Below are 72,089 nucleotides of genomic sequence, written 5' to 3'. Positions count from 1 at the left end.
ACAATTTTCTATTGCTCCGTCTACGCACTGAGCTCTGATTTTCCAGACAAATATAAGATAATATGCCACTTGTATAACAAGTCATGGACAATACATTAATAGCAACACCTTGTTACAGTGAACCGTCCCTTTAAGGACTAACCATTCATCACGCAAATTACATATTATTTTAGCAGCTAGTTTAGGGAGTTACGGGGCTCCAATAGTCAGCGTAAGGCTTCTTACGGCTGCTTTTTGTGGCGAGGTGAAAATGGAGTAAGTTTTCTCCATTTTCGCCACGTAAGTCCTTACGCTGCATATTGGATACCAAATTGCGCGGGTTTGGTATACCTGCCTATGGCCCAAAAAACTGCGGGCGACGGCAGAAATATACGGGCGTAACTTCTAGGTTACGCCGTATATAGGATACCAAATCCGCGCAATTATTGGCGTCGCCGGCTTTTGCGGGCGACGCTTTATATCGGATCGACCCCTTGATGTTGTGTATACCATGCTGCTGCTTTACTTAATAATGTAATTAATATATATTGAAACATTTTTTTACTACTCAGATTTAAACATTTTATAGTACAAACTCAATTGTTTCATTTAAAATAGGTTTGTACATTCGCTTTGTTGCAAAATCGTGACAAAAACACGGATATTATGTGAACAAAAACATATATCTAACAGCGCTAAACGTAGTCCTATAGCTCCTATAGAGAATGGGTCCCTAGCTACACAAAAGAGAAAGACAAACAAAGATATGTACTAAAGGAGCGCCTATTAAAGCATAGGCAAGGACTAAAGTAACTGATATTAAAACTGTATAAAACTGGATATTAAATAAGAAGGTATACTAAAATATCTCACTGAAATATGAAGTAGAAGTTCACAAAGGATATATAAGAATATAAAATCTTATTAGAATTGTGTAAAAAATATATAACATTTAATAATACAAAAAGCGCATGGATCCATGACTAAAAAATAACAATTAAAAACAATTAAAAACAATAATGGTGGCAAATGGCAATGGTAATAGACAGTTGATGTTACGATTGAGTTAAATTGAGGAATTCAATCAATAAATAAATAAATATATGTTAGTTCATTAATTGTGCAATAGTTCATCAAATTAAAAATATATCAGTCAGTATAGGAGTTGGGATCCACGGCTGTAAGCTTCCTATTATCCCCTATTATCAGCCCTCCAGCGCGTTATAAATATGTATAAGGCTACAGGTGTGGAAAGATCATGTAGCCCCAAGTTTTTCACTCTTTCTTAAAGAAATTCAATATCAGATTCTGTTTGAATCCTTTCATACGAAATTTTTAGTGGAAGCTAGGATAAAAACCTTCCTTCTGGATTGGCTGCCATTAATTAAATCTTACCCACTCCCAATTCAAAGACGTATCCTTACTCCTTTCCTAAACTCCATTGCATTTACAGAGCTTGTTATATCTAATTTATTCCCCCCAGCTTGGTTAGTGAGACCCAGGGAGATAGGCTCTTGATATTATGAATTCATCAGTAGCCCGAACATGCTTTAGTAATGCGGTGAGGTTAAAGGAGAGTATACCCGGCAGGATGGGGGGAGATCCCCCCTTTCTTTTTTTCTTTTAAGACTATAAAAAAGGGGGAACCCAACCCTCAAAACCCCCAACAGTGTATGATTAATATTTTGCATTTGTCTCTATGTCTTCACCATTATGTTATAATGTATGATATTTTTTTGTATATCAAAGATGCTTGGTGCAATCTTAACTACAGCATCTTTGCTAAAATTACGGCATAGAGGTTATGTTACAAGGTCGATGTATGGGTCTTTGTATAAGTTAATATAAGTCCTTTGTCAGTATATTTATTTTGTTTCCCCTTTCCGTCTTTTGTTCCCGAGGCATCCTACGTGTTGCAAGGGAAAATGACTGATTTATGATTTACACTGTTGGATTATAAATAAAATATTAAAAAAGAAGGCTACAGGTGATTTTTTTTCGCTTGTAGCAAAGGAACATTTACATTTGTTTTAACGAAAATTAATGTGAATTGTCCCCAAAAATTAAGTATTCATTTCGTTTTGAAATAAACAGAAACCAAATAGAGCAGCAGAGAAATATTCAGGAAAAATAAAATATATTTTAATATTCGTTCCAAAAGATTCGTCCGAAGAAATTGTTTTGCTGCTGCACAAGTCTAATATAAATATATACTAGTACTTAGTATGAATTAGCAAACAGCAATTTAGCACTGTATTGCAAAATATTTGTATATAAAATAAATGTTTTAAACCATTTTCAGACTGCTTTGCAGTGAGACACATACCCCTTGACAATCCTATTTGGGTATGCTTATCTTTTTTCTTTTTCTGGGGCCAGTTAGAGACAAATACAAATGTGCTCCTACACTGATCAAGCAATCAGTTTATTAACCTCTTAAGGACATATGAAAGAATATTTCCGTCATAAAACAATTGAGCAAACTGAAAGCTGTGTCCTTAAAGGGTTAAAGTAGCAGGGTTAGGCTTCTGAAGGTAGACTATGCCCTCAAGCTTTTTTTTAATTGGAAAAAAAACAATTTACAAAGTATGATTATAGGAAAAAAGAGCAAAATAAAAAAGTATTTTTTTAAATAATGTATCTAATAAAAAACATGTATGGGGAATTTAAAGGGATAGTAAAGTCAAAATCAAACTTTGATGATTCGAATAGATCATGCATTTTTAAAAAAAACTTTCCAATCTGCTTCTGTTACCAAACTTGCTTCATTCTCTTGGTATCTTTTACTGAAGAATAAAACTAGATAGGCTCATGGCGTGTGCACGTGTCTATAGTAGTCTATGGCAGCAACGTTTTGCAATATTATTTGTAGCTTTGTTATACAATGTTGCAAAACACTGCTGCCATAGACTGCTAAAGACACATGCACACTCCTGAGCTCTTATGAGCCTACCTAGTTTTACTCTTCAGTAAAAGATACAAAGAGAACGAAGCAAATTTGATAACAGAAATAAATTAGAGAGTTGTTTAAAATTGCATGCTCTATTCGAATAATAAAAGTTTAATTTTGACTTTACTGTCCCTTTAATTTGAGTTTCATATTTCTTTAAAGCAGTGCTTTCCAAACTGTGTGTCGTGACACATTAGTGTGTCGGCGGCAGTGTGTAGGTGTGTCCCTGCTTCAGCACAAATTTTTTATAATTCAAATTTTTAAAAAGTTTTTTTTTTGGTTTCTGACTTTCCGCCTGCCTGCTACGCATATCACATGGTTGACACATGATTAATACCTAGTGGGTCACAGATCATCTTAAAGGGACACTGAACCCAAATTTTTTCTTTCTTGATTCAGATAGAGCACGCACTTTTAAGCAACTTTCTAATTTACTCCTATTATCAATTTTTCTTCGTTCTCTTGCTATCTTTATTTGAAAAAGAAGGAAGCTAAGCTGTTTTTTTGGTTCAGACAGCACTTTTTTATTGGTGGATGAATTTATCCACCAATCAGCAAGAACAATCTAGGTTGTTCACTAAAAATGGGCCGGCATCTAAACTTAAATTCTTGCATTTTAAATAAAGATACTAAGAGAATGAAGAAAAATTGATAATAGGAGTATATTAGAAAGTTGCTTAAAATTTCATGCTCTATCTGAATCACGAAAGAAAAAATTTGGGTTCAGTTTCCCTTTAACCTATTGGCGCAGCTCAGCGGGAACTGAAACTATTCCCATTGGCGGCTTTGATGGCACATTGACTCCTGACTGCACGTGTAGTCTCCTCAATCGGCTCATGACTGCACGTGTAGTCAGTGAGGGGGACAGCTGCTTGATGATGAAATGTGAGTGTCTTTATCTTATATTCCACCAAATACTGTATTTAGAAACTGTGTTCATCCCATCAACCTTATACATCCCATTAAAATAGTAGGTAGCTATTGGTGTTATTAAACTTTTTTTAATTCTTGCACATACATACTGTTACTTGTAAATACATTTTGTTATTATATCATCTATGTATGTGCTAGTACAACTGAATTACTGTGTCGTGAAATGATATAGGTCTTAAAAGTGTGTCACCAGCATGAAAAGTTTGGAAAGCTCTGCTTTAAAGGAACAATATACTCAGGCAGGCAGTTAATAAGAATGTTTTGTATTCAAAGATACTGCAGGAACATGATGCACCAGCCAGTTTCCTGAAGACTTACTCAAACCTCTCCTGTGAGCCAAGACCCCTGGGGAGGGGGATAAAGAAGAATGATACAGTATCCCTATTTCTATGAAGAGAGAATTAGTAACACATAAATTGATATTACTGCCCAGGGGGCTGGAATGTGAACTGTCTTTGTCCTCCATGCATTGTAGAATAAGCAAAAGGATGAAATGAATTGAATAGTGAGATTTCAAGGGTTGGTAAAGAAACAATATCAACCACTACAAGCTGTAAAATGTGTCAAGAAAAACATATTTCTTACACTTTAGTCCATATAAACATATAATTCAGGTTAAATAGCGCAACATGCTTAGATTTTTATATTATATACAGTACAGTAGAATTGCATAATAAAAATACAATGTAATAACACTTGCTCTAAATTTCACATGAGAAGTAAATTTTATTCTGAAAATGTTCAAACTTTCCTTCAATTTCTCTGCACCCTGTATCATGTGACAGCCATCAGCGAATCACAGGTGCATATATGTATACACTACAAACTCTTGACCACGCTCAGTTAGGAGCTGGTACAGATAAAAAGACTTCACAATTTGGTAATGGATGTAAATTGGAAAGTTCTTTTTTTTTTCTCATTGCATGTTCTGTCTGTATCATGAAAGTTTAGTTTTGGATTTATTGTCCCTTTAAAGACAATCACATCAACAGATTGTTTGCAAAAATTACAAGAAAAAAAAAAGATTGAAAAACAGAAGCTCACTTGGGGTGCTCACTATGTTTCTGAACTACAATGTGCGTATAATCACTTGCTGTTTATTAGGATGATGAATGTGCATTTTATTCTTTTGTTACTTTGTATTTTGCATTTAATCTCACCAAGGCTTTGTATATAAATGATACCATTTACATGTTTTCTTTAACACCTTGAGTGCTAACGACAGCTCTGAGCCGTCGCAGAGTTTCCCACTCTGGTGCTAACGACAGCTCAGAGCCGTCGCTAGCACTCTCCCACCTTGAGGGAGATCTGGGGGCTCCCACCTGCTCCTACCTCTGCATAATGACAGGCATCGCCGGGGCTACCCGTTATGCACGGTGACGTCACGCACAATGACTTGATGACGTCACCATGCAACTTTATTTATACTTAACAATGTTAAGTATAGGAGCAGGGGGCATCTAAGCAGCTACAGACCCCCAAGACCTAACCTTTCCAACGGTGAAAGTCTTGGGGATCTGAAGAAAAAAAAAAGTTAAACATTTTTTTTCAAAAAAAAAAAAAAAAAAAAACTTTAAAAAGCTTAGCACCCAGGTGGGAAAGTGCTTAGCACTCAAAGGGCTAAAGTATTCACAAACACCAAGATTACAAGTTTTGCATTCGTATTTTAATGCTGAAAAAATGGCCATTTCAGCGTTAAAACAGCAACGCAGCCATTACGAGCCTTGTCGGTATAGCTGTACCTCAAGCCTTTTAGCCTGTCAATCCCGCACTCGAAAAAATTACATTTTTTCATGGCATTCCCATAGCGCTGCCATTACGAGTTTTGCAGTGAGGCTAAAAAACTTGCGTTCCAGCCTATAACGAGACGATCCGTACCGCCACAAAAATCATAACTAAAGTATTACAAAGTACACTAACACCCATAAACTACCTATTAACCCCTAAACCGAAGCCCTCCTGCATCACAAACACTATAGTAACGTTCTAAACCCCTAATTTGCCGCTCCCGACATCACCTCCACTAATAAAATGTATTAACCGATATTTCGCCGCTCCCCGACATCGTCGCCACTATAATAATGTTATTAACCCTTATTCCAACATACCCCAACATTGCATACACTATAATAAAGATATTAACCCCTATTCCGCCGCTCCCCAACATCGCTGCCACTAAAGTTATTAACCCTTAAACTTCTGGCCTCCAACATCACTACCACTAAATAAACCTATTAACCCCTAAACTGCCAGTCTCCCACATCGCCAAAAACTAAATTAAACTATTAACCCCTAAACCTAACAACCCAATAACTTTAAATGAAAATTACAAGATCCCTATCTTAAAATAAATAAAAACCTACCTGGGAAATAAAAAAAACTTAAGTTTAACCTATAAATTAAACTAACATTACTATTATAATAAAATTAAAATAACTATCAATGAAATAAATTAAATTACTAATTAAGAAAAACACTACAAAAAAAATTAAATCTACAGTTACAAAAAATTTAAAAAAAATACTAAATTACAAAAAAATAACAAATGAAATTATCCAAAATAAAAACAATTACACCTAATCTAATAGCCTTATAAAAAATAAAAAAGCCCCCCCAAAATAAAATCATCCCGTAGCCTACAATAGACTACCAATAGCCCTTAAAGGGCCTTTTGTAGGGAATTGCCCTAAAGAAATCAGCTCTTTTCCCTGTAAAAAAATACAAAGACCCCCCCAATCGTAAAACCCACCACCCAACCAACCCCCCAAAATAAAAAACCTAACTCTAAAACTAATCTACCCATTTCCCTGAAAAGGGCATTTGTATGGGCATTGCACTTAAAAGGGTATTCAGCTATTTTTCAAATAGCTTAAACCCTAATAAAAAAAAAAAACACCCCCAAAAAAATTTAAAAAACCTAACACTAACCCCTCTTTAGGTACTCACAGTTGCTGAAGTCCGGCTTGAATTATCTTCATCCCAGCGGCTCCATCTTCATCAATTAGGTTTTTTTAGTTAGTTTTTTTTTATTTTGGGGGGTGGGGTTTGTATTGTTAGGGGGTGTCTGTTTTTATTTTGTAGCAAAAGAGCTGATTTTGTTTAGGGCAATGCCCTACAAAATACCCTTTTAAATGCTATTGGTAGTTTATTATAGATTAGGGTTCTTTTATTTTGGGGTGTTTTTTTTTTTAAACGGGTATTAGATTAGGAATAATTTTTATTATTTTGGATAATTTGTTTGTTATTTTGTGTATTTTTTTTCTTTTTGGGGTGTTTTTTTTTTTTTACAATAGCATTTTTTTATTTTTAATGGGCTGCAAAAGAGCTGAATGCCCTTTTAAGGGCAATGGCCATACAAATGCCTTTTTCAGGGCAATGGGTAGATTAGGTTTAACCTTATTTTTATTTTGTGGGTTTGGGGGGTGGGGGTTTGTATACTGTTAGGGGGTGTTTGTTTTCCTCTTAAGGGCCCTTGGTAGTTTATTATAGATTAGGGTTTTTTATTTTGGGGTGCTTTTTTAAAAAAAAAAAAAAAACAGGGTATTAGAATAGGAATCATTTTTATTGTTTTGGATAATTTTGTTTGTTATTTTTTGTAATGGTAGTTTTTTTATTATTGTAATTAGGTTTTAGTGTTAAGCAGCTTAGGTTATACTTTTATTTCACAGGTAAGTTTGTATTTATTTTAACTAGGTAGTTAGTAAATAGTTAATAACTATTTACTAACTAGTTTACCTAGTTAAAATAAATTTAAACTTACCTGTTAAATAAAAATAAAACCTAAGCTAGATACAATATAACTATTAGTTATATTGTAGCTAGCTAAGGTTATATTTTTATTTCACAGGTAAATTTGTTTTTAGTTTTAAATAGGTATTATTTAGTTAATAATTGTAACTTTAATTTAGCTCTATTTTAATTATGTTAACGTTAGGGGGTGTTAAGGTTATGGTTAGGGTTAGGTTTAGGGCTTAATATAGTTTAATTTAGGCTGTTGCGATGTGGGGTGCTGGCGGTTTAGGGGTTAATAGGTTTATTTAGTGGCAGCAATGGGGGAGGACAGAGGTTTAGGGGTCAATAACTTTATTTAGTGGCGGCGATGTCGGGGAGTGGCGGAATAGGGGTTAATATCTTTATTATAGTGTTGGCGATGTTGGGGTGTGGAGAAATAGGGGTTAATAACTGTAGTATAGTGGCGGCGATATCGGGAGCGGCAGATTAGGTGTTAATAGATTTATTTTGGTGGCGGCGATATCGGGAGCAGCAGATTAGGGCTTAATTAGTTTATTTAGGTGTCGCCGATGTCGGGGGCAGCAGATTAGGAGTGTTTAGACTAGTGGTTTATGTTAGGGTGTTAGGTTTAAACGTAGCGTAACTTTTTTTCCCCAATGGGGCTGCGTTACGGAGCTTTTCATTCCGCGATCGCAGGTGTTAGTTTTTTTTCTAACACTCTCTCCCCATTGATGTCTATGGGGAAAGCGTGCACAAGCACGTCAAAACAGTGCTTGTATTTTGTGCGGTATGGAGCTCAACGCAACTATATCACACGAACAAGGCAGCTTTTTCAAAACTCATAATGGTAGCGCTATGGAGGGTGAAATAACGCAACTTTTGTTGCGTTCGTTTCGCACCCTCTATAGCGCAAAACTTGTAATCTAGGTGAAAGAAAATAAAAAACATAATTTATGTACGAACTTACCTGATTAATTCATTTCTTTCATATTGGCAAGAGTCCATGAGCTAGTGACGTATGGGATATACAATAATACCAGGAGGGGCAAAGTTTCCCAAACCTCAAAATGCCTAAACATAAACCCCTCACCACACCCACAATTCAGTTTAATGAATAGTCAAGTAGTGGGGTGATAAAGAAAGGAGTAAAAAGCATCAACAAAGGAATCTGGAAATAATTGTGCTTTATACAAAAAAAAATCATAACCACCATAAAAAAGGGTGGGCCTCATGGACTCTTGCCAATATGAAAGAAATTAATTCATCAGGTAAGTTCTTACATAAGTTATGTTTTCTTTCATGTAATTGGCAAGAGTCCATGAGCTAGTGACGTATGGGATATCAAATACCCAAGATGTGGAACTCCACGCAAGAGTCACTAGAGAGGGAGGGTTAAAAATAAACAACAGCCATATGCTGAAAATTAATCCACAACCCAAAATATAAGTTATTCTCCGAAAGAAAAGAAAAACATCAGCAGAAGAATCAAACTGAAACAGCTGCCTGAAGAACTTTTCTACAAACAACTGCTTCTGAAGAAGCAAATAGATCAAAAAGGTAGAAATTAGTAAATGTATGCAAAGAAGACCAAGTTGCCGTTTGCAAATTTGATCAACTGAAGCTTCATTCTTAAAAGCCCATGAAGTGGCGACTGATCTAGTAGAATGAGCTGTAATTCTCTGAGGCGGGGCCTAACCCGACTCCAATAAGCTTGAAGAATCAAAAGCTTTAACCAAGAAATCAAGGAAATAGCAGAAGTTTTTCTGACCTTTCCTAGGACCAGAAAATATAACAATAGACTAGAAATCTTCCTGAAATCTTTAGTAGCTTCAATATAATATTTCAAAGCTCTAACCACATCCAAAGAATGTAAGGATCTTTCCAAATAATTCTTAGGATTAGGACACAAGGAAGGGACAACAATTTCTCTACTAATGTTGTTAGAATTCACAACCTTAGGAAAAAATTCAAATGAAGTCCGCAAAACCGCCTTATCCTGATGATAAATCAGAAAAGGAGATTCACAAGAAAGAGCAGATAGCTCAGAAACTCTTCTAGCAGAAGAGATGGCCAAAAGGAACAATACTTTCCAAGAAAGTAGTTAAATGTCCAAAGAATGCATAGGCTCAATATGGAAGAGCCTGTAAAGCCATCCAAACCAAATTAAGACTCCAAGGAGGAGAGATTGATTTAATGACAGGCTTAAATACGAACTAAAGCCTGTACAAAACAGTGAATATCAGGAAGTTTAGCAATCTTTCTGTGAATAAAACAGAAAGAGCAGAGATTTGTCCCTTCAAGGAACTTGCAGACAAAACCTTATCCAAACCACCCTGAAGAAACTGTAAAATTCTTGCAACTCTAAAAGAATGCCAAGAGAATTTATGAGAAGAACACCATGAAATGTAAGACTTCCAAACTCGATAATAAATCTTTCAAGAGACAGATTTACGAGCTTGTAACATAGTATTAATCACTGAGTCAGAGAAACCTCTATGACTTAACAGTAAGCGATCAATTTCCATACCTTCAAATTAATGATTTGAAAATCTGATGGAAAAAACAGACCTTGAGACAGTAGGTCCGGCCTTAACAGAAGTGGCCAAGGTTGGCAGCTGGATACCCGCATACCAAAACCTGTGAGGTCATGCTGGAGCCACAAGCAACACAAACGATTGTTCCATGATGATTCTGGAGATCACTCTTGGAAGAAGAACTAGAGGCGGGAAAATATAAGCAGGTTGATAACACCAAGGAAGTGTCAGCGCACCCACTGCTTCCACCTGAAAATCCCTGAACCTGGACAGGCATCTGTGAAGTCTCTTGTTTAGATGAGAGGCCATCAGATCTATCTGTAGAAGACCCCATATCTGAACAATCTGAGAAAACACATCTGGATGGAGGAACCACTCCCCAGGATGTAAAGTCTGACGGCTGAGATAATCCGCCTCCCAATGTCTATACCTGGGATATGCACAGCAGAAATTAGACAGGAGCTGGATTCCGCCCAAGCAAGTATCCAAGATACTTCATCATAGCTTGTGGACTGTGAGTCCCACCCTGCTGATTGACAAATGCCACTGTATGTGATATTGTCTTGTTTGAAAATAAATAGACAGATCTCTCTTCAACAGAAGGCCACAACTGAAGAGCTCTGAGAATTGCACAGAGATCTAAAATATTGATTGGCAATCTTGCCTCTTGAGATTTCCAAACCTCTTGTGCTGTCAGAGATCCCCAAAAAGCTAACCAACCTGAAAGACTTGCATCTGTAGAGATCATAGTCCAGGATAGCCGAACAAAGAAGCCCCTTGAACTAAACGCTGGTGATTTACCACCACGTCAGAGAGTGTCAAACATTGGGATTTAAGGATATTAATTGTGATATATTTGTATAATCCCTGCACCATGGATTCAGCAAACAAAGCTGGAGAATGAGCAAAGGGAATTACATCCAATGCTGCAGTCATGAGACCTAAATTTTCAATGCACATAACCACTGAAGGGAATGACTGAGACTGAAGGTGCCGACAGGTTGCAACCACTTTCAAACGTCTCTTATCTGTTAGAGACATGGACACTGAATCTATCTAGAAACCTAAAAAGGTGACCCTTGTCTGAGGAATCAAGAAACTTGTTTTGGAAAATTGACCCTCCAACCACGTTTCCAAAGAAACAACACTAGTTGATTAGTGTGAGATTCTGCAGAACTGAAGGACTGAGCTAGTACCAAGGAAAAACTGCAATACACTGCTCTCTGGTTTCCATAAAGCAGGGCACCAAGAACCTTTAAAAAAGACTCTTTGAGCGGTTGCTAGTCCAAATGAAAAGCAACTAATTGGTAACGCTTGTCTAGAAAAGAGAATCTCATGAACTGATAATCATCTGAATGAATTGGAATATGAAGGTAAACATCCTGCAATACATTATGGACCTAAAATGTCCTTGCTGAATAAAAGGCAGAACAGTCCTTAAAGTCACCATTTGAAAATTGGTACTCTTACATAACGATTCAAAATTTTCAGATCCAGAATTGGTCTGAATGAAATCTCCTTCTTTGAAACAATGAATAGATTTGAATAAAACCCCAGACCTTGTCCCTGAAAAGGAACTAGCATGACTACCCCTGAAACTCCAGGTCTGAAACACACTTCAGGAAAGCCTGAGCTTTAACTGGATTTGCTAGGATGAGTGAGAGAAAAAAATCTTCTCACAGGAGGATTTACTCAGAATCCTATTCGAAACCCCTGAGACAATACTCTGAAACCATTGATTTGGACTGAATTTATCCAAAACATTCTTGAAAAAAACCTTAATCTCCCCACTACCAGCTGAGCTGGAATGAGAGTTCCACCTTCATGCAGACTTAGGGGCTGGCTTTTTGGTTTCTTAAATGGGTTGGCTTTATTCCATTTAATGAAGGTTTCCAATTGGAAACAGATTCCATAGGGAAGGATTAGGTTTTTGTTCCTTATTTGAAAAAAAGAACGAAAACGATCTAGAAGCTTTATATTTACCCTTAGGTCTCTTATTACCTTGGAAAGAAAGAGATAGCAATCTAAACTTAAAAAGTCATATCAGCATTCCAAGATTTAAGCCTCAAAACTCTTGTAGCTAAAAATAGCTAAAGACATAGATCTAACATCAATCTTGATGATATTAAAAAATGGCATCAGAACTGATTAATATGTTGCAGTAAGTGAACAATACTAAATAAATTAGAATCCAATTCTTGTTGTGCTAAATCTCCAACAAAAAAGTTGATGCAGCTGCAACATCAGCCAAAGAAAATGCAGGCCTGAGACGACCTGAATATAAATAAGCTTTCCTTAGATAGGATTCAAGTTTCCTATCTAAAGGAACTTAAGTACTATCTTCCATAGGAAAAGAGGTATGTTCAGCAAGAGTAGAAATAGCCCCATCAACTTGAGGATTTTTTCCCAAAACTCTATAGAAATTGCTGGTAAAAGGATACAATGTTTTAAACCTTGAAAAAAAGGAATAAAATAAGTACCCGGCTAATTCCATTCCTTAGAAATCATAAGAGAAATAGCATCAGGAACGGAAAAAAACCTCTGGAGTAACCACAGGATGTTTAAAAACATATATATATATATATATATATATATATATATATATATATATATATATATATATATATATTATATATTTATATACAGGGAGTGCAGAATTATTAGGCAAGTTGTATTTTTGAGGATTAATTTTATTATTGAACAACAACCATGTTCTCAATGAACCCAAAAAACTCATTAATATCAAAGCTGAATAGTTTTGGAAGTAGTTTTTAGTTTGTTTCTAGTTATAGCTATTTTAGGGGGATATCTGTGTGTGCAGGTGACTATTACTGTGCATAATTATTAGGCAACTTAACAAAAAACAAATATATACCCATTTCAATTATTTATTTTTACCAGTGAAACCAATATAACATCTCAACATTCACAAATATACATTTCTGACATTCAAAAACAAAACAAAAACAAATCAGTGACCAATATAGCCACCTTTCTTTGCAAGGACACTCAAAAGCCTGCCATCCATGGATTCTGTCAGTGTTTTGATCTGTTCACCATCAACATTGCGTGCAGCAGCAACCACAGCCTCCCAGACACTGTTCAGAGAGGTGTACTGTTTTCCCTCCTTGTAAATCTCACATTTGATGATGGACCACAGGTTCTCAATGGGGTTCAGATCAGGTGAACAAGGAGGCCATGTCATTAGATTTTCTTCTTTTATACCCTTTCTTGCCAGCCACGCTGTGGAGTACTTGGACGCGTGTGATGGAGCATTGTCCTGCATGAAAATCATGTTTTTCTTGAAGGATGCAGACTTCTTCCTGTACCACTGCTTGAAGAAGGTGTCTTCCAGAAACTGGCAGTAGGACTGGGAGTTGAGCTTGACTCCATCCTCAACCCGAAAAGGCCTCACAAGCTCATCTTTGATGATATCAGCCCAAACCAGTACTACACTTCCACCTTGCTGGCGTCTGAGTCGGACTGGAGCTCTCTGCCCTTTACCAATCCAGCCACGGGCCCATCCATCTGGCCCATCAAGACTCACTCTCATTTCATCAGTCCATAAAACCTTAGAAAAATCAGTCTTGAGATATTTCTTGGCCCAGTATTGACGTTTCAGCTTGTGTGTCTTGTTCAGTGGTGGTCGTCTTTCAGCCTTTCTTACCTTGGCCATGTCTCTGAGTATTGCACACCTTGTGCTTTTGGGCACTCCAGTGATGTTGCAGCTCTGAAATATGGCCAAACTGGTGGCAAGTGGCATCTTGGCAGCTGCACGCTTGACTTTTCTCAGTTCATGGGCAGTTATTTTGCGCCTTGGTTTTTCCACATGCTTCTTGCGACCCTGTTGACTATTTTGAATGAAACGCTTGATTGTTCGATGATCACGCTTCAGAAACTTTGCAATTTTAAGAGTGCTGCATCCCTCTGCAAGATATCTCACTATTTTTTACTTTTCTGAGCCTGTCAAGTCCTTCTTTTGACCCATTTTGCCAAAGGAAAGGAAGTTGCCTAATAATTATGCACACCTGATATAGGGTGTTGATGTCATTAGACCACACCCCTTCTCATTACAGAGATGCACATCACCTAATATGCTTAATTGGTAGTAGGCTTTCGAGCCTATACAGCTTGGAGTAAAACAACATGCATAAAGAGGATGATGTGGTCAAAATACTCATTTGCCTTATAATTCTGCACTCCCTGTATATATATATATATATATATATATATATATATATATATATCAAGAGAACTAGTTTCCATGATATCCAAAATAATTAACACTTCTTAAACAAAGAACGAAAATACTTCATTTTAAATAAATAAGTAGATTTGTTAGTGTCAATATCTGAGGAAGATCTTCTGAATCAGATAGATCCTCAACAGAAGAGGATAATTCATTATGTTGTCGGTCATTTGAAATTTCCTCAACCTTATGAGAAGTTTTAAAAGACCTTTATATTAATTAGAAGGCAGAATAGCAGACAAAGCCTTCTGAATAGAATCAGTAACAAATTCTTTAAATTTCATAGGTATAACATGTACATTAAAAGTTGAAGGAACAACAACAGGAAATGTACTATTAACTGATGGACACAATATCTGCATGTAAAAAGTTTATCATGATAACTAATACAATGACAATCGGAAATATAATGCACTTATCTTTAGTAGAACCGACATCAGGCAGCAAAGTTCCACCAGATACTTCTGAGGCAGGATCAGATTGAGACATCTTTCAAAATGTAAAATAAAAAACATATAAAGCAAAATTTGTCAATTTCCTTATATGACAGTTTCAGGAATGGGAGAAAAAAAGCAAATAGCATAGCCCTCTGACATAGAAAAAGGCAAGAGGCAAAAGCAATGGGGCAAATAAATAATGAAAAAAAATTTAGCTCCAAGTATGACACATAACGTAACTGAAAAATATGTTTGGCGCCAACCATGTCCGGAAATGACACACTCGCGTCACTAACGACGCAACCCTGTGTGAACCTCTGCGTCAATTATGACGCCGGAAATGACGAACTTGCGTCAACGGACGTGCCTTTCGCGCCAAAAAATTCTCGCGCCAAGAATGACGCAATAAAGTGTAGCATTTGGCGCACCCGCGAGCCTAAGTCAGCCCGTAATTTGAAACAAAGTAGTCAATTGAAAAAAAGACTAAACCCCAGGTAAGAAAAATATTTCTTAATATTAACTTTCCACAAATATGAAACTGACAGTCTGCAAAAAGGAAATACATGAAACTGACTCATGGCAAATATAAGTACAATACATATATTTAGAACTTTATATAAATGCATAAACTGCCAAACCATAGCTGAGGTGTCTTAAGTAATAAAAACATACTTTCCAAAAGACACCCATCCACATATAGCAGATAGCCAAACCAGTACTGAAACAGTTATCAGTAGAGGTAATGGTATATGAGAGTATATTGTCGATCTGAAAAGGGACCGATAACAGAGAACCTATGAAAAAGACCCCCGTTAGGAAAATCATTGCATTCAATAGATGATACTCCACGACCCTCTGACATTCGCTGTACTCCGAGAGGAATCGTGCTTCAAAATGCTGAGAAGTGCATGTCAACTTAGAAATCTTAGCACAAACTTACTTCACCACCTCCATATTAGGCAAAGTTTGTAAAACTGAATTGTGGGTGTGGTGAGGGGTGTATTTATAGGCATTTTGAGGTTTGGGAAACTTTGCCCCTCCTGGTAGGATTGTATATCCCATACGTCACTAGCTCATGGACTCTTGCCAATTACATGAAAAAAATCCATATTATAAAGTAAATTAAACTCACATTTTCATTGCAAACATCTAGATAAAAAAGACAATAAATAACACAATTGAGTTTTAACACAATTGAAAATACCTACCTGACCAGTATTGCAGTGTTTTTAAATACTTTTGCAGGGCAGCAAAATTCATAGCTGTCTGTTCTTAGAATTGAAGTAAATAAAAGTTATTTTTTAGAAAAACTTTATTCTGAATAAAAACACTTTTTCTAATTGTGCTTAAAGGCATTTATTTCACCTACTTATGCTGGGTTATTTCTTTGACTATAAATTATAATGCCTATGCACAACTATCTGTATTGACCCATTGATGATAAAATTCAAGCACAATTTCTACAGCTAGAAAAATATTTTCTTTATACAACACGGTTCTCACATTTTTTTTGTAAACATTATTTTATTACCAAGGTTAACTGGGTTTCTTGAGAATATCTATTGATATTTTCTATCTTCCAATACAAACAAACATGAGTCTTCATAATGATTTAGTAGCAAGACAGCAAAAACATGTACAATATTTTAATCAAATGTTTAATCACCCTATCAATACCACCACTAACATAGGAGATGATCAAATCAACAATTTACTGTGCCAACTACACAAAACCATATTTAAACATTCTAAAAGATGGTGGAGCTTACATTTTTTCCAAAAGTATCAACAAGACAATATTATACCTAGAGGTTTGAGAATAAAAATGTTTCCTGCATATGACTTAAAAAGACAAGATCACATAGACAGATAGGAACAGGCTTTAACCACTTGCTCTTTAACCTTGATACAAATTTTTATTGAATCAGATCAGGATGAAGTTTCCATATTAGAAGCACAAATAGAACAACAAAATGACAACTTAAAAACACTTGAACAAATGGACAAATTTAATACTCTATACAAACAATACCAAACAGAATTGGACAAAATGAGTTGATCCAGAATAAAAAAATAAAATATCAACGAGATCAGGATGATTATGCTAACAAAAGAGTTTATAGATGCCAAAAAAAGTAAAGAACTTGTACACCATATAACAACACTCAGAGATCCATCTTACCAGTATCAGATAGTGAATCTGAATTATCTGGGATGGAAATATCTACCAACAGCCAAAATACTGAAAATGTTTCAACACCCAGAGTCTATACCCGATCCCAATTACTATCTATCAGTAATATTGAGAATACATCTAATATTAATATTCCATCAACTTCATCTGATCCTTTTTTAGGCCAACCTACAACACCAACTATGCCCATCAATCCCTTAGCAACACAATCCAGGCCAAACAAAAGAATGGAATCAATGCCCCCATCCAGACAGGCAAGGAGAAGGCAACCCAGCCCTTTCTCCAAAATCAGAATGGGAACCTAAAAGTGATCAATTTAACCAAGCATATTCTGAATCCTGATCATATCATTGTATTAGCTAGAGGACTGAGTTTTTGTCCCATAAACTCTTTAAATAAGTTAGAAACAATTAAAGTTATCAATTTATTTACCAGAAAATTACTTTTAAAGAAATTATATTTGAAAAAAGAATTTGGTAATGAATGGACCAGTGCAGACCAGTCTGCTCTAGATGATCTAAACGAGTTACTTGTTAAAAATGAAATTCAATCACAAAGTGAGACAAATTGGAGACAGAATTTAAGAACTAAATCAAAATATACACCCCTTATAATATCTCTCCTAAAATACAGATGTTTAATGAGGTAGTATGTAAACAAATTGAACAACTGCCAAAACAGTGGTCAGCCTCAAATTTAAATCAGCAAGAAAAAAATGCTTTGAAGGAAATTCAAACATGGAACGACACTATCATTAAGCAATCTGATAAGGGTGGGAATGTTGCCCTATGGCACAAAGACCTATATCTAGAGGAAATCAACAAACAACTAGACAATAATTTATGTTACGAAAAACTTCTTGGTAACCCCACTGAAAACTTCTTAGAGATATATAACAACCTAATCTCTTCTGCCCATAAGGATGGCATTATAAGCGACATTGAAAAATGCTTCTTAACACAAACCCACCCTAAAGTACCCACATTATACCTCATTCCTGAAATACATAAGAACATTACTAAACCCCCTGGTAGGCCGATAGTCTCTGGGAATGAAGGTTAATCTGAAAAGGCCAGCGAATATGTTGATTTCAGACTAAGGGAATACCTATACACACTACCTTCCTATGTTAAAGATACAATGGAAGTATTACAAAAATTAGAGAATATATCTTTATCTTCCAATTCACTATTAGTAACAGATGTGGAATCACTCTATACCAGCATTCAACATAACCTTGGTTTAAAAGCAATTTCCTATTTCTTGTCAACTAGTTTAGCAAATAACAAAGAACATGATTGTTTCATTCTGCAACTATTACGATTTGTCTTACATTACAATTATTTTACATTCAAGGATCAATTCTTTTTACAAACCCAGGGATCAGCAATGGGCACAGCTTGTGCCCCCACCTATGCAAATTTATTCCTAGGTTGGTGGGAGAATCTTACAGTCTTTACAGATGTCAATAATATTTGCATGCAATATATTCCCCTTTGGATAAGATACATCGATGATGTATTATTCATCTGGAAAGGTCCAAAAACCCTTCTTCAAGAATTTATGAATGTCTTAAACAACAACAAACTAAATATTAAACGTACCTATGAATCTGATGCCACTAAGATTAATTTCTTGGATATCACTATTATGAAAGATCAGGATGGAAAAATATCCACTACCATATACAGAAAAGAGACAGCCACAAACACTCTTCTACATCACACTAGTGCCCATGCTACAAACACCATTAAAGCCATCCCCAAAGGGGAATTTATTAGGTTAAGACATAACTGTTCTGATGTAAATAAGTTCAAACAAGAATCAGTGCACTTAGCAAACAGATTAGGAGAACATGGGTACAGCAATAGATCCATAAAAACAGCACGGTCACAAGCATTAAAAACCACTCAAGACACTTTATTACAAACTAAATCTAAAAAAAGTGATAACAAAACAAGACTAATCACCACTTTCAATCAACAAATTAATTGTAGATATCATTAATAGTAATTGCCACAGTTTGCATAATGATCTTCTCCTCTCCAGTCATATTGGCGACAGAGTTTCTATAGGATACAAAAGGCCTAAAAATTTAAGAGACATATTGGTAAAAAGCCACTATATTCATAAACCTAGAAAAGATGCCCCAAACAAAAGAATGCATTCATGTGGAACATGCAGCATCTGCCCAAAAGCTTGGAAAATAAAATCAATCAGAGATAGATACAATTAAAGTCATATTCTACCAACATACTTTTCATGTACTACTACAGGAGTAATCTATGTTCTCAAATGCCAATGTAATTTATTTTACGTTGGCATGACAACCAGACAAGTCAGAGTAAGAATATTAGAGCACTGCAGAAACATCTGCAATGCCAAAAAAGATCTGGAAAAGAATAAAATAATCACTAATGTAGCCAGCCACTTCTATCATAGACACAATGGAAATTATGTCACTTTAAAATTTGCAGTAATACAACAAGTCCCCTTAGGGATAAGAGGGGGAGACTTGGAAAGAACGTTATTACAAATGGAATGCAGATGGATTCATCTGCTTCACAGTAAAAAAAAACATAGCATGAATGAAACCAACAACTAGACAGTATATTTGTAGAACACACACATACTGTATATATACTCATGTCTTATTTATCACCCTTTCATGCTCTTTTAACACTTTATATTCTATTTATTTTGATTCAATCTTTGATGTTAGTGCCACCAGTATCACTAAATATGATCATCATAATATGATCAGCAACTATGTATTTTTATTTTTAGCACAAGTTTATCACTTAAAAATATAATGGAATTTTTCCATTATCCTAGTCACATTTGTGACTATGCATTCACATTTCTCATGTTCTTTTTTCATGCTATGATATGTTTCTCACTCCACTTTACCTATTATTAGCTCACATATATTTATATTTATGGTAGACAACATTCACGTTATTATTATATTTATTAAGATAATACAAGCACACAGTATCCGATCGCATTAACAATTATTATACTTGGTTTCTCTCATAACACTGATCAACTGTTTCCTTTCATTTGGTAAACTATTCTTTGATTTCACATACGATACTTTGTTACTCAAGTCTATCAAAACCTCCTCGGCAAACAGTGTATCCAATCTTATTCCACGTGACCGTTTTTAACCAATAGTGGGCATTTTGAGTACATCAAGATCGACATGTATCTCATCCAATGTATGACCATTATGTATCCGCAATTATCCCTACCAACAAGAAGGGCAGGGCTTTAACAAGCAATATAATCTGAGAGTTTGCAGCCCTGCGCACCCCTCTGAGGAAGCGCAAGTGAAACGCGACCGCGTCAGGGGACCCTCCGTTCATTTTTTAACTTGCTCTTTACTGGCACAACCTTAGAATATTTATTTCACAAAACTTTATATTAGAACTCTCACTGCTGCATTCCTGGCTGTAAGCCAGGGCAGCAGTCAGCTTCGGTAACCAAGACCGCTGGACTCTTTAATCAACCTTAAACCATATATTTCCAAAGCGTAATATTTGTTTATGTGAACCTCAGTATCTCTTCTTTATTTGGCTCAAAGCTTATTACAATATATTGTTATTATCTGAGATCTTCTAGAATTATAATTATTGTTGGGGGAACGCTTTGCAGTGAAATACTAACCTGCATGACGATATTCGCCCTAATTTCACTTGTTTAAACAGTATCATTTGTAACGATGATTGTAGCCTTTTATAATCAAGCCTACAAGTTTACTGCTTGAGTTCACTAATGATATAATACAATACGCTGGGAAGTTAGATTTAACACTTTCTATTTAGAGTGTAAAGTTTCAGTTACCACTAGATTAGCTATCAATAGAGTTTTAACACAATTGAAAATACCTACCTGACCAGTATTGCAGTGTTTTTAAATACTTTTGCAAGGCAGCAAAATTCATAGCTGTCTGTTCTTAGAATTTAAGTAAATAAAAGTTATTTTTTAGAAAAACTTTATTCTGAATAAAAACACTTTTTCTAATTGTGCTTAAAGGCATTTATTTCACCTACTTATGGTGGGTTATTTCTTTGACTATAAATTATAATGCCTATGCACAAGTATCTGTATTGACCCATTAATGATAAAATTCAAGCACAAGGTCTACAGCTAGAAAAATATTTTCTTTATACAACACGGTTCTCACATTTTTTTTGCTTCTGTTTGTTGCCCGTGTATCGGTTTTCGCTTTGTGCTACCTGGGCGCACTATTCTGTTATTTGGATTTCTCACTGCTGACCTTTGGCTTGTCTTATCACTTGCTCTCGGATTTTCCCTGGTACCTCTGCTGTCTGATTTGTTGTTGACCCGGCCTAGACTCTTAACCTTGATCTGTTTATTCTATTGGTACTACAATATTTTGCTTTCCTGCTGCTGACCCTAGCTTGTACCTGATTGTGAGATTGGCTTATCCTGATCCTGAGTATCACCTGTCTGTCTGTCTTTTCCTTTGGCCTTGTATAGACGGTTTGTTTACAATCTCCTTATCTGGGTCCTGGCCAGGCAATTGGAGTGATAGGTGGGATCTCTTAGCAGGCCTGATAACCATGAGACTTTTATATTAAGGGGTCGATTTATCAAAGGCTTCCCAAGCCTTTCGACCCACTACGACTGCAGGTTCTCACAAGAGATCCTGCACGCCATATTTAACAAGCAGCGGTCATAAGACCGCTGCTTCCATAATCTTTCGCCACCTCTAAATTGGCAAAATTCAATCCCTGCGGTCTAGTCCGATCGGGGAGATTGACAGCACCTGTCTGCGCGTGATTGGCGGTGCGCGGGCAGGAGGGGGGATTGCACAGGAGCACAATAGCGCTTGTGTGCAATGCTGAATTCTGCCAGAGGAATTCAGCCCACCAGAGGCGAGCTGCGGCGGACATGGGTGCGTATGTGCGCCCCTCTCTGCCTCAGCTTGATAAATCGCCCTCATAATCTTTAGATATGCATAATAAACACCTTTGCAAAATACTTTCATTATTTATGTTGCCCCCTTTGCATGTAATTTAAGTCTGAAAATTGAGGATTTTCTAATTAACCAATCTAATCAATTGTGCGCAAGCTATAGCATTTACTTTCAACTCATAATACGAGAGATTAGCTCGACGAGTGCAAACACCTGTGATAAAACCCTTATTGCTCGTGCGCCAACGTTTAATCTGGCATTTAAATGGTTATAAAACTTCAAGTGTAATGCCCTTTAAAACACCCTGACATATTTGAAGGTTCATGCTATACATATTAAAGGAACATTGAAGTCATTTTATATGTCTTGTGTGCAAATAACAGCAATTAAGCACTGCACTGCAAAAAAACTGCACATAAAGTAAATGTTTGCAAACCATTTAAAACTAATTTTGTGAACAATATATGCAGAGTTTTTGGCTCAGCAACTCCTTTACAACTGGTACTGCGAAGTATGTTGCAGGGTTGAACAAACTATAGGATACTTAAAGGGACACTGAACCCAAACATTTTTCTTTTGTGATTCAGATAGTATGTGAAAGACTGATTATGTGCTGCTGTCTGGAGGTTCTAGCATATCCTTCAGAATATCCTGAAATATCTGATTGTACTGTATATCACCTACACGAAGGGGGACCATAAGGAGGTTCGATTGTGCTGGAGTAGCTTGCTGTGTACTACTTTTAAGGAACGAACATACCTCATATGTTTGAGGGCACCTTTGTGAGTGTAAATTTTATATGTGTTTTATCGATTCAATAAACTGTATACCTATTTACTGCACTTAGATCGTGGATGCGCTCTTTTTCTTTTTCTCCTACTAGAGAAATTCACCTCGACTCACCTTTTTACCTAAGCCTGGGAACAGACACCTTTGGGCAAGGAAGGAGCTGCAACCCTATTGCACACAATTTGGAACCGGAGTACCGGTACAAGTACCATAGACTTGAACATTCTTTCACAAACTTGGTATTATATGCGCTAAGTGGTTTATTTATTTATTCGTGTACTGGTTTGCTATAATTTTTGCTTATCCCAGCTTGTGCTGAGACACATACTGAATAGTGTGGCGCTGACTCATTATACTTGGATCTGTGTGATTCAGATAGAGCATGAAACTTTAAGCAACTTTCTAATTTACTCCTATTATTAAATTTTCTTCATTCTCTTGCTATCTTTATTTGAAATGCAAGAATGTAAGTTTAGATGCCAGCCCATTTTTGTTGAACAACCTGGGTTGTTCTTCCTGATTGGTGGATACATTCATCCACCAATAAAAAAGTGCTGTCCAGAAGTGTGAACCAAAAAAAAGCTTATATGCCTTCTTTTTCAAAGAAAGAGAGCAAGAGAACAAAGAATAATTGATAATAGGAGTAAATTAGAAAGTTGCTTAAAATTGCATGCTTTATCTGAATCACAAAAGAAAAAAATTGGGTTCAGTGTCCCTTTAAGTATGTAAGTGGCACATTGCATTCTTTTACCAGTCTAATTATTTTATATAAGAGATTTTATTTAATCAAAATTCTGTTTTGATGACAATAAACTATTTGTATCAGCTATTTTTGGAGGGTCTCTAAATAGATTGTCCCCAAGCCTGTGTAACATTTTCTAGAATCTTGTAAATCAAAGAGAATTAGAGGTTAAAGAAATAATACAATCTGTGCTGGTAGCTCAGCAAGTTCTCAGGCAAACCCTTTGACTATTAGGGTGGTGAAGATATATTACAATACATGCAGCTTGCTCTGACTTGTGCAGTAAAGCAATTTACTGGTGACTAAACCTGCAAAATTCCTCCCTTCCAAGGCAGGTTAGACTGTAAGTGTTTCTCAAGATTCCTCACCTGAAATCTAATTCATAGTTACTGGATTATTTCATTAATTTAAAGGGATAGAAATGTAAAAATGGATTGTGCATGGGTGCACTTCTATTTGAATTAGAAGCATTTTTTTTATATACTTCCATTAATAAAAATGCTTCTAGTAAAAATGAATATTGTTATTCTGTAGCCTACGCACATAGGCCTGTGCACCAGTATGTAAACACCACACCTTCACTAGCAGAGCTGGCAGTGATGTGTAATATGCATGTGAAGACATCATTTCTGTCATAGAAGCCACTGTTGATGACTCTCTGAGAAGGTGCAGTGTTTACCGGTGCGCGGCCCTCACGGGATATGTGCATATGTCACTGTAAAACACAAATAACTTTTACTAGCAGCATTTTTGCTAATGGAGATCTATTTAAAAAATGCTTCTATTTCTTATTAAAATACTCACATACACATTTCATTTGAGCTATCTCTTTTATGAATTTTATATCAGATTACAAATCGCTAAGGCAATTTAATGGGATATTTGCTCATCCTGCCATTGTTTAATAATACTGAAATGTTTATTTCCTGTAAAAATACATTAAAGGGAGATTAGCATCATTATACACACATTATACATTACTGATATTGCATTTAAAAGGCCATTTTGGAATTTTTATATACAATTTTTAGTTTGCATAATAAAAAATATGTAGCAATATACTTTCATTATTTATTTTGCACTATGTCATGCAACTCTGAAAATTGTGTTTTTGTAAGAGCCAGGAATGCACCCTGCAGACTTCTCAAGGCTAACCCTGCCACACATTTCCCTAATGGTCTTTGATAACTGCAAAAAAGTGCATTTTATACTAATACCATGACCGTGGCTGGCCTTGTTATCTGCATAACGGCTCCTCCAAATAAGGCAAATGGTAGCTGCAGTCTGGCTATTGAAAAACAATTGTAATAAACAGGATGATCTTTGTTCTTTATTTTATGTTTAAATTGGCTATGTTAGCAACACCTCAGAAGTGTCCTTTTAAAGGGACATAAAAGTGCAAAGTAAAATTGTCCTAAATTAATTAAAGCATGTTATTATTGCATTATTGCTGCATATGTGTTTAACCTATTTGCAACAATGTATTACTGGGAGCTAGCTGAACACTGAGCCAATGACAAGAGGCATGCAGCGGGTTGTACTACTATTGGTGAAGCAGGTGCAGTCGCACCAGGGCCTAAGAGATATAGGGGGCCCATAACAGCCAGTCTATACATAGTTGTGTGCAAAATGTTTACAATCATAATGCAGAGGAAACTTTTATTAGTGCAGGTTGTAGGTCCATCTGTCTGTCTATCTATCTATCTATCCTCAAAATCATTATACAGAGCAGAATGTATATTAATACTTTTGCTCTCTATTGGTACTCACCTTTGGGGCGCCCCCCAAAAAATCTTGCACCAGGGCCCTCCCATTGAATAGGTCTGCTACTGGAGGCATATATATGTAGCTACTAATCACCAGCTAGCTCCCAGTAGTGACTTGCTGCTGCTGAGCCTACCCAGCAGGCATGTTGTATAACAAAGGCTAGAAAGAGAAGGAATTGTGTGATAATTGAAGTTGGCAAGTCTCTTAAAAGTGCATGCACGTTTCTTTAACCCCCACAAATGATTGCAGGTTCTGAGGACACAGCTGATCAGCCAATCAGGAACCACGGTTGCCAATTATCAGATGTTGCAGTGCTCCAGAGCCAGATTTAAAGGGACACTGAACCCAAATTTTTTTGATTAAATAAAATCTCTTATATAAAATAATTACACCTGGTTAAAAGAATGCAATGTGCCACTTACATACTTAAAGAGACACTGAACCCAATTTTTTTCTTTCGTGATTCAGATAGAGCATGCACTTTTAAGCAAATTTCTAATTTACTCCTATTATCATTTTTTCTTCGTTCTCGTGCTATCTTTATTTGAAAAAGAAGGCATCTAAGCGGTTTTTTTTTGTTCAGACCTCTGGACAGCACTTTTTTATTGGTGGATGAATGTATCCATCAATCAGCAAGGACAACCCAGGTTCTTCACCAAAAATGGGCCGGCATCTAAACTTACATTCTTGCATCTCAAATAAAGATACCAAGAGAATGAAGAAAATTTGATAATAGGAGTAAATTAGAAAGTTGCTTAAAATGTCCTGCTCAATCTGAATCACAAAAGAAAAGAATTTGGGTTTAGTGTCCCTTTAAGCATTTAGTAAGCTAGACTCATTAACACAATAACGTTGTAACAAATAGTGCATGTTTTTCTTGGGATTATTTTTTCTTTTTTTGCATTACACTGAGTATTTTTTTTTTATCTTATTTCCAGAGCTGGTGACCAGTTAAGGGACATATAGAAATGATCTCCTGCACATAGCAGATAAAATAAATTTGACTATAAAAAAATATTTTTGTTTCTCCTATGCATAAAGATTGTATGGGGAATTAAATTTTGTTTTTAGCATTTCCCTATATGCCTTATTAACCCCTTGTTATGAAGAGTAGAATAAGGAATTAGCGTTAATGGACAATCGATGCATTGCATTAACTTAATCCTTCTGTTACCCTTAAAGGGACATAAAACAGGTTGAGATCTGTGCATATCCTAGGAAGGGCAAATTAATTAAAAATAGATTGCAAACATTTTTTATTTTTTTTTAAAATTGCAAAAAACAAGTAGAATAAATTGCATAGCTAAAATGGAGCAGCTAACTCCACCACCCCCACATCAGTGTTTAGACACAGGCATTGTATTTCAACTGAGTTCACAGCTTCTAATGCATGCTTCAGCAGATAATCCCTACACATTTTTGCATTCTACCAAAGCAACAATAGATATAGATACAGCCATAGAAGGAAATGTCTGGGGGGAGTTAGAGCTTTACAATTCAGAAACTAAAAAAGAAAGGGTTTAAGGTCTACCATAGAATTGTTATTGTTTTTAACAGATAGCTAATCCCTTTATTACCCATTCCCCAGTTTTGCATAACCAACACAGTTATATTAAAGGGACAGTCTAGGCCAAAAATAAACTTTCATGATTCAGATAGAGCATGTCATTTTAAACAATTTTCAATTTACTTTTATCACCAATTTTGCTTTGTTCTCTTGGTATTCTTAGTTGAAAGCTTAACCGTAGGAGTTCATACTGCTAATTTCTTAGACCTTGAAGCCCACCTCTTTCAGATTGGCATTTTTAACAGTTTTTCACGCACTAGAGGGGTGTTAATTCACGTATTTCATATAGATAACACTGCGCGCGTGCACGAGAATAGTTATCTGGGAGCAGGCACTGATTGGCTAGACTGCAAGTCTGTCAAAGAACTGAAAAAGGGGCAGTTTTTCAAAGACCTTAGATACAAGATAATCACAGAGGTTAAAAGTATATTAGTATAACTGTGTTAGTTATGCAAACTGGGAAATGGGTAATAAAGGGATTATCTATCTTTTAAAAACAATAAAAAATTCTGGTGTAGACTGTCCTTTAATATACTTTTTACCTCTGTGGATTACCTTGTATCTAGGAACCTTCTTCCAGCCCCCTGATCACATGACTGTGACTGTTTATTATCTATTGTCTTAATTTAGCATTGTATTGTGCTAGATCTTAAATAACCCCCTGTGCCTAAACACAGTGTTATCTATATGGCCCACGTGTACTTTGTCTTTGTGTTGAAAAGAGATTTAAAAAGCATGTGATAAGAGGCAGCCCTCAAAGGCTTAGAAATTAGCATATGAGCTACCTATGTTTAGTTTAAACTAGAATACCAGAGATAAAAAGCAAATTTGATGATAAAAGTAAATTGGGAAGTTGATGAAATTAAAAGTCCTATCTGAATAATGACATTTATACTAGACTGTCCTTTAATGGCGAGGCACTGCAGTTTAAATTTGCAGGTAAAGTAATTAAAGTACATATTATTAGATTTTGTCTCTATCCCAACTTGTTTAATGTCCCTTTAAAGGGCCATTATAGTGTAAAAATGACACGCTGTGGATTGTGTGACTATTGCTGCTGGCCAGTTTCTGATTGGGACCAGCAGCTCTCTGCGGCTTGTGATCAGTACTTTAACTTTGTGTTAACCCCTTTGTGGGTAAAATGTCGTAGGGTTACTAGTGCTAAACTGTGCATGCCGCAGCAAATAAAAGCATCTTATTTTTCTTCAGTGTCCTTTTAAATTAATTTGCATTGTCATTATCTCTTGCTCAGCGTATTTTTTCCATCCGTTGTAGCTTCCGTGGTGAAAACAAGAGCAAAGTCCAACAGCTGTAAGGAAGCACCAGCCTAAGTAATTACCACGTGAGAAGCCGACAAACCACTTGCCACAACTTGCATAAGAGGCTGCTTACATGAACTAAATTCGTTTGCAGCAATATAAGACAGACAAGCAGCTACACCTCTCCTCATAACCAGATCATAAAATAGATCCTTTAATCTGTAATCCTATATTTTCATTTCTTGACAGTCACAAGCCTTATGAGCAGATATAATGAATCACATGAAATCATAATAAGATAGATGCAGATTGTGCCCTGGAATGAAAGGAATAAAGTTTAAAAAAATGTTATTTAAAAATAAATAAATAGATAATCCCTTTATTACCAATTCGCACAGCCAAACATGATTATATTAATATACTTGTTATCTATGTGATTACCTTGTATCTACGCTTCTTTTGACAGCCCCCTAATACATGCCTATTTATTATCTATTAAATTACATGTTAGCCAATTAACTCATAAATAACTTCACGGGGCGTGAGCACAATGTTATCTGTATGGCTCACATGAACTAGCAGTCTCCTGTTGTGAAAAGCAAATAAAAAAAGCATGTGATAAGAGGCTGTCTGTAGTGGGTGTAGAAGCAGGCCGACATTTTAGAGGTTTAAATTATATAAACAATGTTGGTTGTACAAAGCTGGGGAAAGTGGTAGTAAAGGTGTTATCTATCTTTTACAACAATAACAGTGTTGGTGTTTGACTGCTCCTTTAACCGAGAAGGCCAATATTTCAATGGGACTGAACAGCAAAATATATGGAGACATATACTGGACATAGGATAGATGTAGACATATACTGGATATAGGATATACAGTATGTAGACATATACTGGATATAGGATATACAGTAGGTAGACATATACTGGATATAGGATATACAGTATGTAGACATATATTGGACATAGGATATATGTAACATATACGGGACATAGGATATATGTAGACATATACTGATATAGGATATACAGTATGCAGACATATACTGATATAGGATATACAGTATGTAGACATATACTGGATATAGGATATACAGTATGTCCGACATATATTGGACATAGGATATATGTGACATATACTGGACATAGGATATACAGTATGTAGACATATACTGGACATAGGATATATGTAAGACATATACTGGGATATAGGATATACAGTATGTAGACATATACTGAGACATAGGATATACAGTATGTAGACATATATTGGACCATAAGATATATGTAGACATATACTGGACATAGGATATACAGTATGTAGACATATACTGACATAGGATACTACAGTATGTAGACATATACTGGACATAGGATATATGTAGACATATAATGGACATAAGATATATGTAGACATATACTGGACATAGGATATTCAGTATGTAGACATATCCTGGACATAGGATATACAGTATGTAGGACATATACTGGACATAGGAAATATGTAGACATATACTGGACATAGGATATACAGTATGTAGACATATACTGGATATAGGATATACAGTATGTAGACATATATTGGACATAGGATATATGTAGACATATACTGGACATAGGATATACAGTATGTAGACATATACTGGACATAGGATATATGTAGACATATACTGGATATAGGATATACAGTATGTAGACATATACTGGGAATAGGATATACAGTATGTAGACATATACTGGACATAGGATATACAGTATGTAGACATAGATTGGACATAGGATATATGTTAGACATATACTGGACATGAGGATATACAGTATGTAGACATATACTGGACCATAGGGATATACAGTATGTAGACATATACTGGACATAGGATATATGTAGACATATAATGGGACATAAGATAGTATGTAGTACATATACTGGACATAGGATATACAGTATGTAACATATGCTGGACATAGGATATATGTAGACATATACTGGACATAGGATATACAGTATGTAGACAGTATACTGGACATAGGATATATGAAGACATAGGGCATATGCCCCGTGTTTTTCTGGAGAGCCTGCAGGCTCGCCAGAAACAGCAGTTATGAAGCAGCGGTTACAAAAGGACCGCTGCTCCATAACCTGTCGTCTGCTCTGAGCAGGCGGACACACATCACCAGAAATCAACCCGATCGAGTACGTTCCGGGTTGATTGACACCCCCCTGCTGGCGGCCCATTGGCCGCGAGTCTGCAGGGAGCGGCGTTGCACCAGCAGCTCTTGTGAGCTACTGGTGCAATGCTGAATACGGCGAGCGTATTGCTCGCCGTATTCAGCGAAGTCTGGCGGACCTGATCCGCACTGTCGGATCAGATCCGCCAGACTTTAATAAATAGGGGGCCATATACTGGACATAGGATATACAGTATGTAGACATATACTGGACATAGGATATATGTAGATATATACTGGACATAGGATATACAGTATGTAGAAATATACTGGACATAGGATATTTGTAGACATATACTGGACAAAGGATATATGTAGACATATACTGGTCACTTAATAGGAGATAAAAAAATAAAAATGCTTTAACATCACTGGTGCTGTAATTTGTTTTCAGTAACAAAACCATCCACATAATTTATTATTAATTGGTGAAACCAACTGAGACTATTGCTGGCATAGACAAAACTTGGTCACCAGGGCCTGCTTTTTGGCATGGCGATATCCCCCAGAGTCCCGATGCGTGTTGGAGGTCCTTGCAGTGTATGGGTTGAGAGCATGTGCAATGTACATACCTGTATTTAGTTTGTGAAGAATTGTTTATTAGTATTAGGATCAGTGAGGCTCTGCTTGCTGCCGTCATTTTAATAGCAACAATGTCATTGTTTTACGTCCCTTCTCCTCTGTCTTTGGACAATTAATGGCAGATATGTATGTAGCAGGGATTAAGTCTGAAGGCTCCAGAGTGCATTTCAACTCTCTGATTTGGGAAAGCCTAACATTTCAGAGTTAAAACACAGGGAAATGGGGCAAAATACATAATGAATGAATGATTGTTAACTTTTTTTTTACTAAACATGATGAATCATTGTATACTTACAGGTCTCAAGGAGTTTATGTCCCTTTATGACATTGGTCTAAGACTTCCTGTGGGCATAATCATGGCGCTGCGGAATCTGTTGGCGCTCTACAAATAACCAATAATAATATGAACTGATGGTCTTATAAGGGCATACAAATGGCAGGGGAGTCAGGTGTAATCATGACAACACCTTCCCCTTTCCCACTATCACCCATTGGAGTTTCAGTATTTTGTGAAGAACAGCTGGAAACCCAACCTAAAAGCATACAAACACAAAGATGCATTACATTTTAAAAGTGCACACATTTAGATGCAAGAATTAAAAAAAATTACTAATAATCTCAAGATTTCTGATTTTTTATTTCTCATGAAGGATGGGGGTGCAGGCACTAAACTTGGAATGTTGAAGAACCATAAAACAGTATGAACTAACATAAGTTTCTAAATATATAATGCATCCAAAGCTTACCTGCAAAACGGTTTCTGTTTTAATCCCATGAATTCAGGCATAATTTAGTTTGCACCCCCCGTGCATTTCCATATACAGAAGGTGCTATCCTGGCCATAGCTTCAACAGAATGTGCAAGGGCAGAGTCACATGACACCTGACTGAAGCAGTGCACTGCTTCCATAAGCACAACAGAAACAAACAATAGCAGTACCTCCCCTGAGCAAGTTATAGGATCTTAAACATGGAATCATATTTTAATCATATCAATCTGCAATTTCATAACCTGGCCACCAGGAGGAGGCAAAGACCCCCTATACCAGAGCTTTAAGTATCCTGTCTACTTCCCCTTCCCTCCCAATAGTAAATATAGCAGAAGATGGGAGGGATACTTAAAGCTCTAGTGTAGGGTGTCTTTTCCTCCTCCTGGTGGCCAGGTGATGTAATTCCCAAAAAGAAGGACTTGTGGACTCTCACTACCATTAGAAAGGAAAACAAAATGATATTGCAAAATATTTATTGTTTTTAACTACACATAATCAAACATTTTATATTACGTTCTCTTTAAAGCGACATCATACTTAGTTGTTTTTTTAAATGAAACAAAAAATTCAACATGTTACTATCCTGAATAAATTGTTTTCTTGTCACTCTTGCAGATGTGCGTCCCCCTCCTAAAGTAAAGGGCCACAGGTACTTATTATCCAGTGATGCTTAGTAAGAAATTAAAAAATACTGTAGTGTAAGTATAAACAGCTTTTAGTTGTATTTGACATATAAACTTTGCTTGTTCATATGATGAGCACATATTTAGTCTAAATGAACCTCAGTACAAATAAATGTGGACTTTGAAAACTAATGAACTCATAATACAGAAGATAAAACTGTAGGATAATCAAAAACAACAAAAAGAATAGCTTATATACTATTTATATGGGGGCTCTCACCACCAGTGGGTTGACAATGTTTTGACCAAGGGGTTTGGGAGTTCCCAATCTGTGGGCATTCTACATAGTAAACCACTATTTGTGTTATTCAGTGGCATTATAGGACTAACCCCAAACAGTGGGCTGCGTTAGGGAAGCGTGATACAGCTACTACATGTATAGGTGACCAACGCTGGTTACCACCTAAATCAAGAAACTCACATACTATCTCAAACCCCTTGACTAGGGTTAATTTAAGAGTTTGGGACGAGATTCTGTCTCATGCACCAGGTTTATCTATTATCCCTCCCCTCCTTACAGCTTTACTAGCATTTCATTGCTCCCTATAAACAGGGTATGGCTAACACCACCATCTCCAATATACAAGTTACTCTTGTACTTACTATTGGGAAACTTAAGACAATGATTTGAACCAAGAAGTAGGGTATCCTTTCCATAAACGCCACTCTTACTTTCAAGCTCAGGCACTTCATAAAGGTCACACCCCAAATCCAAGTATTTTACTAGATCTCTTGCCTGAACAAACCATTATCACATCTCCTCTCTATTTCACAGTCTCCTTAAAGGGATGCTAAACTCAATTTTTTTTAAGCAGCTTTCTAATTTACTCCTATGATCAATTTTTCTTCGTTCTCTTGCAATCTTTATTTGAAAAAGCAGGAATCTAAGATAAGGAGCCGGCCCATTTTTGGTTCAGAACCCTGGATAGCCCTTGCTGATTGGTGGATACATTTAGCCACCAATCAGCAAGCGCAACCCAGGTGCTGAACCAAAACTGGGCTGGCTCCAAAGCTTAAATTCCTGCTTTTCAAATAAAGAGATAGCAAGAGAACAAAGAAAATTTGATAATAGGAGTAAATTAGAAAGTTGCTTAAAATTCCATGCTCTATCTGAATCATGAATAAAAAACATTTGGGTTTAGTATCCCTTTAATCAAGATATGTATCCTAGTTACCCATTGTGCACAGATAGGTGGGAATACGATTTAAATGTTACCTTCACACAACAGTGGGGAGATATATTCAACTACACCTTTAAAGTCTCCTTATCTGTTTCCAATATAGAAGCAAAATGTCAAAATCCTCACAAGATGGTATCTCACACCACATCCTTTATACCAAATATATCCTATGGTCTCTGATTTATGCTGGAAAGGTTGCAAGGAGAGGGGTATTCTACTGCACATATTTATTAGTAATGCCCCCTCTCACAAACCTTTTGAGTCCGCAATACCATTTTAGATCAATCTCCCCCGACTATGCTTCTTGACGGTCCAATAAAGCTGCCTTGTATATACAGGAAATCTATGTTCAAAATCATGACCAATTGCACCAAGAAACAAACTTCTAAATAATGCAAATAATCAAAAATCCCTACGATGGCAGAATAGTTAAAGGGACAGTCAAGTCCAAAAATTGTATTGTTTAGAAAGATATATAATCCCTTTATTACCCATTCCCCAGTTTTGAATAACCAACATGGTTATATTAATATACTTTTATCCTCTGTGATTAGCTTGTATCTAAGCCTCTTTTGACAGCCCCCTGATCACATGGCTATTTATTTAATATCTATTGACTTGTTATCGGTCGTAGAGATTCATCTCCTACCTCCCTTTTCAGATCGACGATATACTCTCAATTTACCATTACCTCTACTAATAACTGTTTTAGTACTGGTTTGGCTATCTGCTACATGTGGATGGGTGTCTTTTGGTAAGTATGTTTTCATTACATAAGACACTCTCAGCTATGGTTATATAAAGTTCTAAATATATGTATTGTACTTATATTTGCCATGAGTCAGGTTCATGTATTTCCTTCTGCAGACTGTCAGTTTCATATTTGGGAATATAAACACTTTAAGAAATTTATTTCTTACCTGGGGTTTAGTCTTTTTTCAATTTGACTACTTTTTGCAATTGCGGGTGTTAGGCCCGCGGGTGTGTCAAATGTTAGACTTTATTGCGTAATTTATTGTGCAAACTTTTTTTTGGCGCAAAAAAATACGTTTTTGACGCAACTTCGTCATTTTTGGCGTCATACGTGACGCTGAGACCTTTCACACGGGGCGTCATTAGTGACGCAAGTGTGTAATTTCTGGTCATTTTTGTGCGTCATACTTGGCGCCAAATTTTTTTCATTATTTCAATACCCCATTGTTGTTTGTCTCCTGCTTTCTTCTCTATCAAGAGGCCTATGCTTTTGCATTTTTTCCCATTCCTGAAACTGTCATTTAAGGAAATAGATAATTTTGCTTTATATGTTGTTTTTTCTCTTACATTGAGCAAGATGTCCCAATCTGATCCTGTCTCTGAAGTTTCTGCTAGAACATTGCTGCCTGACATCGGTTCTACCAAAGCTAAGTGCATTTGTTGTAAAATTGTAGAAATTATTCCACCGAATGTCATTTGTAATAGTTGTCATGATAAACTTTTATATGCAGATAGTGTTTCTATCAGTAATAGTACATTGCCAGTTGCTGTTCCTTCAACTTCTAATGTGCATGATATACCTGTAAATTTTAAAGAATTTGTTTCTGATTCTATTATGAAGGCTTTGTCTGCATTTCCACCTTCTAATAAACGTAAAAGGTCTTTTAAAACTTCTTATTTAGCTGATGAAATTTCAAATGACCAACAACATAATAATTCATCCTCTTCTGATGAGGATCTATCTGAAACAGAAGATCCTTCCTCAGATATTGACACTGACAAATCTACTTATTTATTTAAAATAGAGTATATGCTTTGGATATTGAGGTAACCAGTCCTATTGACGTTCAGTCTAATAAACGTTTAAATGCTGTTTTTAAACCTCCTGTGGTTTCCCCAGGTGTTTTTCCCATTCCTGAGGCTATTTCTGATATGATTTCTAAGGAATGGAATAATCCAGGTACTTCCTTTATTCCTTCTTCAAGGTTTAAGAGATTGTATCCTTTACCAGCAAAATCTATAGAGTTTTGGGAAAAGATCCCCAAAGTTGATGGGGCTATTTCTACTCTTGCTAAACGTACCACTATTCCTATGGAAGATAGCACTTCCTTTAAGGATCCTTTAGATAGGAAGCTTGAATCTTATCTAAGGAAGGCCTATTTATATTCAGGTCATCTTCTCAGACCTGCTATTTCTTTGGGTGATGTTGTGGCTGCATCAACTTTCTGGTTGGAAAATTTAGCGCAACAGGAATTGGATTTTGACATATCTAGCATTGTTCGCTTCTTGCAACATGCTAATCATTTTATTTGTGATGCCATTTTTGATATTATCAAAATTGATGTTAGATCCATGTCTTTAGTTGTATTAGCTAGAAGAGCTTTGTGGCTTAAATCTTGGAATGCTGATATGACATCTAAATCTAGATTACTATCTCTTTCTTTCCAAGGTAATAATTTATTTGGTTCTTAGTTGGATTCTATTATTTCAACTATCACTGGAGGAAAAGGAGTTTTTTTGCCTCAGGATAAAAAATCTAAGGGTAAATCTAAGGCTTCTAACCGTTTTCGTTCCTTTCGTCAGAATAAGGAACAAAAACTCAATCCTCCTCCCAAGGAATCTGCTTCCAGTTGGAAGCCTTCCTCAATTTGGAATAAATCCAAGCCATTTAGGAAACCAAAGTCTGCCCCTAAGCCCGCATGAAGGTGTGGCCCTCATTCCAGCTCAGCTGGTAGGGGGCAGATTAAGGTTTTTCAAGGATTTTTGGATAAAATCTGTCCAAAATCATTGGATTCAGAGCATTGTCTCTCAAGGGTATCGAATAGGATTCAAAGTAAGACCTCTCTCTCTTTTTCTCTCACGCATCCCTGTAAATCCAGTAAAAGCTCAGGCTTTTCTGAAGTGTGTTTCAGACCTGGAGTCTTCAGGGGTAATCATGCCAGTTCCTCCTCAGGAACAAGGTTTGGGGTTTTATTCATTGTACCAAAGAAAGAAAATTTGTTCAGACCAGTTCTGGATCTGAAAATTTTGAATCGTTATGTAAGAGTACCAACTTTCAAGATGGTGACTATAAGGACTATTCTGCTTTTTGTTCAGCAAGGACATTATATGTCCACAATAGACTTGCAGGATGCATACCTTCATATTCCGATTCATCCAGAACACTATCAGTTTCTGAGATTCTCTTTTCTAGACAAGCATTACCAATTTGTTGCTCTTCCATTTGGCCTAGCAACAGCTCCAAGAATCTTTTCAAAGGTTCTGGGTGCCCTATTATCTGTAATCAGAGAACAGGGTATTGCGGTGTCACCTTTTTAGGCTTCCAGATAGATTCAGTGTCCATGACTCTGTCTCTAACAGACAAGAGACGTTTAAAATTGGTCGCAGCATGCTGGCTCCTTCAGTCTCAGTCATTCCCTTCAGTGGCTATGTGCATGGAAGTTTTAGGTCTCATGACTGCAGCATCGGACGTGATCCCCTTTGCTCGTTTTCACATGAGACCTCTACAACTTTGCATGCTGAATCAATGGTGCAGGGATTATACAAAGATATCACAATTAATATCCTTGAATCCCAATGTACGACACTCTCTGACATGGTGGATAGATCACCATCGTTTGGTTCAAGGGGCTTCTTTTGTTCGGCCAACCTGGACTGTGATCTCAACAGATGCGAGTCTTTCAGGTTGGGGAGCTGTTTGGGGATCTCTGATGGCACAAGGGGTTTGTAAATCTCAAGAGGCGAGATTGACAATAAATATTTTAGAACTCCGTGCAATTCTCAGGGCTCTTCAGTTTTGGCCTCTGCTAAAGAGAGAACCGTTCATTTGTTTTCAGACAGACAATATCACAACTGTGGCTTATGTCAATCATCAGGGTGGGACTCACAGTCCCCAAGCTATGAAAGAAGTATCTCGGATACTTGCTTGGGCGGAATCCAGCTCCTGTCTAATCTCTGCGGTGCATATCCCAGGTGTAGACAATTGGGAGGCGGATTATCTCAGCCACCAGACTTTACATCCAGGGGAGTGGTCTCTCCATCCAGATGTATTTTTTCAGATTGTTCAGATGTGGGGTCTTCCAGAGATAGATCTCATGGCCTCTCATCTAAACAAGAAACTTCCCAGATACCTGTCCAGGTCCAGGGATGTTCAGGCGGAAGCAGTGGATGCACTGACACTTCCTTGGTATTATCATCCTGCTTACATCTTCCCGCCTCTAGTTCTCCTTCCAAGAGTGATCTCCAAAATCATCATGGAACAGTCTTTTGTGTTGCTGGTGGCTCCAGCATGGCCACGCAGGTTTTGGTATGCGGATCTGGTGTGGATGTCCAGTTGCCCACCTTGGCCACTTCCGTTACGGCCGGACCTACTATCTCAAGGTCCATTTTTCCATCAGGATCTCAAATCATTAAATTTGAAGGTGTGGAAATTGAACGCTTAGTTCTGAGTCATAGAGGTTTCTCTGACTCAGTGATTAATACTATGTTACAAGCTCGTAAATCTGTCTTTAGAAAGATTTATTATAGAGTTTGGAAGACTTACATTTCATGGTGTTCTTCTCATAAATTCTCCTGGCATTCTTTTAGAATTCCTAGAATTTTACAGTTCCTTCAGGATGGTTTGGATAAGGGTTTGTCTGCAAGTTCCTTGAAAGGACAAATCTCAGCTCTTTCTGTTTTATTTCACAGAAAGATTGCTATACTTCCTGATATTCACTGTTTTGTACAGGCTTTAGTTCGTATTAAGCCTGTCATTAAATCAATTTCTCCTCCTTGGAGTCTTAATTTGGTTCTGAAGGTGTTACAGGCTCCTCCATTTGAGCCTATGCATTCTTTGGACATTAAACTACTTTCTTGGAAAGTGTTGTTCCTTTTGTCTATCTCTTCTGCTAGAAGAGTTTCTGAGCTATCTGCTCTTTCTTGTGAGTCTCCTTTTCTGATTTTTCATCAGGATAAGGCAGTTTTGCGGACTTCTTTTCAATTTTTACTTAAGGTTGTGAATTCTAACAACATTAGTAGAGAAATTGTTGTCCCTTCCTTATGTCCTAATCCTAAGAATTCTTTGGAAAGATCCTTACATTCTTTGGATGTGGTAAGAGCTTTGAAATATTATGTGGAAGCTACTAAAGATTTCAGGAAGACTTCTAGTCTATTTGTTTTATTTTCTGGTCCTAGGAAAGGTCAGAAGGCTTCTGCTAGTTCCTTGGCTTCTTAGTTGAAACTTTTGATTCAACAAGCTTATTTGGAGTCGGGTCAGGCCCCTCCTCAGAGAATTACAGCTCATTCTACTAGATCAGTTTCCACTTCATGGGCTTTTAAGAATGAAGCTTCAGTTGATCAGATTTGCAAAGCGGCGACTTGGTCCTCTTTGCATACATTTACTAAATTCTACCGTTTTTATGTATTTGCTTCTTCGGAAGCAGTTTTTGGTAGAAAAGTTCTTCAGGCAGCCGTTTCAGTTTGATTCTTCTGCTTTTGATTTAAGTTTTTTTCTTTCAAAGATGAAATAAACTTATTTTTGTTTTGGGTTGTGGATTAATTTTTTCAGTGGAATATGGCTGTTTTTATTTTTATTCCCTCCCTCTCTAGTGACTCTTGAGTGGAAGACTCCACATCTTGGGTATTGATATCCCATATGTCACTAGCTCATGGACTCTTGCCAATTACATGAAAGAAAACATAATTTATGTAAGAACTTACCTGATAAATTCATTTCTTTCATATTGGCAAGAGTCCATGAGGCCCACCCTTTTTATGGTGGTTATGTTTTTTTGTATAAAGCACAATTATTTCCAAATTTCCTTTGTTGATGCTTTCTACTCCTTTCTTTATCACCCCACTGCTTGGCTATTCGTTAAACTGAATTGTGGGTGTGGTGAGGGGTGTATTTATAGGCATTTTGAGGTTTGGGAAACTTTGCCCCTCCTGGTAGGATTGTATATCCCATATGTCACTAACTCATGTACTTTTGCCAATATGAAAGAAATGAATTTATCAGGTAAGTTCTAACATAAATTATGTTTTCTTTTTTTTACATAGAGATGTTCAGGTGATATTTTCTAGTCAGCTTTTTACAGCTATACTGCATCACTTTCAAGCGTTTAAACATTTGCATCATGGCCCTTTAACACTTCACATATTTACTTGCTATTTCTTGTAAAACGGTTTTACAGATTCAATAAAAAATTGTTATAAAAAAAAAGACACAAACATTGAAACATTAAAAATTGTTTATTGCTAAAAATATCATTAACAAAACAATAGAAATGTGAAAAACAGTGTACTATAACATACACATTCAAACAGCTCTACAATATTTTCTGTCATAGAAAAAGAATTGATCCAGCAGGATATACACTTGGCACATCTGTTCATACAGCAGACATAAGAAGAAAGCTTTATTTATGCGATCAGCAAATGGAAATGCATGTTGCTAAACACTACACGTGCTCCTTGATCAGAGGCACAGCCCTGTGTACATTAACAGGTGTGTCGGTTTGTTCTGCCAGTTATGTGACAAAAAGGGAGTTACCAGCTACAATGCTGATTTTATACACACATTGGTACTATTTTGGTACTGACAGTAACTAGGTACCAAAATGTTATTTTCATATGTGAAATTAAACACTGTGCTGCAAAAGATCTACATATAAATTGTTTAAAACTGATGTTTTGTTTGCAATGTTTTGCAGATCAGGGACATAACCCTCAAGTATGTTTATCTTCTATTTGTTGTTGTGGCCAATAAGGGGTAGTGTGTAAATGCTTCAGCACTGACCATACATTCAGTGTGGAATGTTGCAAGGTCAGGTTCTGAATCCTAGAGAAGCTGGCAAATATTTTAAATGAATCTAAATATTTGAACTAAAATAGCCTTCTGGCAGAACAGATCTTTGTTCTTTGTAACATACAACATCTATGGCACTGCATTTTAGACCCTTGGCTGCAACTCAGTAGGTAGCAATACTTTGCTACAACTTCTGGGCAACAATGAGTTAACGGGAAATAAAAAGTGCAAAAAGAAAATGCTCTTATGCTTAAAAGCATTTTATTATTGCACTGTTGCATGAATTAAACTATGTGTTTAACTACTGCAAAGGGAGCAATGCACTACTGGGAGCTAGCTGAACACATCTGATGAGCCAATGACAAGAGACGTGCATCTAGCCACCAATCACCAGCTAGCTTCCAGTAGTGTATTGCTGCTGAGGATATGTACAGATGCTTTCCAACAAAGAATAACAAGAGAAGAAATTCAATTTGATAATGAAAGTACACTGTAAAGTCCCTTGCATGCTCAATCTGAACCACAAAAGTTCAAATTTTGACTTTCATATCCATATAGATGACTTTAGGCACTAAACCATATAATGATAATCTGGCTTCTAGAGAGAAATCTTCCAGGATTAGTGATAAACACTTTGGCACAAAATGATGGCTCCTACATACAGTATAGAAATGTACATGTGCTTTCTAGCATAAGTAACATATGTAAATACATTATAAACCAAGAAGCAATATATTGATATCTTTTCCATCATCTGAAAACAATATCTTCTGATGAGTTCACATGTGCTAAATAATGATGTCCTTGAACATCTACAGGTAGAATTATATAACATATATACATGTTTGTATAATTAAAGTTAAACCTAAAAAAAAAAAAAAGAATTGCGAAAGGTTGGCTTTTTTTTTTTTGCTTTTTTTTTTAACCATCTTTCCTTTACTTCAACATTGGTACCTCCCTCACCAACCCTGGATAATACAGAGAAGCTGATTGTTGCACGACTGGCAATCAAGCGCGTTCTGGATGAGTTAGCAATAATTGTAATCTTTTTTTTTTTTTATGCTGGAGCCAAATAGCCCCTTTTCAGTTTTACTTTTTTATACACATTCTCTGAACACTTTTGTATATGATCTGGGGGTGCTTAGGCAAAAGCTTAAGAAAACCCACAAGCCAGGAAGCTACAAGTGATAAAATATTACGTATTCTATAAAATAGCTTTAATATTCTCGGTAGCTCTTTACTTTATATAATAAGACTCTGCAGTATAACAACATTAAGCAATAAAAAAATAAAAAAACAGCTATTTAATAAAAATTTCAATAAAAAAAAAAAATTTAGTTTAATGTTTTGCAGTCAGTCGCTGCTGACATCATAAACTACAAGAATTTAATATAAAGCTGCAGAATCTGTACTTACTTCAGCTCTGTGTATGTGCAGAGAATTTTGAATATATGCAAGATAAGTATTTATCTAAACATCTTTAGGACATGCATAAAAAAACAACATTTTATAAAATTAAAAGGAATGACAAATGTATTGATGCTTTCATTGAAATTAATAAAACATTCTATTATATAACAAAAGTTCACAGACTCAGTTTTGTCTTTTTCAGCATTTGCTAAAAAAATTTAAATAAAAAATAGGTGCTTGTATTCAAAGTATTTCTTTTTTCTTTATAATTCTGCCTGAGTGATTGTCTCTTCACCTGTTAGTAACTTTACTGCAGAAGAATGACTGTGCATGATTGCAAGGTCCAGAGCAGTGTGACCTTCTGCAGTGACGGCATTAAATGCTGCCCCTCGGTGCAGTAGCAGTCTTGCTGTGCTGGTATGACCAGTTTCTGCAGCTATATGAAGAGGGGTCTTCAGTTGTGAGTTTTGGATATTTACATCACAATTTAGCTCAACCAAAATCCGAGCAACTCTATAATGTCCCCTTTGTGCAGCCAGATGCAATGGTGTTCTTCCATCTGATGTCTGAGCGTTTAGATTAACTCCTTGTTGCTTCGCTAAAAGCTTCACAATGTTGAAGTGCCCCTGCCAAGCTGCGTAATGCAGAGAAACCCAGTTGTCTAGTCCCCTAAATGAGATGTCAGCACCCCGCCTTAAGAAAACACGTACAACGTTCTCATGTCCATGCTGGCAGGCAATATGCAAGGGTGTGCGGCCTTTACTGTCCACCTCATTCAGAGAAGCATTTTTATCAAGAAGCATTCTGGTTATAGATTCATCACCGTTTTGAGAGGCAAAATGAAGGGCGGTAAACTGATCCTCATCCTTAGCGTTTACGTTGATCTTTTTCCCTAATAGCAACTCAACAATGTTCCTCAGTTTCTTATCAGCAGCTATATGGAGGGGAGTGAAGCCCTTCGCATTGGTCAGGTTAACGCTAGCATTGTAGAGCAGAAGGTGCTTGACGCATTCTTCCTGCACCATCTCTACAGCCAAATGGAGCAGACTGGATCGTTCTTCTAGAACCAAGTCGACATCTTGAGGCTGCAAAATCTTCATAAGTTTTGCAGTGTCTCCTGCCACAATTGCATCTGTAAGTTTCTTCTTCTGCATTTCAGATGTGCTCATATCTTGGGTGAGAAAAAAGGGGAAACGGGTTATGTTTCAGCACGTTTTTGATGAAAGCAATATAAATGATACTTTTACAATATTACACATTTTATTGCCACTTATTACAATAACTTTCAAATTTATGATGCTCAGAGCAGTAGTTGACAAGCATATACAAAGAAAGCAAAAATATTTGAGAGCCAACCACATTTTTAGATGCAAGGAAGGCATTTATAAATAAACATATAAAGAGTCGCCGAGTCCTAGATTAGAGCATAAAACTATTGTTTCCGTGTTAAGAAAAAGCTATATATACATATTCATGTTATAAAAAAAATAAAAATCTGTTACTTAGTGTCAAAGGAGGATTTTTTATTTTTTTTATCAGCCCTCAGAAGACATTTTTTTTTATGTAAAGAGAGATCAGTTGCGGGGACATAATTAGGTAATAAGTTTACTTACTACATTGGTGTATGGACAGTGAATGGGTGCGTTTGGGAATAGAGAGCAAATGTACAGTATTAAACCAATGTATTTGTTTTTATTGTATGTAGCAACAAAACAACTTATAGAAATACAGTCCATTACACCAAAATGTCACTCAGCATTTTGTAGTAAATGGTTCCAGGCACACTATGCAGACACCTCTGCTAGTTTGCATTAGTTTATATTTCAGACAAGCTGAATTACCAGGGCAATAACCATGAGCCATATCTCTATATGACTAGAACATTTTTATAATCAAAACCATTAAAGCCAACTGCTCATCTAGGAGTAACTTACCAATAACAGAACAATCTTTTTCAAATGACAAAGACAGGGAACCTCTGGATGAGAAAGCAGAGTCTACAGAGGATACTCCAGAGAGTCGCTTGTCGCTGGAAGCCAGTTGAGGTTCAGAAGCACTTTGGCTTAGGCATCCTGGTCCTACCAAGGACTGTGAAAATCCAGAGTCCAGTTGAGACAGTAACTCGGAGAGGCTGTAATCTTTATTGAAAGCAGGAGGTGGTTCGCACTTAGCTTCCGACTGTGTGATCAATGTCAGCAAAACCAAAGAAAAAGAATAAAAATGTTAGGATAGTTTGGAGAGTAGCTGGCAGAACCTTACAACACTTAGTTCAACTGTGTAATATCTGCTATTTATTTATAAAATACAACCGGGTTAAAGAATTGCACTGTGGACCTTTATTAGCAGGAAATAGTTGGTCTTTATATGAGGTTACAGGCTAATGTGTGCTAAACTACTTACTACAAGTGATGGGAGCACCCTAAAGCAAAGTATTCATGGATTTCTGTACTTGCTGGGATTCTATACTGCCTATAATACACTATGTTGTTAGGGGAAGTAGTTACTTTACATGTTACAACAAGAAGATTGGTAATAAAGAACCACTAATACATTTAACTGACAGCCACAAAGCCATTCTGTAGTGTCTTGCTATTTGACAGCAGCAACAACGGAGGCCATTAATCTAACTGGTTACCTCTGATTCTTCCTTCACCTCCTCCAGGGCAGATCTTGTCTCATCTTCATGCCTTGTACATAAAAGCTCAGTCTCAGATGTAATTACTGTATAATTAGGAAATAGAAATTAAAAAGGAGTAAACATTTTGAATAAATACTACAAATATCAAAAATAACTAATAATATAGCTCACTTTTTATTTCAATCTTTGTAAAAACTACAACATTCTACACATTTATTGCAAGATAAGAACAGAGACACACATATATATATATAATATTATATATATATATATATATATATATATATATATATATATATATATATATCCATAGGGGGCCACAGGGGATAAGAAACACAATCAACAGCAAATCAATGACAGTTACAAAAAGTTTTAAAACAGTGTATGGAGATCTTTTGCAATTCTGTGCATAATAAATAAATAGCAAATCAAGCAATAGATTTGTAATAATACAGGATATTATTAACCTACTGCATCAATAAGCAGTCACGTTCCCTGACCTGTAAACGGGCTCCACCTAAATCATAATGTAGTCATTAAACTTTATTGTGTGGGTAATTTATGCACTAAGGAACACCTAGTGAAAAAGCTGCAACCAAATAAAATGACTGTGCATCAGTTGGTCTACTGTGTCCCTATCAATGATGAATTTAATTCTAGACATTTTGTAAATATTAGAAAATGATGGTTTGCTCTTAAAATGTGACAATTAACAGTTAAAGTGCAGGGAAAACGGCAATTTAAATACTGAAACCTAATTGTAAAGTTTACTTATAATTAAACAAGTGTTTCACGTTCCTTTTTCATATTTTTGTAGGGAATTGCATAATGAATTATTGTCCTTTTAACATTTTGGCATCGCTCCATCAGGCAACTGGTTAGGCAGCTGCTGAACATTGATGAATTAATAAGGACTAAACAGGTTTTAAAGTGACATTGCAGTTACATAACTGAGAATACGGTAACTTATTCTAGAAACAAAATGTTGCTTTCATGTGCATCACATTTACAATAGCTAACTATGCCTCTTGTTTAACAATGCCAACTGCACGCGCGTCTGTCCCGCATCAGTACTGCGCGCGTCTGTCCCGCATCAGTACTGCGCGCGTCTGTCCCGCATCAGTACTGCGCGCGTCTGTCCCGCATCAGTACTGCGCGCGTCTGTCCCGCATCAGTACTGCGCGCGTCTGTCCCGCATCAGTACTGCGCGCGTCTGTCCCGCATCAGTACTGCGCACATATGTACCGCATCAGTACTGCGCACATATGTACCGCATCAGTACTGCGCACATATGTACCTTATCAGTACTGCGCACATATGTACCGCATCAGTAATGCGCACATATGTACCGCATCAGTACTGCGCACATATGTACTTTATCAGTACTGCGCACATATGTACCTTATCAGTACTGCGCACATATGTACCTTATCAGTACTGCGCACATATGTACCGCATCAGTAATGCGCACATATGTACCGCATCAGTAATGCGCACATATGTACCTTATCAGTACTGCACACATATGTACCTTATCAGTACTGCGCACATATGTACCGCATCAGTACTGCGCACATATGTACCGCATCAGTACTGCGCACATATGTACCGCATCAGTACTGCGCACATATGTACCGCATCAGTACTGCGCACATATGTACCGCATCAGTACTGCGCACATATGTACCGCATCAGTAATGCGCACATATGTACCTTATCAGTAATGCGCACATATGTACCTTATCAGTAATGCGCACATATGTACCTTATCAGTACTGCGCACATATGTACCTTATCAGTACTGCGCACATATGTACCTTATCAGTACTGCGCACATATGTACCTTATCAGTACTGCGCACATATGTACCTTATCAGTAATGTGCACATATGTACCTTATCAGTAATGCGCACATATGTACCGCATCAGTAATGCGCACATACTGTATGTACAATATTAGTAGAGCACCCAACAAGCTAGATACAAAAGCTTCAGAGATAGCTGGGACAGAATGTAACCAGTTTTTGTTTCCCAGGCAAGAGGTAAAAAGGTCAGATTTGCTGGTATTAACAAAATATTTTCTGTCTTTGGGAGAGGATATGATCCCTTTAACTCTTGTGCAACTCACGCATTCCTACAACGGAGAAGTGGCGCTGTCAGGACTTGTACTGTGTGGCTAATGGCTAATCTGCATTCCTTTGTCTGAGAATCAGATCCAGTCCTTCCACTAGAGCACAGTGCAGTGTACAGTCCACACCCTAAAAACACAATATACTCCACTTCCACACGTTTATTAACCCTTGGCACACAGGGACCAGCTTAGAGCGGCAGCTGAGATATGAATTGCACTTAACTATACCAAAAACATTACATGACATAAAACTCAAAATGTAATTCCCCACAAAATGCTAAATTATGTGTCTTAAAATGTTTTAAAATAATTAATTTCCCCTTAACTCTGCAAACTTTGATATGCATTATTGGGGACGATGTGGAATAAGTTTACCCTGCAGGACTTAGAACTCTGAGCTGCAGCTTTCTAGATAGCAATAGCTTAGTGAGTGCATGAGCTCATTTATACGTATCTTTAACTAATTACAACATATGCCTTAGGCTTTTCAAGGGGTATGTCCCTAATTTGCAAAAAGATGCCTTTAAAACATTTATTTTGCATGCAAACCTTTTACAGTGCAATGCTTAAAAGGACCAGTCAACACTGTAGATTTGAATAATCAACAAATGCAAGATAACAAGACAATGCAGCACTTAGTCTGAACTTCAAATGAGCAGTGGATTTTTTTTCGGACAATTTTAAAAGTTATGTCTTTTTCCACTCCCCCTGTACCATGTGACAGCAATCAGCTAATCACAAATGCATACACGTACCATGTGACAGCCATCAGCCATTCACAAATGCACACACACTTATTCTTGCACATGCTCAGTAGGAGCTGGTGACTCAAAAAGTTTAAATATAAAAAGACTGTGCACATTTTGTTAATGGAAGTATTTTGGAAAGTTGTTTAAAATTGCATGTTTTATCTGAATAATGAAAGTTTCATTTTGATTGAGTGTCCCTTTAACAGCCGGTATATATTATGTGCCAATATATATTATGAATAAAATCACTCAAACATAGAAGATCCTCTGAACTCACTTTGAAATGTGGGTCTCATGTTGGGTTTGTCTTGCCAGCACTCCTGCATCAGTTTGATCATACCATGGCATTGATGAGGTCTGCTTTTGGGAATATAGGACAGATCGGGGCGCATGCCGCCACCTACTTTCACCATAATGTGCAAAATGTTTTTCTCCTCTGAAAAGTTATATAAATAAAAAAAAAAAATTATTATTAATATTCTCTCTCTCTCTGCCCAAAAGTAGGCAATATAAAAAGACAGACATTGCAACTTCCCCCAGGTATAAACAGCAGCTGCAAGTAGATATAAAAATGGTACCAGACTAATTCGTTAAAAATGATTTCAGAATATGAGCTAAATACATACAGTGGTAGTTTTCCATTAACTAGCCAGGCAATCATTAACAACAACAAAAACTTGTGATACAACAAAGTTATGCTAGATAAAGTAAATTAAACAGAACCTTGGCCATGTGTAATATAGTTTGTTTGTAGAATTATATTGCTATAGTGTCTGGCAATAAAAAACTAAATACATTTTATATAAGACACCAGCTTATATGGCCTTTAAAATAAAAAAAGAATAGAAAAATGTAATCCAAAGCAGTCAAAAATATTGTGATACAAAAATAAATCTTATGCTGTATAAGACGTAAAAAAAAAAAAAATCACTTGTATTAAAAGAGGGCAAATAAAAACAAGCAGTTCTACACTAATATTATAATGGAATTAAATTCATCCAATTCCGTAATGCAATTCATAAAAGCTGTAAGGCAGCGCTCACAGGCAGGGCCAATTACTTCATAGGTGTAGGCATCCGAGAATTTAAACATATCGGAATCTGTTAATATGTATTGTGCCATATCATAGTACAGGGATTGATAAACGTATAGCAAATATTATTGTCTATAAACATATGTACACTGTGCTAGAAAGCTACAGATTGGTTTTCTTTAGGGTTTTAATGCCTTTTTGTTTTATTTTATAAACATCTGTGTTTATTGTTCCATATGATATATGAAAACTTGTTTGGCGGCATAATATTTTTTATTTACTTTTTTTTTTTTTGCAAAATTCTTACCTGCAAAAGGTTTTCTCTGGGTAAGGATTCCCCAAACGACTATTGCAAAACTGTAAAGAAGGAGAAAAAAATAATAATAAAATTATTATAACAATTACTACTATCAGGCCTGGAAAAGCCACTAGTCCTGAATACGTAAGATATTACAGTGAACGAGTACAATTTTTTTTCTCCCTATCTTTACCATTGAGTGGACTAGTAATGTTCCTCCCCTATCTAGTAAAACTAGTGATATTTTTCCACCTCTGATTTTTAAAATATATTAATTAGAAAGCAGGAGGGTTCATACAGTGTGTGCACTCCTGTTTGCCAGCGATAAATAAACAAACGCAGTATACAGGTGCAGCTAGCGCTTAAACCATGCATGTTAATGATCCAGTTAATTATCATTTGACTTTCAGGAGGTTTAAAAAGTGCTTTTTCATATTTGTTAGATTTATTGTTTGGAGATTCTTGAAACATTACAATCTTATTACCTATAGACATCGTGTTTGGTGTCAAAGTTCCTGTTTTTCTCCTTGAAGCGCTCTGGAGGTAGATAAGCGATAGTCCCACAGATTCCATCCATGCTCAGCTCATGGGAACTGGAAAAACCGTTCCACTTGGCCAAACCAAAGTCCGAGATCTGAAGATAGGAAAAAAGAAACACAACAATATTTAGTAACTTTGGTAATAAAGTAGTGAAATATTTTTTTAAGATATTTATAAAGGTACAATGGAAAATAAACTTTGTCTTACATAATGTAAACAGAGCATACAATTTTAATCAACTTTCAAATTTTCATCTATTATTAAATTTGCTTTAAATTTTCTTAGTGTCTTTTGTTGAAGGTGCAGCAATGCACTACTGGGAGCTAGCTGAACACATCAGATGAGCCAATGACAGGGGGCAATACAATATGCAATCAATAAAAACGTCAAAAAAAAAAAAAGATTCACTGCACTATTATAAAAGGATATAGGCAACTATTGCTTCATATAAAGTAAGGTTTTTCAGCACAGCAAAAACAATGGTGCAATATTGTTACAGTCCAATCCTACTCATGTTCTTCTGAGCTGTAAACCCAGCTACAAGTGTACACAGCCTGTGATATAGTTGGATCAGACAGGAAGGGGAACCGACACCCACTGGATACTTAAAATGAGCTTTTATTAAAAACAAAACAATCAGTTTGGTCACAGACCGGGAAAACAGAGAAATATAGAAAACTTCCAAGACCCCCCAGTGTACTCCTTGCTTTTTAGGCTATGAGCCCCACACAGGGATGTATGAAGTCCTGGCACTGCTGAAAAAGCCCTGTCTCCTTTTTCAGCAGTGCAAATCAGAGGCATTTACATGCAGCCACCAATACTGCAATAACCAGGTATGCTTTTCAACAAAGGATACCAAGAGAACACAGCTAATTAGAAGTAAATTGGAACGTTGTTAAAAATTCCATGCTTTATCTTAATCATGAAGTATTCATTTTCACTTTACTGTCCTTTTAAATTAAATGTGCAAAATTATTGTCCACTGAAGCAAAATTATCCATGCTAGTGGTTGACATGGAATTAAAAAAAGACAGAAAGGTCCCCAATACAGTTACATTTCTTTAATATTTAGGATGTATAAAAGAGAAGAAATATTATTGTTGCATTTCAATATTCAAGTTACATTTGAATATTCAAATATTTATAGTTCCTCTAGAAACATTCAAATAGTAGAATGAATGGCAAGAGGTTAATTTATTCACCCATCTTATGTTTTTTCTTGGTTATAAAAACCATAAGAAATCGGAATCTGCATGGAGCAATAAATATTTTTACTCAAGCACCATATTGTGGCACTGACCAATGTCTACAAAATACAAATAATGAATATAATATATTATTGACCCCCTCCCCCCTTAAAAAAAATATAAAAATTAGATTTGCAAACATACAGTTGCTAAGAGTTAGAGGCGTTCATCCTAACACGACAGGCCTCAACAGTATCCAAACACATGAAGAGAAATGTACACCTGAAACCTTGCACTGGCATATTCGTGATGGGACGTGTCAATGACATTATTATAGATTTTCTTGCCAATTGTGAAATCCTAGAAACAACCTTGCCATAAAGAAGATAATATGGCACAAAAAAAACACATTGTTTTTTCTATGCTACTGTACCAGAAAGAAATATGCATTGTGTACTAGGATACGCATTCAAAATAACACTGTTTCTGAAACCGGTCCAACATGACAGAACAGACATGCAGGGCCCTTAAAATTGTAAATAATCTACAAAACATACAATGGTCCTTAAATTCAAAACAGGAACCCTTACCGTCACCAATGTGCCTCAGGTGACAAGCGCGTAAGTAAACTCATTGGCCAGACTAAAGTGTACATGTTGGTATGTATGATTTTATTCACTCATAGATAAGAAAGTTCTTCCAATGTGTTTGCAATGGGGGTGCATTGCTAATCTGTCTTTTACGTTGGGAGTTCAATAAAAAAAATGTATAGTCCGTTAATTAGCAAGTCTTTCTAATGTTGACAAATGTACATGAAAATTTTAAGTTGAAATTAAACTTATATATGAAATTCTACACACTTTTGTAGAATTTGCATTTAGGTGTAGAAAGCCTAATGTTCTAAATTTTAATTCTGGCTCCAAATTGTATTGTTATATATATATATATATATATATACATACATACACGCACGCACAATCACCCTCGTCTACCTTCTCAAAATTGTGGTCTAAATATAAAACAGATTTTGTCGCCCCTGATTAAAAAAAAAAAAAAAAAAAAAAAAAAAAAAAAAAAAATTAAAAAAAAATAAAAAAAAAAAAAAAAAAAAAAAAAAAAAAAGGTATATACTGTATATGTATATTACAAATATTTTTAAACAAATGCCTCTGTGTAAATAGACCTTTTTCCCACGCTAGTGGCATATTGACCTGTTCACCAATACAGCTGTTAGAGTTCACTTTTTCAGCCAGTGAACATTAATAATGCAATCTGAGTTGTGAGCAAATGTGCATTTTCTTGAGATTTTTATATAAAAATGTTAGTTATGTATAATGAAACAAATTTGCAATATATTTTTATTACAACTGCAAAACAATGCATATTTTATTACTGTAAATCCAAAGTAGAAATGGTTTCCTTTAATTTGAGTTTGTAAAAGATACCTGCAGAATTCTGCAGTCATGTTTTATCTTGACAATTTTGGAAAAAGACTAAACACATGATCAGGTAAGTACCCCAATACCTAAAAATAATGGTTCTATGTTATGATGAGCAGATTTTGCATTTCCCCCACCTACACAATAAGCAGGATTCTGGGAATTCTATACAGGTTGTTATGAAGCAGCCATGATATTGGCACTGAATCATTATGTCGTTATTACACAGTTTAAGGATTTTATAGTCATTTACATTTTAAAAAGTCCCTAAAAGCATTCCAGTCATCCTTTATCTAGACGTCATGTTATTGCTGTGTTCTATAAATAAAGATTATTTGCAGCTTTGTCAGACAGTGGTTGCCGATCTTGTCGCTTTGGAACACACTGTGAAACCTTTTTTTTTTAAAAAAATACGTATGTTATTAGCTTGTGATGATAGCATTGATTTTATAAATGTATTTTTTCAATGTACAGATATGTTTCCATTATTTTTTGTTATATAGCCTGAAAAATATATTTATAAAATGAACGCTATCATCACAAGCTAATACCATACATAATATTTTTTGTGTTTAGGTTTTAATTATTTATGTTTGAGCGAGCTCTGCACTCAAAACAGCCAAATATAACGCGGTCTGAAAATTATACACAATCCGATCACTATTTTAACATTGGCCTCCTTTTGAAACAAATATGGCGGATATGAAAGTTCTCTATCTAGATGTAGGCTAGGCCGTACTCGTTACGTAGGACAACGTAACAAGGTAGAGAAATATTACAGAACACTGGCGTAACCCAATGGAAAACGTTTACCACAATCATGTAATTAGATTTTAAATAAAGACTTAGAATGATGACTTGGAAGAAATGATTCCCTGATTTGATGTATTTAAATACATAAATTAAAGATGAGAAAGAAATGAACAATTATAACAAGTAAGAAGAATTACAAACTAAATAGCTGTACTTGCAATGGGAACTTCCGAAAACACTCCAAATAATGGTAAAACTATAAAAAAATTTTTTTAGATAAAACAGATACAGAATTGTGTTGGCAATTCAAATCCATTCCCATTTTGTTTATTTCAGCTGCCAAATATAACTGTGATATGTTCAACTGAATCTAGCACCAAAGCTATAGGAGCGTTTCCTACATATATCTAGCACCATTGGCACCTGAGTGTAGCCTCACATCTTTCCGCTGCTTAGAACCAAAACTGTTTCTATCCACCATTTCTGTGAAATATTAATCAGGTATATATCAGCCATTAAAGGGAGCATACCATTTTTTAAAAACTTCCAATTTACTTTGTTCCCATGGTATTCTTTGTTGAAGAGATATCTAGGTAGGCATCAGGAGCACTATATCAAATTCTCAACCGCGTTCCTCAAATACCCCCAACAGGTCAGGTTTTCATTATAGCTGAACCAGTGCACAAATGAAATAATTAGCTGGTCAGTAACCATGGTTACTAACCTGCTCTCACCTATCAGCTGATTATTTCACCTGTGCACTGGTTCAGCTATAATGAAAACCTGGCCTGTTGGGGGTACTTGAGGACCGCAGTTGAGAAACAATGCACTACATGACAGGAAATAGTGCTGCTATTTAGTGCTCTTGCAAAACTGCTGCCATATAGTGCTCCAGAAATGGTCCAGCTCCTAAGCTTACGTCCTTGCTTTTCAACATAAGAAACCAAGAGAACAAAGAAAATTTGATAATATAAGTAAATTAGAAAGTTGTTTAAAATTGCATGCTTTTTCTGAATCAGGAAAGAAAACAATTGGGTTTCCTATCCCTTAAATGCCCTGTTTTCCCTTTATTAAAAGAGACAGTGTACTGTGATTTAATGAGGTCCCAATGATCCATTTTAACTGGCAGTGTAACAAATAGCTTCTTTATTTTGTTATTTGAAATTGTTGTTTTTGCCTGCTGTAACCCCACCTGTACTTATGTATGGGTTATAGTAAGGCTATGTAAACCAGATAGTTTACAAGAGCTCGCAGTCCTATTGGAGGTGGGGCAGAAAGGTCTGTTTGATCATTTCTATTAACAGAAACAGACATTTTATATGTAAAATAAACTAAAGGAGCAACGTCCCATATATTTTATCATCTGCAGCTAGTCTAGAAAGTAATTGGAAACACATCAAGGTAAACGTTTTACAGTACACTGCCCCTTTAAACTCTATTTTTACACCAAACATAATTATTTCTCATACACATTTGTCTAACAGTTCTGCATGGTTAATAATAATAATAATAATAATATGCTGTAAAAAGGGTTTTCCTCAACTTCTGTCAGGACTTGACAAAGCATAGCTCCAGTAAAGTGAGTAAGAAGGGGGCTCAGCTGTATGCCCCCCCAACTTCATTTTATGAGTTAAAGGGATAGTATACTCACAATTAAACTTTAATGATTCAGACGGAATATGCGATTTAAAAAAAAACTTCCAATTTACTTTTATAAAATTTCCTTAGTTTTCTTGGTATCATTTTGTTGAAAAGTCAACCTTGGTATGCTCATGAGCAGCAGTGCACTACTGAGAGCTAGCAGAACACATCTGGTGAGCAAATGACGAGATATATATATATATATATATATATTTTATATTATATTATATATCTCTATATCTATCATATCTACCAATCACCAGAAAGCTACATGAATAATACAAGTTTGATATGACACTTCAGTTCCCTAGTTCTTTACACTTTGTTACTAAGCAAATACATAAATGTGTTACTGACACATTTCAACAAAGAATACACTTTACTCTCACATGTCTAAACATTTAAAAAAATAAATACAATTGCAAAGAATTTATTGCACCTGGCTTAGAACATCCATTGCGAACAATATTTCACAGAAAAATGTGCAAACAAGATAAACTAGACATGGGTTCTAGTAGAAACAAAAACTAACCAGTCAAAACAAAAGTGTTTTATAACATTCTTGAACAGCCATTACATAGGGACAAATTATTTGTTCATTTGTTATTCATCCTATCATGTTGGTCAAATCAGGCGGGTTATGTATCTTAAACAAACATGGATTTTAAGCTTTTTTCCGCTGGTGAGATAGTAATATTTACCAAACACTGGCCATATACTGGCTCAGGAACAAAAACAGAGCTCACAAAGTGCACAACTTTAGCTACGTGTTTAAAGAGGCCAAAAGGTTAATTCTGTTTTGTTAATTAGGTTTTTTCCTAATGCTGCAAATTAAACTGCTGTTTTAAGCATTTTGAAGAAAATCTAATAATGTGCTGTTTGTGCTTCTATAGGTAGTGTGAGAAAAGCACAATAATAGTCTAAAAATATGACTATCTAATTTTAAGACTAGCGACCCTGCACTATTATATTTTTAATCCCGCAGAGAACTGCTGGTCCCAAACGGAAATGGTCGATGATCCAATCAGCAACGCTAGTCCCATGATTTAGCTGTGTTACTAGTGCTGATGATTGGGTCAAGAACAGCTTCAGCTCAGTATCTGCAGTGCTCTGCGGGTCTAGAGCAGTACTTCTACGGTGTTAAACCCCTTTGTGGGAGTTAAAACATGTAGTAATGCAGGGCCGCTAGTCTTAAAATGACATCCTCGTACAAATTAGATTAAACACCAAGCGAAAAGCAGCAAAAGTTTCAAAAATAAATTCAAACAAAATAGTGAATGTTATGTTTTACACCAAATGAAGTTCATAAGAAATGTACTTAAAATGAGCTTCCATTAAACACCAGCTTACAGAGTGCAGCAATGTATCGCTCTGCTGATATTTCTTACAGTCAATTTAACATTCACCAGTAAATCGTTTTCATTAGACCTTTAGCCAGCCCTTTATTACAGTTCATTAAATATTTTCAAGATGCTGATTTAAATCTCATTAATGTACCTTAACATGGTAATGCCCATCCAGTAGTATGTTAGCAGGTTTTAGGTCTAGGTGCAGCAGTGGTGGCGTCATGCAATGCAGAAAGTTCATGCCCACAGCGGTCTCATGAATTATCCTAAATCGCAGATCCCAAGGTAAAATTTCAGAAGCCAACAGTTTCTCAAGAGATCCAGTCTCCATATATTCCATGACCAGGCCTACTGGGTTACTGCATATCCCATAAACAGGTAGAATGCATCGAAACTTGGCAAGTTCCATCTTCTTTGCCTCTTCCACTAACTCAATACGCTCTCTGGGTAAAAACAGAAAGCAAATTATTAGCCACATTACAAGAACAATGGAATATCTATCAATAATACATACAAAGGTGGACAAAAATGTATAAATCTTATCAGCTAAAAAGAACAAATATTACAAGATAGGAGACACAGTTATTATTGTATTAAACATGTATGGAGCCAGAAATTATAAGAGACTATGCATGTATATTCCAGTATTTGCTGTAAAATAGGAAATAGAAACGATAGAAGTATTATTTTTGAGACGTGCTTCTCACATCGATTAGAAAGATCTCTAACAAAATGAACAAAAATAGCTCTCAACAAACTTCCTCTGTAGGGTAGATGGAGTCCAAGAACAACAACAGAAGCCAGGCTTTTAATTAAGAAAGACAACGTGCCATTGTTTATCAACAAGGCAACTGGTATTCCTGCCAGATAAGTCAATTGGGAACAAAAAAAATACACAATATATTCTTAACATTTAAATCTAAGAATGCAAATAAAATTGGCATGGTACACAGTAGTGCACTCCTAAATTGGGTTTGATTGGTCAAGGAGTGGGATGGTTTCAGCTCACACTGAGTGGCCAGTTACACTTGTGCTTGCCTCTCCAGAGCACTATAGCATTACTTTTAGCAGGTTTAGTTGTTTAAATATCTATTGAATACCTCCCTTGACTGTGGTCTTATTTATACCATTCTGGTCATAGTGGAAATCACTGGGTTTGAGCTAGTGGTGGAACTAATGACCCAGTGCACAAAAATGTTTTGGGCTTTTCAAAATACTCCATGGTAAGTAATAACTATTAAATTGATAGAAATAAGTGAAAACAATAGGCTAAATAGGGAGGTATTACAGACAGGTACCAGACAGGCAGGCAGTGGATCAGGAGGTACTAACATGCTCACATAATTCATATTAAATATACTGAATTTAACTAAGGACCATATATTGGCATCAGACACTAGGACCCAATGTATTGTTTCTAAACAGTAGGTAAACCTGCAGATAAGGTGCTGGTGCACAGAATATACTGAGAGCGTAGATTCAGGTTGCGGTGGTGAGTAAGGGATTAAAGACCCAAGTTGGGAGTGTAGCTAAATATCTAAATAACTAAACTACAATATTGAAATAAACACAAGAGATCAGATGTGGAGAGAAAGACTGTGAAAGGTCAGGTTTATTCAACATAACCGACAAATATAACTGGGGTGGCGGCAAATTGAGTCTACTCAAGTTAAACAAGAGCTCAAGGCCCCACAAAGTAATGTGTGGCAGAGCCCCCAATGATCCGCCCACGGCAATAAAAATGGGGCTTTCAGGGAGTTCTTGTGAACCGCCTACATGAGGACACCCTAGGCACACACCTAGGGTTTTAGGCCCTTCCCGTCAGCCTAGCCATCACTCCAGTTCCATTTGATTTGCCAAAGGAGGAGAGGGGACACGACCTCTCGCTACCAGAGTGTAAGAATCTCTCTCACATAAGGAGACTCAGATTCGCTAGGCTGCACAAATCAGCTATCACCGGGAAGAAAAAAAAATAAAAAACTTGAATTTGCCCAAGGCTAGCTCAAGTAACTCTACCCCAGCCGTGTTGACTAAAACAACTGATACAGGAGCAGTAATACTCAAGCCGCCAGTATCTGCAAGTTTCTCCAGGGAGCATAGTATAAAGCACCATTTTATTGTGCACAAAATTGAGAGGCGTTTAATACCCCTTTAAAAGAGGAATAAACCCCCAAAATTATTTCATGATGATTCGGATAGAGCATATCATTTTAAACAGATTTCTATTTTACTTCTATAATCAAATTGGCTTCATTTTCTTTGTTGAAAAAATGGCAATGCACTACTGGGAACTAGGAGAACACATTTGGTGAGCCAATGACAAAAAGCATATATGTGTAGCCACCAATCAGCAGCTAGCTCCCAGTAGTATATTGCTGCTATTGAGCCTACCTAGGTATGTTTTTCAACAAAGCATACAGAGAGAATGACACAAATTGGATACTAGAATATGACGTTGCATAAAATGACATGCTCTACATGAAAGTTTAATTTTAACTGTATTGTCCTTTTATTATGACCATCAAGGCATGCGTCTCCCTCTGATGTTTAGAAGTTAACTACATAAACTTGTATTTAAAGTGAAAATAATAAAGCTAGTGAGGAACGTGCTTTACGTTTCAGTAGGGAGTCTCTTGAGGAGAGAAGACACTACCCTTTGCTGTGCGCTACATGCATCATCCTGTCAGAAGCAAAACATGCCTGAACAAATTAGCATGCAGTACGGGGATTTAAAAAGCCAGAGGACAACTTTATAAAGAGAGAGCTGACACTATGCAACCAGCTTCAGGCTTTGTATGCAAAGTGCAGCTTTTTGTTTTGCTAAATAGTGAGTCTGAATATTACCCAAAGACAGGGTGGGGAAACTCAACAAAAGGTATGTGCACAAATATGTATAATAAGCAGAGTATCTTCTAGCCGGTGCAATGTAATAGAGGGACACTGTTTTTATGCACATTGTATTACCAAACTACAAAAGACCTACAAATAAAACAAATGTTTTAAAAGCATTTAAAACTGTCACTTTATTAATGATTTGCAAAACCACTTGAAAACTCTGGTAAGTATCTTTATCTTATTTACCTTAAATGGAAGTCAAAATTAGACTTTCATGATTTGGATTGAGAGTGCAGTTTTAAAATACTTTTCAGCTGATTTTCATTATCAAACTGAGCACAATCTTTTTATATGCACACTTTCTGAGGCACCACCAACTACTGTGCAAGAGTTCCTAGCATATACGTATACAAGGTTGTGATTGGCTTATGGCTGTCACGTGATATAGGGGGCTAGCAAGTTGAAGTAAAGTTTGTAATTTGACAGAAAAAAAAAAAATCTACTGCTCAATTAAAATTCATATTTAGTAATATCGCATTGTCTTTTCATTATGCACTTGAGATTATGCAAATCTATTGTTTTTAATGGTCCTTGATAAAGACTATTAAATATGTCAGAATTGCATAATACAAAGACAATCTGAATTTCAAATGAGTAGAATATTTTTTACCCAACACTTCAAAGTTTCTTTCCATTTCCCAGCCCCGTATCAGGCGACAGCCATTAGTCAATCACAGACTTATAAACATATGTGCTAGGAACTCTTGCACGTGGCACAGTAGTAACCGATGCCTCAGAAAGTGTGCATATAAAGAGACTGCACAGTTTAATAATGGAAGTAAATTGGAAAGAGTTTTATTATTGTATTTTAAATTCCTTTTTTTATTGTGACCAATTAGGACTAGTTGTAAATGAGATTGGCCATTGCTCTAAGCAATCACTGTTTGGTATGTATGGTTAGATAACAAGCAAAACTCATCATTTTTAAGGAAACCTAAGTTACAGCATTTGCTCTTCACAAGCAACATTCTTTTTTACCCCAAAACAAGGTATTTTACAGCAAAAGAAAGCACTTGTTTGACTGCTTAAAACATGTTCATGTATTTGACTCCTTAATATTACTGGTTGCATCCCAAATTTTCAATCCTTGCGCTAAATGTTCAATAACATTACTTGCAGAACTTATAAACTAAAGTTTATTACAACAAAAGCAAGATGGAGAGCTTAATCTAAACCTAAATCAATACTCAAAGCCAATGACAAAGCCGTATATATTAAAACAAATACAAAATGCTAACATGGTTACCCTAACATAGTATCTGAAAGAGAAACGAAGTGCATATCAATTGTACACGACCTCTTAATAAAGCATTAGGGCATAATGAAGACATTAATGTGAGGCTGTTCTCAAAATAATACAACATCAAAAGTTTTAGATTTTGTGATTTATAATTCAGCCAATCTGCTCAGGTCATGGGACGTTTGAAGGGACACTGAACCCAAATTTTTTATTTCATGATTCAGATAGAGCATGCGATTTTAAGCAACGTTCTAATTTACTCCTATTATCAAATTTTCTTCATTCTCTTGGTATCTTTATTTGAAATGCAAGAATGTAAGTTTAGGTGCCGGCCAATTTTTTGTGAACAACCTGGGCTGTTCTTGCTGATTGGTGGATAAATTCACCCACCAATAAACAAACTCTGTCCAGGGTACTGAACCAAAAAAATAGCTTAGATGCCTTCTTTTTCAAATAAAGATAGCAAGAGAATGAAGAAAAATGGATAATAGGAGTAAATTAGAAAGTTGCATGCTCTATCCGAATCATGAAAGAAAAAATTTGGGTTCAGTGTTCCTTTAATGTAAGTGCTGCACATGTTAAAGGAGATTCGCTCAACCCAGTCTGTGAGTGCATCTGGTACGTGTAGCCCAGGCTGAACTCTGAGTGCAGTGCTTAGCCATGTTGCGTGTGCACGTGTAAGATAGACAGCTATGAAGCATTAATACAGAGAAGCCCTCTGGCTACCAAAGAGATGCAACTCATTACTACTCAGTACACTGCAGTCCTTAAAGGGACTTGAAACGCAAACATTTTTCTCATAATTCAGATAGAGGATAACATTTTAAAAACACTTTCCCATTTACTTCTATTATTACATATTTTTCATTGTCTTCATATCCTTAGTTAAAGGAGCAGCGATGCACTATTTGGAGCTAGGTGCACACATCTGATGATCCAATGAAAAGGATGAATATATGTGCAGCCATCAATAAGCAGCTAGCTCCCAGTACTGCATTGCTGCTCTTGAGCCTACTTAGAAGGACACCATGAGAAGGAAGCAAATTATATCATAGAAGTAAACTAGAAACTTGTATGTTCCATCTAAATCATGGAATAAAGATGTTGGGGTTTAAATTTATGTAATATTCAGGAACCTTTATAACCAGGTTTACCCATCATTTAGCCACAACCACTTTTTCATTACAAGGAGATGGAATATTTGGAATCTTGTCTATAAAGTAGAAAACAACCTACCAGTTCCCAATGCACAGGGTAATTGTCTTAATAACTTGTAATATGCTTCTTACTGAAGTACGTTCATTAACATAGTGACAAGTTACCACAGGCCATCAGACATGCCATACTGAGATGATCCCCGCGAGGAGACACTTAATGGCCCTCTCAGAAAAACAGGGCAAAAACAGCTAATGCCAGATGTCATCATGACATGTTTTAACCATTTCATACACATGATCGTGTAATCAGAGATTTAATTATAAAAAGAAAAACAGATCATAAAGATCAAAAGATACTTTGGAAGATAAAGTTTAAAGTGGATTAAATTTACCATTATAAAATGTCTTGAGGTGCTTATTCTGCTGAAAAGGCCTCAGGTATTAAAATGTTTAAAACAAAATGGGTAGATTAAATGAGGGCTTTATCTGTTGTAATGATCTCTACCTCCCCTCCAGGGGTGCTGTAATATAGGACATAAAAAAGATGCCCATTGCACACGACAAAGCCTCAGGACACAGAGTGAAAATTACTTAATTATAAGTTTTCCTGTAAGCTCTTTCTACTTTAAAGCTTTAGGTGCATTTAGTTCTTAAAAAAAATAAAAAAGAAACACATGAATGGCAGATAACTCTGGTTTAGCTAAGGTGTAAAGGTTTCAAAGAACCAAAATATTCTTCCAATTTCAATTCCCCCATTAAAAAGTTAGCAACTATTACAACCTACCCCACTCCCTCCCTATGTTTTTATAAATTTCTTCTAAAAAAACATTTTAGTCTTTACCTACATACAATAGTACAGAGCCGGCTGTAGATAAACCAGTTTAAAAGATTATAATATTATTATCAGTTATTTGTAGAGCGCCAACAGTTTCCGCAACACATTTTTATATATATATATATATATATATAAATATATATATATAATATATATATATATATATAATATATATATATATATATATATAAATATATATATATATACACACACACACACTCCAAAAGAACAATAAATTATATATGCACCTTATCTACAACCAGATATGTGCACATCCTACATATGAAGTTTGTACCAAGCCATGACGGTGGCGATGGACTTGTTGCTTTATTTTCTTTGCATGTCGTAGGAGAAGTGGGCGCCCCTCCCTTTCTCAAGTAAAAAGCAAGTGCTACTTTGGAAACCGAAAGGTGTATTGCAGCAGAACTTGGAAACCATAAAATAAACAGATGTATTGATGCAAAGAAAAAACAAGTAGTAAAATGTTCAAATCTTACTAGACAACATGCATACAATAGTGCTATATAGGCTATTAAAAAACAAAACCTGTATTTTATTTTAGGGTAACTACTAACTACACAATATACCAACCTTGAATTCTAAAATATTTTTGAAAACTTGTGTTAACATATAGAATACACAAACGTGAAAATAAAAAAGTAGATTAATTTAATACCTGAGAGGGAAAGAAAATCCCAACCAGTCGGTGCAAGATGCAAAAAAGCATTATAGTATATATATATATATATATGTAATCGACTTTTTTTTTTTACATGTATAGTTAATAAGGGTAAAGTTTTATGTTTAACCTTTATTGTAGGTGTCGACAAATCTGTTTAAAATTTAGGAGCCAGAAAGTGGTATTTGTATATAGATAAATGGAGAATAACCCAAAAAGTTAGATGCTAGGGTAAAATTCTAGGAGCCAGTGGCTCCCGGGTTTGTCGAGCCCTGCTTTACTGTAGTGTTGGGTTTGTGGGACATTTATGGTTTGTTATTGATCGTGTGCTTAGGGGATGCTCTTTTCTTTTGCACTATAATACACAAAAGTGACCAGCAGAGCTTACAATCATTACACAAATCAGTCTTACTCTTAGTAAATCATACAGGCAGGATATTCACATTTGATGGCAAAAAGACAATATTATATCGCTTGTATATCACATACTGATATTATATATTAAACCAGAGCATGGAATTATGCATTGAAATACTGTATGTAACTTTCAAACTCCATATATAAAATAATTAAATACAGGATACAAAAATGAACGTGTGTTTGACACAACCTTAAATGTAATATGTTAATCAAAATCAAATTTAAAAACAAGATCAGAGGTATTTCCTTTTGTAGTATCCATAACAGGAACAAAACACAAACAAGTAGCTCATCACTATGCTGGGAATGTATTGCTAGTCTATTCTGGTATGAAGCTTCAGAATTATGTATCCTCAATGTATATCAAGAAATTATACTTCCAACTCATAGTTTTGTTTTTGTATTCTACATATATCTAGGTTCTGTCCTTGGCTCCTAAACAATATGCGGTCCCTCGATATATGAGGTTGCTCCTGTTGTATATACTTGTAAAACTTGTCACTACTCCCAATACCCATTCACATGGCACAACTATACATATTCAGAACACTAGTCAGTATAATTATGCCCAGCACAGTTGTACTTATCACTGCAGACATGCCTCTCCAACAAAAACAGTTACTGTCATTGAGATGCACACCCACAGGACTGGAGCTCAATTTAATACCCTCTTACCAGGGCTGCACAACTCACTGTAATACCCTCTTACCAGGGCAGCAACTCACTGTAATACCCTCTTACCAGGGCAGCAACTCACTGTAATACCCTCTTACCAGGGCAGCAACTCACTGTAATACCCTCTTACCAGGGCAGCAACTCACTGTAATACCCTCTTACCAGGGCAGCAACTCACTGTAATACCCCCTACCAGGGAAGCAGCTCACTGTAATACCCTCTTACCAGGGCAGCAACTCACTGTAATACCCCCTACCAGGGAAGCAGCTCACTGTAATACCCTCTTACCAGGGCTGCAACTCACTGTAATACCCTCTTACCAGGGCAGCAACTCACTGTAATACCCTCTTACCAGGGCAGCAACTCACTGTAATACCCTCTTACCAGGGCTGCAACTCACTGTAATACCTTCTTACCAGGGCTGCAACTCACTGTAATACCCACTACCAGGGCTGCAACTCACTGTAATACCCTCTTACCAGGGCAGCAACTCACTGTAATACCCTCTTACCAGGGCAGCAACTCACTGTAATACCCTCTTACCAGGGCAGCAACTCACTGTAATACCCTCTTACCAGGGCAGCAACTCACTGTAATACCCTCTACCAGGGCAGCAACTCACTGTAATACCCTCTACCCGGGCAGCAGCTCACTGTAATACCCTCTACCAGGGCAGCAACTCACTGTAATACCCTCTACCAGGGCAGCAGCTCACTGTAATACCCTCTACCAGGGCAGCAGCTCACTGTAATACCCTCTACCAGGGCAGCAGCTCACTGTAATACCCTCTACCAGGGCAGCAGCTCACTGTAATACCCTCTACCAGGGCAGCAGCTCACTATAATACCCCTACCAGGGCAGCCACCTACTGTCATGCCATCTCTCGCAAAGGACAGCAAGTGACTGCCGTGCCCTGTCCCACCAGTGTCACTGCTAACTTACTTCTCATCCACATGCAGACTCGGGGGGCACTTGATAGCGAGCCATGTTTTCCAGTAGACGTGTTTGACTTTATAAACCTGTCCGAACCCTCCAGAGCCGACTTTCTCCCAGCCGGTAAACTCCGTGGAGTCAAAGGTGCGAAGTAGCCCCATATCCCAGGGGGACGCGCTGTCCTTGTGCATGGTGCCTGGGCTCTGCGCTCTCCTAGCCCAGGTGAGGAGCAACAAGGTGTGTGTGTGTATTTGCCTCAAACCAACGCTGACATCATTTCCTGACTCCGCCACCACAGCTCACTCACATCAGCCTAGGGGCTGCCCATCATGCCAGAACGCGCACTGCCACCTAGCGGTCACCGTGAGGCCCAGCTCACCTGTCCTTACACCCTGAGCGCCGTATGGCTGTATGTATTATCCGTATCGTATAGTATATAGTCATTTATACACATTCTTATATACACCACAATCTTACTAACAAATATACTGTACCAGGAGAGCAATCACAATGGCAGGGGGTGGGATGGAGAGAACATTTGGAATTATTTTTTGTTCCAATGACAATTTTGGTGGACAAAAAATGATGCTCTCTGAAGCTAAAATGTGTATTTCTATATAAACACACCTCAGCTGAGGGACACTTTGGCTAAATATGGCTGCCATATACACGCACACAAAACAAGCCCTGGTATAGTGATAGGGTTCTGCATACAAAATCAATGTAGGCATTTTTAAAACTCTCCATTTTGTTAAAAGCATTTGCATTGTTTTGTAGTTCAGGGAGAGCCCATTCAAATCTCTTCTTAACCCCTTAATGACCACAGCACTTTTCCATTTTCTGTCCGTTTGGGACCAAGGCTATTTTTACATTTCTGTGGTGTTTGTGTTTAGCTGTAATTTTCCTCTTACTCATTTACTGTACCCACACATATTATATACCGTTTTTCTCGCCATTAAATGGACTTTCTAAAGATACCATTATTTTCATCATATCTCATAATTTACTATAAAAAAAATATAAAATATGAGGAAAAAATGGAAAAAAACACACTTTTTCTAACTTTGACCCCCAAAATCTGTTACATATCTACAACCACCAAAAAACACCCATGCTAAATAGTTTCTAAATGTTGTCCTGAGTTTAGAAATACCAAATGTTTATATGTTCTTTGCTTTTTTTGTAAGTTATAGGGCCATAAATACAAGTAGCACTTTGCTATTTCCAAACCACTTTTTTTCAAAATTAGCGCTAGTTACATTAGAACACTAATATCTTTCAGGAATCCCTGAATATCCCTTGACATGTATATATATTTTTTTTTAGAAGACAACCCAAAGTATTGATCTAGACCCATTTTGGTATATTTCATACCACCATTTCACCGCCAAATGCGATAAAATAAAAAAAATTGTTCACTTTTTCACACATTTTGTTACAAACTTTAGGTTTCACACTGAATTTATTTACAAACAGCTCGTGCAATTATGGCACAAATGGTTGTAAATGCTTCTCTGGAATCCCCTTTTTTCATAAATAGCAGACATATATGGCTTTGGTGTTGCTTTTTGGTAATTAGAATGCCACTAAATGCCACTGCGCACCACACGTGTATTATGCCCAGCAATGAAGGGGTTAATTAGGGAGCTTGTAGGGTTAATTTTAGCTTTATTGTAGTGTAGTAGACAACCCTAAGTATTGATCTAGGCCCATTGTGGTATATTTCATGCCACCATTTCAACGCCAAATGCGATTAAATAAAAAAAAAAGTAAAATTTTTCACAATTTTAGGTTTCTCACTGAAATCATTTACAAACAGCTTGTGCAATTATGGCACAAATGGTTGTAAATGCTTCTCTGGGATCCCCTTTGTTGAGAAATAGCAGACATACATGGCTTTGGCGTTGCTTTTTGGTAATTAGAAGGCCGCTAAATGCCGCTGCGCATCACACGTGTATTATGGCTAGCAGTGAAGGGGTTAATTAGGTAGCATGTAGGGAGCTTGCAGGGTTAATTTTAGCTTTAGTGTAGAGATCAGCCTCCCACCTGACACATTACACCCCCTGATCCCTCCCAAACAGCTCTCTTCCCTCCCCCACCCCACAATTGTCCCCGCCATGTTAAGTACTGGCAGAAAGTCTGCCAGTACTAAAAAAAAAAAGCTATCCTTGATAAAAAATAAATGATAAAAAGGCATATTTACATATGCTGCTCTGGAGGATCCCCCTTAGCCCCCAACCTCCCTGATACCCCCAAACAGCTCTTTACCCATCCCCCTCTAACTTATTAGTAGCCATCTTTGGTACTGGCAGCTGTCTGCCAGTACCCAGTTTATAGTAAAACATGTTTTATTATTTTTTTTTAAATAATTTTCTGTAGTGTAGCTTGCCCCCCCCCCAAAAGACCAACCCACCACCCCTCCCAGATCTCTCAGATCTACATATATTTAAATATATTTGGCAATCACTGCCACTTTTCTCCCATCATTTTTCTGTAGTGTAGCGGTTCCCACCTGCTTCCTACCCCCGCGCGCACCCGCGAGCGCACCCGGCGTTCCCGCCCACGATCCCGCCCCCCTCCACATCATACGGCCCATCGATGGCCGCCCACCCGCCTCCCAGACTGGCTCCCACCCACCACCGAAACCGGCCATCGATGTCCGGTACAGAGAGGGCCACAGAGTGGCTCTCTCTGCATCGGATGGCCAAGGGAGGTTATTGCAGGATGCCTCGATGTTGAGGCATCACTGCAATAACCGGAAAGCAGCTGGAAGCGAGCAGGATCGCTTCCAGCTGCTTTCCAGACCAAGGACGTACGCCACACGTCCTCGGTCATTAACTGTATTTTTTTTGAGGACGTGTGGCGTACGTCCTTGGTCGTTAAGGGGTTAAAGGGACAGTTCACCCCCCAAAATTATCCCATTTAAACTGTTCCCAGTGAATGATCAATTTTACCTGCTGGAGTGTATTACATTGTTCACAAGTAGCTCCTTTACCCCTATTTTGGTCTGTGAAATAGCTGATTTAGCTTGTGATTTCCCAACCTATACTGAAAATTTTGATACTGGAGACTCAGCTATTGAATAGCCTAAGTAAACACAGCCAGCAGAAGAAATGACACTCCCAGTGGGATGCAGGGTAGTTAAGTAATAAAATTATAATTTTCCATTGTTCTCTCTAAGTATTGAGCTTTAGTTTTCCAGACAAATATAAGATAAGGGACCAAGTGTGTGTACACAAACTGATAACATAATGAGATCTGATATTACCTGAAGCTCAACCAATTGTAATAGGCTGTGGTTTAAAAGCACAAAACCAGCTACTTCAGATACACAAATAAACCTAAAAATGCCATTTCTCATACATTTTATACTCTGCAGCTGGTATAACAAGTCATTGGCAATACATTGATATAAAAACAATTTTACAGTGTACTGTCCCTTCAAGTAGGTTTATATAATCTCATTTGCTTTGGCCAATTAGGCCAATGTAAATAAGCTCCTGCACTAATCAATCACTGGGCAGCATGTTGCATGGTGAGAGTTCTGAATCTTACTAAGTGCCCTCTAGCCTCTCTGGAGCAGTGGAAAAATAAACACAATGTCAAAATGAAATGCCAGGAAAACCAGAAAAGTGTGGACAAAGGAATTTTTATTAAAGGGCCATAAAACCCAACATTTTTCTTTCATGGTTCAGATAAAGCATACCATTTTAAACAACTTTCCTATTTACTTCTATTTTAAAAATGTCTTTGTTTTCTTGTTATCTTTTGTTGAAAAGCTTGAAGGCAAGCTCAGGAGTGTGCACGTGTCTGCAGCACTATATAGCAGCAGTTTTGCTACAATGTTATGCATTAGCAAGAGCACTAGATGGCAGAACTATTTCCTGTCATATAGTGCTCCAGATATGTGCACACTACCTATCTAGATATCTCTCCAACAAAGAATAGCATGAGAATGATGCAAGTTTGATACTAGAAGTAAATTGGAAACTTTGTTTTAAAGTTGTTTTCTCTATCTGAATCATGAAAGAAAAAAATGTGAATGAAAAATTCCACTTTCATTGTTGCAGATTCACCCAAAACAGCCATTTGCCTGTCAGAAAGAGTCACTTTTTATTTCGTTACAGCTTTCATTAGCAGTCAGGAAATAATCAAAACAGACCTTTGTGTCAAGTGATAAAGCCGCAAATGAACAGTTGTCAATAAAGTTTATTATAGTGCCTTCAAAGAACATTGACATAAAGTTTGCATTTTTAGACAGGGCTTGCCCTTGTTATCTTTATGTAATAGTCTGTTTCCCAGCAGCAGACATCATCATTTTCTCTTTTTCTACAGAATTTGTTTTGTGTAAAACTAATAACACTACGCACCCATGCAGTAGTGAACCTGCTCAACAGAGGGCCCTGGTGCAACATTTGTTGCTGCTCTGTATAATGATTTTAAAGGGACAGTTCACTCAAACATGTTCTCCCCTTTAATTTTTTCCCAGCTTTACCTGCTGAAGTGTATCAAATTGTTTATAAAAAAAAACTCCATTACCCTTATATTGGCATTTGAAATATTTTATGTAGCCTGTAGTATCCACACCTATACTTAAAGTTTTTGGCGTCAAGGACAAGCTGTGTTAACACAGCTAGTAGAATAAATTACACTCCCAGTGGGTTATAGAAGAGATAAGGTAATAAAATGTTAATTTTCTATTGTTCTCTCCAAGTATTGGTGATTGGTTCATGGACAGATAAAGAAGCAGGTATATGTACACAATGTGATAATGTAATGAGATCTGATATTACCTACAAGCTCAACCCATTTTATTAAAGGGACAGTTAACACCAGAATTTTTGTTATTTTAAAAGATAGATAATCCCTTTATTACCCATTTCCCAGTTTTGTATAACCAACACAGTTATAATAATACACTTTTTACCTCTGTGATTAACTTGTATCTAAGCATCTTCTGACAGCCCCCTGATCACATGACATTTTATTTATTATCTATTGACTTTCATTTTAGCCAATTAGTGCATTGTCTGCCACAATTCACGGGCGTGCTCACAATGTTATCTATATGGTTTACCTGAACTAGCTCTCCCCTGCTGTGAAAAGCAAATACAAAAGCATGTGATTAAAGGCGGCCTTCAAGGGCTTAGCAATTATCATATGAGCCTTCCTAGGTCTAGTTTTCAACTAAGAATACCAAAAGAACAAAGCAAAATTGGTGATAAAAGTAAATTGGAAAGTTGTTTAATTTTACATGCCCTATTTGAAACATGAAAGGTTTTTTTTGGACTTGACTGTCCCTTTAAGTTGTGGCTTCAAAACACAAAAAAACAACTAATTCATATACACAAATAAACATTTATACACAAATCTCATACATTTTATACTCTGCAACTGGTAAAAAAAAAAGTAATTGGAAACACATTAAGGGGAAAACAATTGTATAGTATAGTATACTGTCCCTTTAAGTATAGACAGATAGACAGACATATAGAAAGACAGACAGACATATAGATAGACAGACAGGCAGACAGATAGATAGAAAGATATAGAGATAGACATACAGACAGATATATAGATAGATGATAGATAGATAGATAGATAGATAGATAGACATATAGATAGATAGATAGACAGACATATATATAGACAGACAGACAGATAGATAGATAGATAGATAGATAGATAGACAGACAGAACCATGTATTAGGATTGTATACATTCTTCACACACCTATGTATCAATTGGCTGCTATGCCCCCCCCCCCCTTCACTTGGGCCCTTGTGCCACTGCACCTGCTACACCAATGGTAGTTCCGCCCCTGCACCCATGATACAGTTTGTTCTTTGAAGTGCTTTGCAGGGAGGCTCGTTATCCAAGCTCAGATCTGTCACCTTATTGCTTACAGTAACAGGAACCTTATTAAAATGCAGAAACCCTAACAAGTTGTATTTACACCTAATGCAGCTAGAAAGTACTGTTTTATATTTAGTTTCCCGTCTGAACATCACAGTAATAATACTATACCCAGTATATCCCATGCAAAACAATCCTATTAAAGGAACATAAAAGTTCAAACAGAAAATGCTTTAATGCGTTAGAGGAATGTATTAATGACCACTGCTTGCATATAACTACAGAGAGTTAGACACATAGTTAAAGTTTGCTCCATTGCAGCAATGCCATTTTTGCAGTATTAATTCTGCATCTCTTAATTTCGTAAACGTAATCTGAAAGCCAAATGTGTGCAAACTACAAACAAAATGGTTATTTAGTGAGTTGAATGATTTCATTACAGGTTAAAGGGTCTGTATATTGACTGATCTCTTGGTTGCAGTGTGTAATAATGCTAATAGGTGGCGTGTGTAATTAACCTGTGAACATTGTAGTATGGTGGGCATCTCGGTTGGTTGGTCTGTTGAATTAGGTCATTTTAAAATGGTTCATTTTTAGCTTTAATCTATTGAGCAGGTAGTGCAGGTAGGTCTTGTATCTGTTTAGGAGTGTTGCATGCTAGTGTCATTCAATATGGCGTGAGGTAATTTCAGTGTGTTTTACACATGTTCAAAACCAGTATTAGATTAAAAAAACATTTGGGGTACTCGGTAATAAGTCAAAAAGTATTGCCTCTGATTTATCAGTCATTTTAGCTGTGGAATTCTGTAAGTGAAATATAACCCCAGAAATATGTTGTTAAGAACTTGGATTGTGATCAGAAAAACACATACCCCACAACTGTCCCGATTTTCGTGGGACAGTCCCGATTTTAGGAGTCTGCCCTGGGTTGTTAGCCATCTGTCCCGCATTGCCCCATGCATTAAAAAAAAAAATTCTATTGGGCCCATTCTCAGAAGCAGCTGGCTTTTCTCTCCCAGGGTTATATACCTGTTAGATTCCCTGTGGAAAAGGAATGGTGTGTGGGTTAAGCAGGAGTAAGAAGGCTGTACACCCTCTGACCTCAGGTACTGGGTGACCTCTAACCTACCTCTGGTAGTGATGACGTCTAACCCCTGGTGATAATACTAGCATGCCTTCAGTTTTATACAATGAGCAGTGCTAACACCAGACTGCCAGCTAATGTGGTTGCCAACCTCAGGACCCAATACAATGAGTTACAGATATCCATATATGATGTTGTGTGTGTGCATCTGCATGTATAAGTGTATGATATGTAGTGTGTGTGTGTGTATCTGCATGTATAAGTGTATGATATGTAGTGTGTGTGTGTGTATCTGCATGTGTAAGTGTATGATATATAGTGTGTGTATCTGCATGTATAAGTGTATGATATGTAGAGTGTGTGTATCTGCATGTATAAGTGTATGATATGTAGTGTGTGTGTGTGTATCTGCATGTGTAAGTGTATGATATATAGTGTGTGTATCTGCATGTGTAATTGTATGATATATAGTGTGTGTATCTGCATGTATAAGTGTATGATATGTAGTGTGTGTGTGTGTATCTGCATGTGTAAGTGTATGATATGTAGTGTGTGTATCTGCATGTATAAGTGTATGATATGTAGTGTGTGTGTATCTGCATGTGTAAGTGTATGATGTGTAGTGTGTGTATCTGCATGTATAAGTGTATGATATGTAGTGTGTGTGTGTGTGTGTGTATCTGCATGTGTAAGTGTATGATATGTAGTGTGTGTATCTGCATGTATAAGTGTATGATATGTAGTGTGTGTGTGTGTATCTGCATGTGTAAGTGTATGATATGTAGTGTGTGTATCTGCATGTGTAAGTGTATGATATGTAGTGTGTGTATCTGCATGTATAAGTGTATGATATGTAGTGTGTGTGTGTAT

The 72,089-nt window shown here is 36.6% G+C and overlaps 1 protein-coding gene across 1 annotated transcript; it reads right to left on the bottom strand.

Moving 5' to 3' along the window:
- Window positions 1–39,705: 39,705 nt before the first annotated feature.
- RIPK4 (receptor interacting serine/threonine kinase 4) lies at window positions 39,706–64,524 on the bottom strand. The gene is made up of 8 exons (XM_053705903.1): window positions 64,289–64,524; window positions 55,597–55,888; window positions 49,025–49,173; window positions 48,549–48,598; window positions 47,486–47,644; window positions 44,326–44,411; window positions 43,625–43,868; window positions 39,706–42,861 (listed from the first exon to the last, which is right to left on the bottom strand). Exons 1-8 carry the CDS (start codon window positions 64,468–64,470, stop codon window positions 41,954–41,956), a joined length of 2,070 nt encoding a protein of 689 aa, XP_053561878.1. The 5' UTR covers window positions 64,471–64,524; the 3' UTR covers window positions 39,706–41,953.
- Between the last annotated feature and the right edge of the window lie 7,565 nt (window positions 64,525–72,089).

The sequence above is a fragment of the Bombina bombina genome, chromosome 3 (assembly GCF_027579735.1).
Source record: "Bombina bombina isolate aBomBom1 chromosome 3, aBomBom1.pri, whole genome shotgun sequence".
Taxonomy (NCBI): domain Eukaryota; kingdom Metazoa; phylum Chordata; class Amphibia; order Anura; family Bombinatoridae; genus Bombina; species Bombina bombina.
Note: the sequence above shows the minus strand (reverse complement) of the source record. Positions and strands in the feature narration are given on the sequence as shown.

Excerpts from the sequence above, each read along its gene's own strand:
- RIPK4 (XM_053705903.1), bottom strand. The coding sequence starts at position 64,470 with ATGCACAAGGACAGCGCGTCCCCCTGGGATATGGGGCTACTTCGCACC. Across the intron at positions 55,889-64,288 it reads AGTCTGCATGTGGATGAGAA|AGAGCGTATTGAGTTAGTGG; the intron begins GTAAGTTAGCAG and ends GTTTTTACCCAG. Across the intron at positions 42,862-43,624 it reads AAAAGATTGTTCTGTTATTG|ATATGAGCACATCTGAAATG; the intron begins GTAAGTTACTCC and ends TTCTCACCCAAG.